Here is a 53,965-nt window from a genome sequence, read left to right as displayed (position 1 = left end):
ATTACACTAGTTTTGATGCATTGTTTACACCGGAGGCGTGTTCAGCAGAGAGAGCGCCCGCGAGCGCTCGCCAAAATTTGTGTTGCGGGAAGCACATCGGTGGGTCTGTGTGACGTCATAAATCCACAAAATCAAGAACGATAAGCGGGGAAGAATTTTTTCAGGTGCCCAGTTTTCACGGTTATTTCTCAGTAGGCCTAATGAAAAGGCAAAAAAATCTTACATCACGTATTTTAACATTTAATTATACCAAGCTTTATATTTATGAAAGAAAATCATAGTGTAAAAAATCCTTTCATATGACCTTTAAATTACATAGATTTCGTTATTTCGGCAGATTGAGAGAATGAGTCTAATCCGTCTATATTACATATTTTACATGACATATCACTGGCGCTTAACATATCTAACCGCTATTTTAATAATTTTAGATGCAGTTTGCTTTTAATCATTAGTGCTAAATTTATCTCCAAAAATATAAATATTTCATAAATAAATTAATTCATCGGGACATATTATACAAAAAATCAGCTATTACTCTGTCCCGAGTTTTTGCTTCCACGACTTTTTGCTTGATATTTCAATAACAGTTAATACCTCTGTGCTCAAACTACGTTCATCCACTAATATAAAAAATGTCCAGATTATCTGTTTTGAAACGCCCCCTCTACCGCTTCAGGTTTCAATACACATCCCGAAATTGAAAGTCTACGGAGATTTTGCATTGCAACAGCCATCAATAAGCCCGGATGATAACGTTCACAAATTGCGCGATGTATTCCGAGTGTATTCCGAATGGAGAAAAGATGTAAACATTCCCCACAGTCTGACTAAAGCCAGCCCCTACTAATTCACTTCGTTGTAGGGTCTCTACAATGAAGTGAATTAGTAGGGGCTGGCTTTAGTCAGACTGACATTCCCCATTATAAATCTCCGTAAGGAATCTGTTTTCGTTCCTGTAAATTTTTCTGAGAGGAAAGGGATAATTGTTCAATGAAAATATCTTGGATATATTCCCTTTTAACGATTTCAACTGTATTTCTTTCAAAGGTATGTGCAATTTTATCAAAAATCATCAAAAAGCGATGGAAGCAATAACTTGGGACAAACTTTAGGACATTAATTATACCCCTGAAAAAATTATATGCTCTAAAAAATTAATTTATTTCTTGTCTTTTTCTGATAGAAAATAGTATTATCTATATAAATAAATAGATAAAAATATTTTACTTATTTCATTGCACAAATCAGTATTTTACAAATCAGGTCATTATACAGTCCCTTGTCATTGCCGTAAGTTTCGCATTTGCTTTTGACTCTCATACCAGTACAGTACCATACTCTCGTACCAGTTTCAAGAGGAGACATCCCTCTGAACAACGATAACCATAAAAAAATCATTTCATAAATTAAGCACACTCTTAAGACTTCAAATACAGCAATTATCAATTTTACAAAAATATTAGGATACTTTATCCGAAACTGTACCTTGTTACCTCGAACATTTTACATTCGCAGATCGCAGAAGAATGACGTTGAAAGTGCACGTTGAATATTGGTAAGATTGTTGTTATCTTCTCGGTTTGATTTGCAGAGAATACATTATGTAAAGTCGAGTTTCATACTGTATTCATGATAATTCAGTAACGATTCATGAAGGAATCAGGACAAGTCGCCCTCAGAAATCGCCCTCATTTCAGGATAACTCCCCCCATCGAAGTCGCTCCCAAATTATTTTTTGATATAAGACTATCATTCATAATAACCCAAGCTGTAAAAAAGAAACAAAAACAAAACATGTTCATCTTTGATTCTCCATGGTGAGGATTAATCAGAATGAGCTCTAGGTGCACGTCAGAACCTATATGTTGAAATTCACTTGCTGAATGAATGATAGGAATCGAAAGTAAAGATTTTGAGGAAAGAGGCCATGTCGTTCTTTAAATAAAATCGATCTTTTTGGAGAAAGAAACTCTTTGTATGTGAAAAATGATGTAACAATGCACTGGCTAAAAATGGCGGTCCCAAAAATGGTACTTGGTGAGAATTGGTCTTAGGCCAGTGCAGAATTTATAGTGAATATATACTGTAAATACAGGGATTTTGAACACTATTTTGTTCCAAGCCTTTGGAATTGGGAATTTTACCATGATTTATCAAAAACTGGAAAATACTGATAATTATGTGTTCTTGATAAAAACTAACTTTCACAGTGAGTCTGAAAAAAGTTATTGTCAAAACAAGATCTTTTGCATATGTGCATGATTGTTGTGTCTGGCATTGTGAATTCCAATCCTGTACAAATATGTATAACTATTTCATATATATAGTTTAATCATACATTATGTATCATGTACTCCTGCAACTCTCTTAAATAATTATTTCAATTTTTTTTTAAAATTTAAAACAAATTTTAATTTAAAATTAAAAAATGAAGCAATTTTCCAATAGAGGCATAGGTTGTGGGTTTTTTCCAATTACATTTATTACCTTGTTATAGATTTAATTACAAACAAACTTCTCATCTAAATGTTAGAATATTATGAGATAAATCTCTTGCTCTATAACTTGTATTTTGTTACATGTACCGGTAGTTAAGTTATAAACTTGGTGAAGTTCATCATGATAGTACATGTACATGTAAGTGGAAATACTCGGTAATGTAAATATAGACAGTTATGCTTGTGTAAATGTTTCATGAGTAAAGTCCATACATATGTTTGAGTGTGAGTCATTGTCATATATAGATAATGTAATACACAAAGTGGTTATAGTTCATGTGATCATGTTGTTATTTAAAGGATGTCATTTTGAAACAACTTTGATGCACATACCGTCTTTGAAAAAAACTCCTATTAAACCACCTCAAAGATTTTGTAACTCCATGCACTAGGTATTTAGGGCACAATGTGTAGATGTGCTTATTACTAGGATAATCAATACTTAGAATATTGGCCATATATTGAAAATATCAATAAACAATTTGTCAGTGCAACTCTTCTTAAAGCACTGCACAGAATTTAGTAAATTAAACTATGTAAGACACAATGTGTAGATGTGCATATTACAATGAAATTCTGATTCCATTATTATTCGGCAAATTTTGACCCTTTTGAAATTAGAATTTTAAGTTGCTAAAGAAAAAAGGATATTTACAGAGAGTTTGATAGGATAATTTTTAACCGGGTTTTCCAAAGGAAAAATCCGGTTATAAAAATGGTGAAAATGGTGGGCGGGCGGCTGCCAAAAGGGTACCCTCATTGTACGGATAACTCCTCCTACAGTTTTCAAGATACAAAGTTGTTCTTTTGCAGATCAATTGTACATATATCAGAGGTGTGCATATTGCTAGGATTTTGATTTCTGATAATTTATGAAAAAAAATACATTGTACCAGCTTTTGAACTAGGTATTTAGGGCACAATGTGTAGATGTGCTTAATACTAGGATAATCAATACTAAGAATATTGGCCATATATTGAAAATATTAATAAACAATTTGTCAGTGCAACTCTTCTTAAAGCACTGCACAGAATTTAGTAAATTAAACTATGTAAGACACAATGTGTAGATGTTCATATTACCATGAAATTCTGATTCCATTATTATTCGGCAAATTTTGACCCTTTTTGAAATTAGAATTTTAAGTTGCTAAAGACAAAAGGGTATTTGCAGAGAGTTTGATAGGATAATTTTATGAGAGTTATGCCCCTTTATTAAATTATTTTGTATATTCAATTCATATCCTGCCATTGTCATGTAAATGGGGGAGCATGAGGTACGTGAGTTTGCTCAGTCTTCTTTCATTAAATCAAAGTCACTTCTTTGTATCCATATTTTACTTTTATCAATTCTGCTGGTACATTTACTAACATTGAGCTATTTTGTTTTTTCAGTGGTGGGTGAGGTTACGGGCCTCGATTCCAAGAACTTCGCCAGCAGATCCTGGCTGAGGTTCAGGGAGTCGAGGTCACAGGAGCGGTGGGCAGGAGAAGTAAGTTGTCGGACGAGGCTGTCCAAAGTTAATTCTGTGTTTAACATCACTCATACATGTAGGTTTAGGAGAATTGATTTACCTGGTAATGAATTTTTTGATTGATCCTATTATTGAAACAACAAAGAAACGTATATTTTTAATATCATTCTTTCCAGTTTGTTTGTACTATTTGCAGCTTAAAAATACTACAGTATCTAGAAATACCCCCAAATTTATGTGGATTATTTAACACTTAGGTTGTCTTTATTACTGACAGGACAGATCAACAAACAGCCAGTCTATATGTATCTTGAATACTCATTGTACATGTATTTAATATGTATGTAAATAAAAATCACCTTATTGAAAATTCATCTTTATAATGATCTCGCCCAGTCTCATAGGTTTATACTTCATACTTTGTGGACTACGTTGAACGTAAACTTATTTTTGTGCATGAGCACATCTGTATATAAAAAACCTGAATTACACATGTTATGGTTGTAAAAAGTATGAATGATGATACAAGTTGACTAAAAATATTTGTAATGATATGTTGATGTCTCTTGTGAAATCAAAAATGTTTGTTGCTTTCACCATTTAGTTAATCTGTATTCACAAATGAAAAATTATTTGCCTTTTATACTCGACGATACAAAAAGTGCCTACTTGTATTTCAGTTGCAAAATACAAAACCAAAATGTATGTTAGTTGATATCCAAGTATTTTCTTTACTAGTAATGTTAATGTATTCCATGTATGTTGAAGTTTTGAGTAAAGGTTGTTGCTATGCAGTTCCTCAATGATCATTAAAAGTCACTAAAATGATTTATTTATATTTCAGCTTCCTTTGAAGTGACTGTAGGGGACACACTGGTGTTTTCTAAACTAAAGCTGAATGCATTCCCAATTGCACAGGATGTAAGTATAAATGCCAGTTAGTGGCATTTGTAATTTCAAATAAATGAAACGTTCATGGAGCTAGCCCAAACAATAACCAACAAAAACAAAAAACAACACAACACCAGGGCAAGAATAAGGATTGATATAATGAATACTGTAGATTCCTAATTAAACACGAGGAATTGATATTGGCGTAAAATTGCGAGAAGTACCCCTCGCGGATTTTAAAATCTCGCTTTTATTTTCTGAGGGTTGAGACTTATAAGAGATGAGGATAAAACTTCCGCATTTGCGATGCTATATTTTCACGGTTTGATACAAAACAGCGGGATCGCGAAATTAAGTACTCGTGTAAAATGAGGAATCTACGGTATATCAACACTAACACTGAAGAGAAATCATTAAGGATCTCTGTCACATTTCTATTGTTGTTTTTATGCCTTTTCAGGTGATTGCATGCATCAGAGAAGCCCAGAAGGGACAGAATCCCAGCATTATAGAAACTGGGGAGTCAGCAGGTTGCAGCATTCTCTAAGTACAGCATACCACAGCATAGAAAGCATTCCCAGTGTTAGTGCATATGTTCTTACAAATTTCGCAGCAGTATTTATGAAGGTGGGAGGGAAATGTCTCAAGATCAACCCCCCTGTCTGGAGACTTTCACTGCTCAAATTTGTACCAACATGTTCATCCAAGGAATGTCATAAAACTTTTTAATTTCCTCTTCAACTCATATGATTTATTTATTCTCTTGAAGAGGTAATGTTATTTTTTGGGAGTTGATTTTAAATCAACTCTCCTATGCAGTCACGCGGACAAACCGAAAGTGAAACAGTGTTTGGACCTCAGCACAAATCATTGCTCCTGACAAGACTTAGTTCTTGAAAATAATTGATGAATTCGATGTAATGTATGCTAAAGCATTGTTTTTCAAGGAAACTTATTTACAAATACCTTAAAAATAGTCAGATTTTGAATGGGACGAACAATTTAAATATTTTTTGTAGTCGTGTGTATTCCTACGCCAGAGTTCAATATAGTCTCGTTCAACTCGACGCTCGGCTGTCTCCGTAAACCCTTGTCGGAGATTTACGGTGTCAGCCGAGCGTTTGCAATTGGTTGAACGAGACTAGAGTTCAATATTGCTTGGATCCATACAATTTTCGAGAAATATTTCTACCACTGATACATAGTTTGATTGAATTAATTTTATCTTTAAATATTATTTAACATGATTCATATGGAGGTTTCTCGACATTCTAGTCGAAAAAGTTCAAAAATTCATATTATAAAAATATGCGTAATTCAAATTAGAAACTACGTATACATGTACTTGTCATGCAAAATAACATATCATTGATTTTAAAATAAATAAACATCGACAAAATCAACTCCCGCCAGTTCTTCAGTACTTTGATTCCCCATGTGTTGTAATTTATACATATACAGTAGAACAATTTTCTTATACAATGAATAAATTTTTTTTCTCATAAATCAGTCTTTAAGTTGTCAATCTTAATATGTATTTAATAGGTCTAGAAAAAAAACTTCACACTGCAGATGTGACAAAAAACAGTTTGAATTTGTTTTCTTGATAACAAAAAATAGAGGGAAATAACTGCTTACCAAAAAATCAATTTGAACTCTAGATGATTTCCTATGATTTTACGTCTTATCTTTATCGGGGAGCAATGAAAAATTATTATATTGAAGACCTTTTTAAAGCAGAAGATTTTCTCTTCAAACAGATTCATTATTTACATGTACAAATCATAGATATGTTATGAAAAGCCATACAGTTTTCATATTTTTTTTCTTCAATAATTCACATGATACATGTAAAACCTTTACTGATGCAGACTCTGATGTATGTATGTAAGAAGCTTAAAAGTTTTGAAAATTGCTGATAACTATGTTAAAAACTTTTTTTCAAGAACTGTATGTGATATTACTTTGCAAGCATCCTCACTTGGTGTAGATTCTAAATTGTTCAAACTGTGACCCACGAAATATACTTGGGCCAAGAAAAGTTCATAGTTCAGCTTAGAAATATGTTGGGGGGGGGGGTCTTTTAAAATCATATTATTTTTAACTAAAATTTGTGATATTACATGTACGATGCAAACTTCCTCAGGTAGTTTAGATTCTCGGTTGTTAAAACCGTGACCCCCCCCCCCCCCCCCCCCCAGGCCAATACTGGGTCCATGAGAGGGGTTCAAAGTTCAATATACAATTAAGCTCTTTGATTTTAAACTTATTGAACATATGTATATACCAGTATTTTTATATTATATATGATTCCTGTAGCTGTCAGATTGTGGTATGAAAATCGTTAAGGCATCAGTTATTCATTGTGAATGCAATTCAAACATAGATAATCCACAACATGATTTTTTTTTTCATTTATCAAAGCTTAGAGAACTCCTGCAGTCTTGAGCTATATTATACACGTGGGTTTTGCATGCAAGTCGTGTACAGCCAACACACGGGGCATCTGACGTCATATAAAACCCACCCATATATATAACGTTAGTTGCATGTGAACAAAAAGCTTTAATGAAAACGAAATTGTTGCGTGAAGCACTACTTTTCAGCCTGTCATCAAAAGGGAAAATCTTTTTTGCCACTTTTAAAATTTTCCGATCGAAAAACAGTGCCAATGGTCTGCTTGACGTTCTTTACCGTCGATATAAATAAACAGAGACGTGTCGAACTGACACTGCGCTGTGGGCCCTTTGGTTTTTGTAGTTTTTGTGTACATGTGTCTGTCTTGACAATGAGCCATTTCAGCACATATTACCAAATGTAGCTTTAATAGGATCTATTTTTATTATGTTTATAGTTTTCCAAATTGAGAAAATATGTAAATTCAGTGTGCACCAGTACGAGTAACTCCTTACGTATTAAAATGCACTTGCTTTTATTTTCATTTATATTCTGAGTATTTAGGTCTTTCCACCTTTCAGGTGAAAGACCTTTTGTTTTTCTTATGTTTTTTATTATTTTTTTTCTTCTCTTTTTTTCCAGGGACAACTTTTTTATTTCAAGAGATATTGAAACAATTTTTTCTTTATGTTATTGGCCATTAAAAGTTATAGTACCAAATGACCCTTTGCTTGATAACTCCCAGAACTTACAAAGTTATTGCCCTTGTGTACGAAAAGCTTGTTATCGCTACTCCTCTGAAACCATAAGAGATAGAGACTTGGAACTTTTACTAATGTCTTCAGTACACTTAGAGGGTTCTTCAATCTACTAATACCGAAAGGATCCGAGACCCCCTTTAATCAGTTATTGCCCCTGAAAGTATTTGAATTTCCATAAAATCACTTCCAACTTTTTTATTATTTATCATAGAGACTTCGGACCACTTGGGATGGGAGCGTCTACCTTGGCCAAACAAAATGACATAAAGGTCAAAGGTCAAGGTCATCTGAAAATCTCTTAATTAATGAGTTTTTAGATCTCTTTTGTTTAGTGTAGTAAAGAAAAACTTTTTCATGGATGCAATAGGACATCTTAAGACATTTTAGAATATATCCCTTTGGCTCCTTCTTTTAAAAAGTTACAGAGTTATTGCCCCTTTTGTACGAAAAGCTTGTTATCGCTACTCCTCTTTAACCATAAGAGATAAAAACTTGGAACTTTAACCAATGTCTTCAGTACACTTAGAGGGTTCTTCAATCTATTCATACCGAAAGGATCTGAGCCCCCCTTCTAGTAGTTATTGCCCCTGAAAGTATTTACATTTCTATAAAACCATTTCCAACTTTTTTATTACTTATCATAGAGACTTCGGACCACTTGGGATGGAAGCGTCTACCTTGGCCGAACAAAATGACATAAAGGTCAAAGGTCAAGGTCATTTCGAAATCTCTTAATTAATGAGTTTTTGTGTCTCTTTTGTTTAGGATGGTAGAGAAAAACTTTTTCATGGATTTAGTAGGACATCTTAAGGCATTTCAAAATATCACCCTTTGACCCTTACCATGTAACAATTATAGAGTTATTGCCCCTATTGTACAAAATGCTTGTTATCGCTACCCCTCATTAACCGTTAGAGGAAGAGACTTGAAACTTTTCATAATGTATTCAGTACACTTAGACGCTCGTTCAATCTATCATACCGAAAGGGTCCAAAGTCCCTTTTATAGCAGTTATTGCCCCTGAAAGTTTCGAAACTTCAATAAAAACAAAAATAACTTTTGAATCAATAATCATAGATACATCGGATCACTTGGTATTGAAGCGTCTACCTTGTCAGATCAAAATGACATAAAGGTCAAAGGTCAAGGTCAAGCAATAAAAAAAAATGCAAACTTAATCGTTTGACACTTTTTTTTATGAAGTAAAGCAGAAAAAATACTTTATTCTATTGAAGCAATCTTATTTTAAACATAAAATACAATGAGGTGGAAAGACCTCTAATTGTTCGAGAACAATTAGTCTACTAGTTCTACCTGAAATCTTTAAAAATCAGATCGTGTTTCAAACAGCTACGAACCTTAATTCACGATTCAACCAGTTTTGAAAGTAATTTGTCCGTGTAATAATTTAATATATAAATTTCTTTTCAAAACTGCATTATAGAACGCTTTTTGGGGCAGTGTTTAGTTCATCAAAGACTTTTTTTCAAGTATTTATAACTGTATAATAAAATATGTTTACGATGTTATCTGGTGTCTTAAATCAAACAGAGAGAGAGAGAGAGAGAGAGAGAGAGAGAGAATGTTATCATTTAAGGAATAAGGAATCATTCTTTGAGTATTATGAGGTAATAATTTCGGTCGGGGCGTGATCAAATCCAATAGATCTCGAAGGGCTTTATGATAGATTTGATCACGCCCGACCAAAATTATCACCTCATAATATTCAAAGAATGATTCCTTATTACTTATATTTATATATTTACATTTTCCAACGTCGTATAATTGGGGCGTCAGTGGGGTTTGCTTATTTAAAATTTAAATATTTAATCATACAATGGCAGGAATCATTCTTTGAATATTAGGATATGATAATTTCGGTCGGGACGTGATCAAATCCAATAAAGCCCGATAATTATGATTACATCTTCCCTATGATCAACACAGAGCTTTGCGATCTTGCTTGAAAACTTTGCACTCCGCCTCAAATAAGGATATATCGCAGACGGGGGTTGAGCCCGGTCATCTATTTCCTATTGCGCGCGATGCGCGATATTGCGCTGAAAACTTTGCGCTCCGCCTTACATAAAGATTTATCGCAGACGGGGTTTGAGCCCGGTTATCCATGTCCTATTATGCGCGATATTGCGCTGAACTACCGTGACGGGGGTTTAGGGTTCTTAGCACACCCGATTTATTTCTGGTTCATCACATAATGGCCATCTAAATGCCGTCTAAATCATTTCCCCTTCTTTGTTGGATCATTGGTTAAATCACCAACTATAATGACCGTTGGTCAAGAGTTCGAATAAAGCTATTCGCTTCTCGAAAAGTAAACACGAATAAATAAGATTTTTAATTTTGATTGCCATAAGAAAGAGCTTGTAAAATTGTGTTAGAATGTAAAGTTACTCATTTCATGTAGTTCTATTTTACCGAATGTGTTAAATTACTTTTTCTTTTTCTATTGAATACATAATTATATATAGTACTTGCACTAAGAATGAATTTAACTCCGTCTGGTCTTTCATATTACCGGGTTTCTCGTTAAAGTAAAATTGATTTAATTTCCACATGTTTGTACATATACGACGTTCAAACAAAATACAGGATGATAACATGTGTTTGTTAATATAATGTTCGTTATTTATTCACTGTATAGTTGTCATTTCACCAAACTAGCACAAACCATGAACAAAATAAAATTCAAAAGTCAATCCAATGATTTCTCTCCCAATGTACACAATTAACAATAAAACTGCTGTTTAATGATAATTTTGATATTTTATTTTTATCTTGAATTACATATAAGAAGGTGTCGATGCTTAATTAAACATGGTTTTTTCCCCTTATATTCTAATCAAACTTGGTTACGTATAAAGATGAATATATATGTATAATGTGTATTGTGCGGAATATAATGTAAACTTTTTATAATTCAGGGAAATTATACTGATAACAGGATCCCTTTTGGTATTATTTTGATTTTAATTTTTTCTGATAAATCATTTGTCATGCATCAATATGTTTAGCAAGGTAACCGATTTTTGTTTAGTATTTTTTTTTTTTTACACTGCTTGACATGCCTGATATGTATTTCTTGACAGGTGAAGATGACTCGTCGGAATTTAAATTTGACAGGTCTTTGTTTTTCTTTAAAAGTTGCCATGTAAGGATACACTAAAAGATATACCGGTAAATTATATCATTCCCAGATACCAAGTATAGGGGTCGACGAACCCTTGTTTAGTGCGAGAACATAAAGATTCTAGAGATATCTCCAAACAATCAACCCAAAGATAAACAACACAATCTTTAAACTTACGTAAACTCCTTTTTTTATTTTAAACCGTAAACTGATTTTATTTAGATTCATCTATGTATGCAAATTAATTGACTTGAAAACGTCAAAAAGGGTACACCATGCTCTGTTGATTTTCCAAGTTTGGGAAAACAAAACGATGATTGTTACCACACACACAACAAGACTAAAGTCATGGGAAGTTCTCCAACAACACGTGTTTTGTTATTCAAACTTTATTTAAAAATTTCAACGCTAGCAAAATTCATTCGCCTCAAATCCTTAATACTGACATGAGACAGGCATAATAACTAGATAGCTGGTAAGCCTCTTAAGTTACCCCAATGAAAGTTTATTAAATTTTAATGATACTTTATGCACACATTTGGAGCTGTGGGGGTTTACGATCTTTTGCCTCTGGAACCTTTGCTGGATAGCTAAGGTATGTCCTTAGATTAGTGTCTTTTTCATTTCTGTCTTTAACTTTGTGTGTTCTGGGCTTTGAAATATATTATCACTTGATTTCATGACAATCTCAAATGAGTTTTCCAGAAGAAATTTATTTTTTCTTTTATTGTACTTTTGTATAAAGGAATCTCGAAATTAATTCATGTTTGGCATCTGTTGAATGATTGATAAATATATTAAATTTTGTTTCATAACTTTAAAGAAAGATATTTTAGTAATATAATGTCTGTTTTATTTTGTAATAATAAGTTGATTAGATAATGCAATATTTTTTTTGGTTCAGGGTGTGAGTGTTTTAATTCCATTTTAATGATTTTCTGATCACATTATGTGCGACGTCCATAGTTTGTGAAGATTTCACATTTCTCTTTCTTTTCCATTACAAATAGGCCCAATTCAACCGAACTCGTCTCAAAGCATCATTGAATTACTGAAGTATTTTTACACGACGAGCCATGTGCTGTTAAAAGGGGAGGTAAACTCTAAAAGCTGAAAGCAGGGTGGGGAGTTTTAAATCTTCATCTAAAAACGAATTCGCCAGATATAACATGCACATCATGTTGGATAAACTTCTTTATATAACTGAGAATTTTTAATCAAGCTGGTACAAACCATGGCTCCTCTACCAATAATAGTACCTAGTCCTTGGGTGTGGATTTCAACATTGTATATAGATGGGAAAAAATAGAAAAGATCTTTTCTCTCAAGAATATGAATCATGATCCTCTGCCCCCGGTACAAAACTGTGTACACATAGTTTGAGTTAAGAATTTATGTAAAAACTGAAGAAAAAATGCAAAATTACTCGAGGAACGCTATATTAAAGTGAACCACTGGGAGACTATAAATTGTAGAATAATACGAATTAAAAAAATAATAAAATGATGCAAGTAGCATACATGCTATCATTTTGTCAGAAAACAAAATTAGCACCTATTATGCACAGTTAATTAAGTTCCCCTTAAGAGGACACTGAAGCTGATTTTTTTTCCAGAACTTGATTTATTTTTTCATGTAGGGATTAGTATGGGGTCAATTTGGGATAAAAATTTATAAGATTGATATTTATTAAAGTTGTAGAGCATTAGAAAACATCCAATATTAAAAAGGGGTGGGGTTGGAATCGATAAACATTTGGAGACTCTCTCTCTCTCTCTCTTTCTCCCTCCCTCCCCCTCTCTCTCTCTCTCTCTCTCCCTCTCTCTCTCTCTCTCTCTCTCTCTCTCTCTCTCTCTCTCTCTCTCATTGATTCAGTACTGGCATGGCTCTGTATTGTCTTTACGACAAAGCTCGACACAAGCTGCGCTCTTACTCAGGTGAGCGATATGGTCCATGGGGATTTTTTCCAAGTAGTTGAATACATATGTATTTTCTATTTAGCGTATTGAGGGAAGGGGATAAGGTCATCAATCATTTATAAGTAAAAAGAATACCATGGAAAATAAAACACCACCACACACCCCTCCCCCCCCCCCCAAAAAAAAAAAAACAAACAAACCAAAAAAACCCCAAAAAACCCAAAACCAAATAAACTTTAAAAAAAACCCCACCATAATAGAATCAGTTGTAAACTTCAACAAGCATAAAAATGTGTTTTCGAGTGCTAATGCACCTTGTATGTTAATAACTTACATGTATATACCCGGATAATACCACCGTAATCACGAGACACCGCGTCTCTCTCGCTAGAGGTTTGGTATAAACTATATAGATTATAAAGTCTCTTGATTGATCCACTGATAGGAAGATTGCAACACTCCTATTGAAGTAACTCTACTGTTAAATGATTTTAGATAACTATAGAGACGTTTTTAAAGTTCAGTGTGCGACATTCGACTAACTTGCGTAAAAATGTATCATAGGATCGACGATTACAAATTATCTTTTTATCCTATTTTAGGGCATGACTATGTCAACACAATCTCTCTCTCTCTCTCTCTCTCTCTCTCTCTCTCTCTCTCTCTCTCTCTCTCTCTCTGGAAAAAAAGAGTTTAAATTCGATATCATAGATTGAATTTTCTGTACAATATATATTTCTTTTTGGTTATGTACAGTGAGAGATTGCGCTAAGAAGAAATATAAGCGTGTCAGAAATTTCATATTATAACCGTACCCAGGGTAATGTTGACATGTTTTTTTCCGATAAAGGAAAAGCATAGAAAGCAAGAAAATTAAACAGATGGAATCTATCGGACCAAGGTTTCCGTGAAAAGATTTTTTTTCTAAAGATAACGTTATTGAAAAATCGTCATTCCACCCTCCATTTACATAAAACGGCCACCATTAGATAGCAAGTTTCCTATTGGAAGTATTTTAATTTGTGTGGTAACGTACACTATTTGATTAAATAACTCCTGTGATCAATTGATGATATCGTGACCTCAATTTCACTGAAAATCTTAATAATAAAATGGGTTCTATCTTTTCAAAAAAATATTGACGTGAAAATCCAATATCGGCAAAATTCTTTCCAACATATAAAACCATTTTGATAAAACGTTTTCAGGATGGCTTCTATAATATGACTTTATTTTAAAATTGAATTTCGATTACGGTTTTATGCATGCAGAGAATGGAAAAAAACCTTATAGATTTTATGCAAGTAATAGAATAAAAACTGAGTTTATTTTAGCCCATGGAATACGAAACAAAACGGTTTTGTTCTTGCTTTTCCCCCAACATAACATTAAAGATTTTTCATCTACTTTCTAATGAACCCATTGAAATCTATTCACGCGTTACTGCAGTTGATACATTGCTGTAACTTTTTTTGCCGCTAATCATTTGACATCTACATGCGAGTAAACGTTTCGATTTAATGGCTGTTTTGAAATATATTTAAAGCTCGGCTCTGGAATCCCCGTCTCGCCCTTTTAATAAAATCTAAGTGCTCTTAATCGATGATATTTAAATTCCGGATTACCGATCTTCGCTAACTCAAGATGAGATTTCTGTGTGCTATATAAATATCGGTAAAATTTTCTGCAGTTTCGCAGACACTTTACTGAACTGTTATTGATTGCAGGATTCATTATTTGACTTTTTCGTCACCAGACCTTTTTGAATTTTCCATTCGAACTCCACCGGCTAGGGGACGATTTCTTCCTTTGGCTACTTTTTTGTGCTTTGGCACACACAAGGAATAGCCGTTATACTCATCAATTTGCCGATTGGTTTATTTTGCTGAACTGGACATCCGTTGGAATTTGTTCTCCAGTGTTTAACATTATAATTAAGCAAAGAAATAGATGTCTACACATTGTTTGGACTGTAAACAAGAAAAGTTTAATCGAATAGACTTTGAAACAAGCGACTAGCTAGAACATTTCATTTTCAACATCTACGTCTGTGTATATCCCTACTGTTTGAGATATCGCCAATCAAGTGTTTGAAAAGTTTACTTGTTTGGGTTTTTTGTTTGTCTTATTCAAATATTTATCATGGCAGTTGCCCGTCAAAAACTGAAGACCAACGGTTCGGAAATGGAGAAGGACGCTTCCAGGGCGTTTTTTAAGAGACAAGAAGGTAAAGTTCATGATTTCAAAACCTTACACCATTTTTTAAAGTTATTTGTTTGGTATTTTAGATCAACTGCAGTAGTAGTGATTTAAGAACCTTTTTTCAGAATTTAGAATTCTCTAATCAATCGCGATCGGAAAAGGTAAAAAAAAAAATTGTTTAAAGTCCGTCGGTTTTCGAAGTCGCAATTTAAATTTTTGTAATGTAATCATCTAATTAACTAGACATTTCGGGTCAAATCCCTCTCAAGTATATGACTGATTAAAAAGATTACATCAGGAATTCTTTAAATAATTCTTTAAGCTCACTCGGTTTTAGAAAACAGTGCCTATGTATTTATTTAACTAGTCATCTACATGTAGTTCTTTATATATTCAGAACTTGTAACAATGTAATCGTTCTCTTCATATATATACTTGAGTTTTTGGCTGCTATTTTTTTTTTTAGCTGTAGCTTTAAACTGACCCACGAAACAAGGTTTTATATATGAATGATCCTTCTAAAGCGATTCCTACACCCAGCTTCGTCCACCTCCCCACACTACTACGGGCCATTGTACAGTGTAACTTGCATTTTCTTATAATGTCTATTCGTCGATAACGAAAGGGGCAAACGATGTTGATATTATTATGTCATTATTACGTATGAACGTCTTTATAATAAAATTTATCATAATTTCTCATTATGCTCAATTTCGATAATAAAATGTATTGAATAATGGCTTTGCCGTAATATTTCATATATTAAGCAAAGAATTGAAGTGAACACTTTCTAAATATATTAAACATAAAAGAAAGGGGTAATTTACAGGTGCCCGTGGTGATTTTGTGTCTTTGACATATAACGTCATCAAATGGATTTGAACTGCAATGACATAATTGAAAAACAAACAGTAAAACGAAAACAAACATAATATCCCGGTGCCAGGTGCGTCTCCGGTGGCAGGCCGTACACAGGAGCTTGTGTGATTGATCGTCTCCCATCAAATGAATCTGGGAAAAGTAAACCGAATTATGTAAAGAATAAACAGAACATGGCCCTCATGCAGATCTCTTTGTATTGTACCGCGACTATAGTTTGTTTTGTTGGAATGAAAAAGAGAATATCTTACAAGACAAGATACCAAGTAACAGATGGCACAAAAAATGGAAGCTCGTCTCTCTGGCCCTAATAATAACGTTGGAACTCTTTAGCTTCCAGATCCGATGTTTTTTAAACAATGACCAAAGTTTTGGTAGCTATTTGAATATACAGGAGAGTTTTAAAATAAATTGTGCCTCAGATATCTTTAATTGCATATATGTAAACCGTAATATTAAGGGCCCATTCCCCCTTCTGCACTGTAGATAGATATAAACATTGTTAGAGGGTATCTGATTCCAGTTCAAAATTAGAATAAGCAATTGTAATTTTGTTTAAAGAGACGTCCTGTGCGTGTTGGGTGTGGTGACAGGGTAGAAAAACAATTAAAGTACATCCGGGGAATAATTCACGAACAAAGGAGTAAGCCTTACAGAGAGGGTCTGGTTTTTAAATGATGACAAACGGTGCAGATATTTATAAACATTTTCATTAGAAAAAAACAGTTGTGTGATATGTTTTGTCGTATCCTAAAAAATTACGGTAGCTTTCATTGATTTAATTAATGTCTGTAATTGTTACTTCATTTACTGAAGTATTATGGATAAAATTTGCCTATTTTGATATACGTTGTACATGTAGAACATGAATTGGTTCTTCTAATTTGCTATTTGTGTTTGTACATGTACACGTGTTAATTTGTCCGATTATAAATTTAACTTTTTGGGGGGATTTTCTATCGGCGTGCAGCTTTTTTAAAGCATTGACCTACCTCAATCAATAATTTGACGTTGTTATGGTCGAATTAGAATCCATATATTAGACTTAACAAATCATTTCAAACACTTGAACAGGTGTGATTTTCCCCTTAAAGTTTAAAAAAAAAAAGAGAGAGACAGACTATTCTTTGCAAAAGTACACCGTATTGGAAATTAATATTTATGAAAGGTATTATATTTCTCTGATTGAACTGTTCATATCAAACATACATTTATATTATATCTAAAAAAGAAATATTATTCTAAACATTGTGCCAAACAATTAACTGTTGAATGCTGCATGCCCATGGCTTTTACCTTCCCAGTGCCTAGCAAACATATCTACTACTGGAAACTCGCAATATAAATAAGACAAAGGTTTTGTTATCTGTGAAATTAAACAGATGACTGTACACTTCACAAAACGGATAAAGTAGTTTGACAAGCAATACATTGAATTTTAAAACATACGTTTTACAAACATGACGTTTAATTAAAATTGTGTGTTTGGATTGCGGACTTGTTAAATTCATTCTTTGCACCAAACGATGACTTCAGCCATTTATACGTCTATTGTCCACCCAAAAAGTAATAAAAAAATATTACGGTTAGTTTAAAAAAAAACCAACATTGGTAAAATATAAAGAAATTGAAAAATAACTTGAATACATATTTACTTAAGTGGTAATTATTGTTGAATTTTCATGCTTCGTTTTGTAAAACTAATTTTTGGAAGTAATAAACAATAAACGGCAAAGAGAAGTGACAGGTGCGCCTCTAGGTTGTCAAGTTCAAATCATTAAAAGAACTAACAAAAACGTGGATCTGTGCTGAGGTATGAACGAACCCAGAAATGCTCCAGTTGTTTTTCGGATACATTGAAAAGAAAAGAATTATATGAAAATGAATAAATCATGGAGTACAAAATAAAAATGTTAACCGAGTTCTAATTCAACGATTTTTTTTCTTCCCAAGTGTCATGCGTGTATGTGCTAGTGTGATAAAAACCTTTTTGTTAAACTCAAACAATATTTATTTTCATCTTGCTTGGAACTAACGCCTTGGAGACCCACCCCCCCCCCCCCCCCCCACCCCTCGCAACCGCCAATCTTGTATTTCTCCAATGGTATGCAAATAACGAATAGTAAAATTAAACTGCATTTAAGGTGCATAAACCCTCTGATACATAATATGTCAAGAATTTTTATAATATTTTAATATACATTATCACAGAGCACTATATCTTGTGAAATAAAAATAATTTATTTTTAAAATGCCTCGTCCGCGGTTCTCATATTATCGAAATTTGAAGATCAACATAGTCATGATAAGAAGAATAAAGAGATCACACGCTATTAAAAAATATTGTATTTCATTATCGAAGAATAACATTAAAAATATATGTATGTACCATATAAAACAACAAAGTATATATAGTATCAAGGGAATATAAAACAATTAAAAAAATGTAGGGAAGTGATGCTTCTTTTGTCACAATAAATTTCCCAAAAATTCTACATAAGAAATTTTCGTTTATTTTGCAAGAGTTTCCTTTCATGAAAAATAAAGATACAGCATATATAATGAATTTTCCACTATTTAATAACTATGCATTTTCTCATAGAAAGACTATGAATACTAACTACTACATGTATCTTGGCCATTTCTTCTGAATGCAATTTCTAAATAATGAAAAAGAAAATTTGATGAAGAAATTTTATTTGCCATGTTTTTCGGAAATGACATTGTTTGAAACAAGGGTTATCAAACTTCAGTATGAAAATTCAATTACCTGTCATGCTGAAGACTAAAAGTATTTAAAAAAAAAAACGTTCAGAGGTAAGTGTTTGTTATAAAATGAATATATATTTTATGAACTGCTACTACACTTTGCAGCCCCCCCCCCCCCCCCTCTTCCCCCAGGGAAAATGCGCTTCACATTTTATGTGCATTGTATTTGATGTTCAAAATGCTAGACACAATTTTTCTATAGAGAACTTTTAACTTTGTGAAAATAATTTTAAAAAATCCTTAGTGTAACAAAATCCACAAAAGCATTTTTACGGAAGTTATCTCTCTTATCAAAGTATATATGTACCTTAAGCACTTTGGGAGAAATTTTGCTTTTGTAAAGTGTATTTCATTAAGGTTTGACCATTTTAAAAAGTAGATAGGTGGTTTAAAGTTTTTGAACATTTTGTGCATGCACACCCATAGACCCTAGCTCTACGGAAAATTTGGGTTGGCATACCGTCACCCTGATATCCTGTACAGCTACAATTCCGCAGATATACATGTAGGTTGTTTAGATATAATGAATAATATCGATAAGGACATATTTCTAAATTAACTGCTATTCCCATTTAAATGACAATAAACGCTAAAATTGTTTTGGAAATTATGAGCAATATATATAGCCACTGCAGGAAATTCTATACAATCTAGTTGTATGATTTCTTCTCGGCATTTTGGTTGGTGGATACATGATATCGTTTATCTGGCGGAGAAGTCAAGGGCTACTGAAATCTTGCCTGTCCCGTTTTTATTGTCATGTCGTCTGAGAACGGACCAGTAATGAGTGTTTATCAAAGACAGAAATTGATATCTTAATATGTGTTTTGAATCTTGCACGCTATTCTATCTAAACATTGATCCCTCGCTCAATGTTTAGATATCGACAACTAAGAATGGCCCAAGTAATAAGATGCTTTTTGAATTGCTACGAATTACATGTCAAATCAGCTTACGATTATATATATCGACTTTTCATGGACAATTGTCTCATCTTCACCTCGATCAAAAAGTAAGGAGGTTTTCTAAAGATCAAAAGGTTTTTAAAAAAACAAATAGATGTAGAAAATCTGGGTTTGTGTTCTGTGGAAGGATATTGGTGTTTTAAACTTGTTTTCTTTAAACCTTACAGATGAAGTGCACTTGACAAGATATCAAATAAGTCTGTTATCTGTCCAAAATAAAAGATCGATTAAAATGTTGTACAAGAACAATGTTTTCTGGTCTGTTTTCATATTCAGAAAAAAAACCCCGCTACAGTCAGGCGCTTCCGGCGGCGCCATGCTGTTACTAGTATTTTCTGTAGCTTATTGACCCGATAATACAGAAGCATTGCTTTTCATTGATTGTTGGTAGGTAAAAATTGCACGGTCAATAAATCCACTGTTTCTATCAGCCCTAATCTCAGTGATATTATTGTATAAAATTTCGTTTAGCGGATATTTGTGTCGATGGTGATGATTGATATGAAGGCAAAGAGGGGATCGGTATTGTTTCTTTTAAAAAAAAAAATGTTTTATTGTTGATTGTTGAAACCAAAACAACAACAACAACAAAAATTAAACAAGAGCAGAAACACACCAACAACAAAGAAGCAAACATAACAAAACTAAAAACAGGTGTTTTTTTTTAAGGATTAAGTAAAAAAAATACGTAGATATACATGGTGTGGGGTTTTTTTATTTACAGGTGAGGTTGGGGTCTACATCACTGTGTACGATGCCACGGCCGCTAACCCCAAGGCCTACGGCTCGGAACATTTCTACTTCATGGAGTTGATGGAGAAGCTACACGAAGAACTGAGCAAGGGCAATTTCGTCAAAATGCGAGCAGCCCTTGAACAGAAAGGAGAATTTAAGGGGGCGTACATTGAGCGATTCGAAAAGGGTAATCATTAAGTACAGTCATACTCGGTACCCTCTATTTCGTTCTTAAATTAAAATGGCATTTACATGGAAGAAAATTAGGAGTGTTTAAAATACGATATGCAAATAGTTAAAGGCACAAATTTGAATTTTATTAAATTGCCAGTTTGAAATTGCCACGTGGATTAACTTGTCACATATATTCAAATATATCTTTAATTCATTCATATTGATCTCGAGAAATCCTTCAAAGTCAGGTATATTTGCTAAATGGCTACTTAAACAACCTGGCATGAAATTGAAAATACGTGTTAATAACAATAATACACTTAACGTTAACCTTGACTTCTCTCGATCAGTTTTTACAACTTGTATGATCGTCTTCTATCCCAGGTATCGTAATGGCTGTTGGATTTGATGACATACAGGCTTTGGAAAGTGTCTGGAAACTTCACTCGACCGAGAAGATGAATGGATTGATACAGGACCTTCTGATTAACCAGGCACTATTGAAAAAGCTCCAGGCGACTCGAATCGTCTTGACAACCAGAATGTTTGAAGACGAATACACGAACTGCAAGAATGAACTGCTTAGTCGTTCGATGCAAAGGATTAGCATTAAAACAAAACGTATGATATACCAATCTATTGGAAATTATTGACTTGTTAATTCTCTCCACTAAGATTAGCTGCGATAATTTTGTTTTGATGCCCAGTTATACATTCAGAAAAGACTTTATCGTTGAAACAAAAAAGGGTATTTCAATTAATTTTTAAAACATATATTAATATTTCACGGTTTTTTTTTTCTTTTTCAAATATTTTTTAGAACACGACATGGAGCTTCTTCAGAAACTTAAAAACTTTCAGAATCAATTCAACGACGACGTTCAAATTCTTCAAGAGACAGAGGCCAACTTCGGCAAGAAACTTGGGGAGTTCATGATGGTAGCTAAGCAAATCCTTCCGGTGAACATGCTCAAAATAAAAACGGTGAAAGAATTCGAGACCATCGTCAAAGTAGCAAAGGGGACTCCTCGAGCGGCGAAGAAACTGGAAATCATTGACAAATATTTTGACATCGTAAAGAAGCTGAGAAGCGTATTGACAGAGATAGAGGCAGCTGTGTGTTTGCCCCTTCTACAAATGCACAAAGTTTGCGAAACCGAGAGACAACGAGAGGTGAAACCCCAAATCCAAACCCTGGCCAAAGAGACCCTACAGAAGCTACGCGCAGACGCAGACCTGCAGAAAGTGTCCCACCCCGGTTGGGGGAAACGTCTTCTCAAATCCGAACATGATCTATTTTTGGGACTCTTATCTCTGGTTCCCATAGGAACCGAGGCAGCGTTTGATATCAATTGTCTCCTTGATGAATATATAAACGACTTTCCACTTTAGATATCCCTTTGTATAATATACATACATCCATCTGTAAACATTAGTCGATCTTGAATTCTTTTGTACTAGTCAGACCAATATAACTGCAAACTATTTGTGTACATAGATTTCCCACGCTTACATTTTTCTCCTCGTAGTCTTGTACAACAAAATATATCATTTATTAATTATCGTAATCGTTCAATCTCATCTTTTATCATAGAGAAGTCGACAGGTCAATAAAATTGATTTTTATAAAAATCTAACGTTGTTTTTCCATGGGAATGCACTGGGTCATTATTATGATTAATCATATTCATATTTTTTTTTAAGGAGTGGTCCATTTTTTTTCAAATCCCTTCTTTCACAATGACTATTCACAAGATAAGTACAAGTTATCCTCCTGATTTTTAAGTAATTCATTCCCAACTCCTAACAGGCACATAGCATCAGAACATTTGGGAGGGGGAGGGAGGGAAGGCCTACATTCTTTTTCTTGCATCATATTTATAATAATTAAGAAAATGTATTTATTTAATTAACTGAACTTCATTAGTAATTATTTATGTTTCAATCTCAACTATCTTATGCATAAAACATCTCAAATTCTGTTGACTTTAAAAGACGCAAACCCAATGACCAAACTTGCATCATAATGACTGAATTATGTCTCCCCTTTCAAAGGGGAGACATATTGTTTTTGTCGACTTTCTTATTCTTCTTCTTCTTATTCTTCTTATTCTTCTTATTCTTCTTCATCCAAATTTGTCCAAGCCGTAACTTAAATACCCTTTGACATTGAGACTTCAAACTTGGAACATAGGTAGATGGTATTAAGAAGGAGTGCTCGCCACCAAAATTTTTGACCTTGACCTATTTTCTTTTTCAAGGTCAAGCGTTTTATAAAAAAATAGAGTTTGGACTATAACACAAGATTCCTTAAACATACAAACTTTTAACTTGTATCATAGATAGATGGTATATAGTCCAGTTGAACCTTACCAAAATTTTTGACCTTGACCTTAAAATTTTATTTCAAGGTCAAATCAGAAAAAACTTCATTGTTCACCTCCTAAATATTCTTTGACAGAAGGACTTCAAACTTTACACAAAGAACAATTATAATACACTGAGGTGTACTATTGATAAACATTTGACCTTGACCTTGTTTTACTCAAGGTCAACTTGAGAAAAAATAATTAAGTTTTGTCTGGGTGGTAACTTAGATACCTTTTGACATTAAGACTTCAAACTTGGAACATAGCTAGATGGTATTGAGAAAAAGTGCACGCCATCAAAAATTTTGACCTTGACCTATTATCTTCTTCAAGGTCAAGCGTTTTATAAAAAATATAGTCCGGACCATAACACAAGACTCCTTAACAATACAATCTTTTAACTTGTATCATACATAGATGGTATATAGTCCAGTTCAACCTTACCAAAATTTTTGACCTTGACCTAAAAATTTCATTTCAAGGTCAAATTAGAAAAAACTTCATTGTTCACCTCCTAAATATTCTTTGACAGAAGGACTTCAAACTTTACACAAAGAACAATTATAATACACTGAGGTGTACTATTGATAAACATTTGACCTTGACCTTGTTTTACTCAAGGTCAACTTGAGAAAAAATAATTAAATTTTGTCTGGGTGGTAACTTAGATACCTTTTGACATTAAGACTTCAAACTTGGAACATAGCTAGATGGTATTGAGAAGAAGTGCACGCCATCAAAATTTTTGACCTTGACCTATTATCTTCTTCAAGGTCAAGCGTTTTATAAAAAATATAGTCCGGACCATAACACAAGACTCCTTAATAATACAATCTTTTAACTTGTATCATACATAGATGGTATATAGTCCAGTTCAACCTTACCAAAATTTTTGACCTTGACCTAAAAATTTTATTTCAAGGTCAAATTAGAAAAAACTTCATTGTTCACCTCCTAAATATTCTTTGACAGAAGGACTTCAAACTTTACACAAAGAACAATTATAATACACTGAGGTGTACTATTGATAAACATTTGACCTTGACCTTGTTTTACTCAAGGTCAACTTGAGAAAAAATAATTAAGTTTTGTCTGGGTGGTAACTTGGATACCTTTTGACATTAAGGCTTCAAACTTGGAACATAGGTAGATGGTATTGAGAAGGAGTGCACGCCTCCATAATTTTTGACCTTGACCAATCTTGTGTCTCAAGTTAATTCATTTTCTAAACTGTATCATATATGGATGATATCTAACATATAGCTGACTTCATTCTTTTTCACTTATTAAATTTGCCCCATATTACAATCCTTGGGGAGAAGGGGAGACATGTGTTTTTTTGTATAAAAAAACAATACCCACTAGTTTAATATTTGAATTCATTTTGCTTGTATATATCAGAGGCATTAAAACTGATCGCAGAATTCAGAAAAATACCATGCTTTAAAACAGTAAACTTACAATATACTCCAATCAAAAATTCATTTAAGGATTTTCTCAAATTTAAATATAGGACATATATACATAATAATTCCCAATAATTGTTTCAAATTTTGACCGAAGTCAATTTTGTTCTTGGGGCTAGAATTTTCATATGCAAGAAAGGATGTAGTTCAGAAATCTGGCCGTTTTCATCTTATAACATCTTTGCAACAATTCTGGGATAGTGTCCAGTCTCCATGTAAATTCTTATGCCTAATTTTAGTATTAGTATACTGGAGTATATAGAATATCCCGATTTACTCAAGGAAAATATTGCTCAATTGCCAACTTGCTAGGATATGTTGGAATGCTAGAATGGGTTTTTTTTTGGTCATCTACACAAAATTCAGACAATAAGTTAGAAAATTGTACTTTAATTTTTTTTCATCCAAAAGAGACTATTCCTTTAAGCTATTCATTTCTTACTCATTTTACCACATAATTTGGTAAAAGTTAAACGTATGTGTGTAGATCTAGTAAGAGGTAAACAACCTTATTTCATTCAATTAATGAAAACATGTCAAATGCACAGAAGAAACTGTGCTGTAAACATCTTAGTTGAGACCAAAAGAAAGAAAAAATTAAGACAGGTAGTGAATATTTATAATATATTCCAAGAGAGGTAACTCTTAGTCTGTATGACTGTGAGCCACTACAATGAACCCTCCGAGGGGTTATAAAGTATATATATGGATAGTAATCAAATGTATATGTACAGACCAACATTATATATGACAAGATAAAAACAGGCTTGTGAACAATAAGCCTTTATTCAAGATTTTAAAAAAAATCATATTTCAAATTCATTCAGCCATCTTAACTTATCTTTTTCTCAAATATTTTCATGAAAAAAAAAATTTGCAATATATAACTTATGTAGAGACATGTTTATACGCAGTATACAGTAAGATAAATTTGAAGACATAATTATCTATATAATTTATTATCTTACATAATAAAAAATTGACACAATATTTAAAACTTGTGAAAATACTGTGGTTTCATACTAATTCTCATGGATTTAGTGAAAATTAGTTTTGAAGATATGCTAGATCATGGAGATTGATCCAACCAAAGAAAAAAAAATCTTGCTTCTTACTGAACATGTACATCTGGAGATGCACCAAAATAACAATGAAATCCACAAAAAATTGGAGTTCATCAATAGCGATGAAACCAGGAATCCACTGCGTTAAAAAGGGGCAATACAAGTACTCAATACCAGACTTGTCCCTATTTCAAAAATATCAAACATTGTAAACAATTTTTGATGATTTCAAAAGTGCCAAAAATATATTCAAATCACAGTAGAAGCAAACAGTGTAAAAAAAAAAGATCACAACATTTTAACAACAAAATATATAATTAACATTGTTTCTAAAACATGAAATGTGAACAATTGTATATCCAAAAGTAACAGTTCAGAAAAAAAATCTTCTATTGAATTGATTTAATAAAAAATCTGCAATAATTTAGAAAATGATTGATGGAAAGTTAAAACTTGCACTTTTAAACCTGTTAATGTGCAAGATGACTGACAAATTATCATCACAAAAAGGATTCCACTTAGAGATTGTAATTGTTTCTATTTACATGTTTGAATTTTTATAACAGCGTTAAAATTATGCGAACAGTCCCTCTCAATAGACCCATTTCATTGCCATTTATTACAACCCACTTCAACAAACATCATGCATCATCCATCCATGGAGGGCTCTAAATGCCAGATTAAATGGGCTGTGAATTCCAGACGATTTCCGAGTTTCTTGAGACACTTCCTGCAGGTGAATGGGTCTTGTTCATCTGCGTCATGCAGGGCGCTGTGGAGCAAGCTCATGGAACAGTCCTCGAAATATATACTGCAGTGTTCACACTTCCACGTTCTTTTTCCTGCCAATGCAGCTGGAGGTTCCGAAGAATCTTGTTTCTTCTCAGCAACCTTCCTTTGTTCCACTTGTACAGCACTGGTATCCATGCCCAGTGTTTTTACAATTTGTTTGAATGAGTTCCGCGGATAAGGATAGTTCATCTGAATTTTCTTCCTTTGTTGGGCAGCCTTGAAGCTGGCTGGGCCTATTTTTATCTTGGCTTGATCAGCTAGAGTTTGAGATGTAATGGGTTCAGAATAGCTGGTAACCTTAGCCCCAGTCTTTGGATAAACCATAATTTCCGTCACCTTTCTCCCATTGCCAATACTTTTAGTACCAGTACTAAAGTGTATAGCTGTTTCGCTTTCATCTACAGTTGGTTTTTTGTCCTCAACTTCTGATTCTGCATTGTTTTGCCACATGTCTTTCACAAACTTAGAGTCAGATGAGTGGACAGATATACCAGCATTCTGGAATCCATCTTGATTTGCTAGTGCCTGATTAGTGTCCTCATATTCATCTACTGGTTCACTCTTTATAAACTTTTCCATAAGCTCTGGTGATATATACATTGTTCCATCTGTATCAATGGTTCCTGCATCATTTAAAACTTTATCCGCAGAATCGGTATCCATATCATCCTCATTTCCGTTGGTCCAATTAATCTTTCGCTTTGCAGCTGATCTCGGAGGACTTCTGCCATCATTTGAATCATCATCAATTTCCTCTTCCAAATCTCTGACAATCTCTGTATTACAACTAAATTTAGCCAAGCCAATCACCATCAAGTTCTCACCCTCAGCAAGTTTTGGGGACATACTATTTGGAATGAGCATTGCACCCTCAATGTCAGCGGATTCTGTCACTTCAGGTTGCTGAAGCTTATCGTGACTGACTTTGTGGGACTTCAACTTTTCTGGGTCATCAAAAGCTTCTCCGCACTTGCTACAAGTGAAAATCTTATCAATATTGTGCGTTTGCTGCAGATGGTTATAGAGACCTTGACGTGTATTAAACTTTGTGCTGCAAATTCGGCAATTGTTCTTTTCCCTCTGCGGCAAATGCGTTTTGAGATGTTGTTTAACATGGTCCGACCTTGTGAACCGTCTTCCGCAAACGTTGCAGGGGTAAGGGCGCTCGCCGCTGTGAACTCGCACATGGCGCTGAAGTTTGGATGGAGTAGAATAGGTCTTTCCACACACATAACAAGCATGCTTTGATGCTCGACCGGGGCGGTTGTGACTTGCTATATGCTGCTTCATGTCTTCAGCCGACTCAAACTGGCGAGCACAAAACCTACACATGTACTTGGTGACAACTTTTAGACTGCCTTCCACTGCATCGCTGGGTGACACAGCTGTCTTTTTGACAATGCAGTGGAATGCATTTTCAATCTCCTCATTGCTTGGAGCTTTACTTGTTGAATGATAACTGCTGCTGTCCTCTGATTCCGGAGGGGGAGAGGGGGGTTCTATCTTGGGCGTAATTTGAACAGACAGTGCTGGTTCTGTATCCAAGGTTAAAAGTGAGTTGACAGACATTGTGTAACCTGTAGATTTAAAAAAGGCAACAAGTTAAAAATAAATCTTTCAGTCTTCTTTATATGCGTCTATATGTGCATTTGTAAACATTACACCCCCCTCCTCAATACACAGACACTATAAAGTCTCCATAGCTACATTATTTCCCTCTGAATTATATTAATTATCACATTTTTAAACAACATTATCAAAATGTATTCTATCATGGTGTTTGTAAACACATTCTGGCGTTTCCCCATCTATAAACATACTAAACACACAGTGTAGACCGCAGCGCCATCTATAGCACACGAGTAAAAAAAATTGTAAACAAGACCTCATTGATTGTTTAACCCCGCCGATCCGCACGTGGGAAAAGATGTTTCCGTAAAATCATTCAGGAGTTTATGATCATATTCAATCGCAGTAAGTTTTTGGGGAAATGACGTCTAAATTCATGAAGGATTTCAACGAGTTCCTTTGAAGACCCTCGCTCCCAATAAGTGATTCAATGGCGGCGAAGGGACAAATCCAGGCCGTAACGAATCCCTAATGATTATTTAGACTCGGTGTCATCACTTGTTGTTTATCATCGTAAAGAGTAATGTACATAACATTTACTTACTAAAATTCCCAAACTATAGAATGATTGCCACTGTGATCCCTTTTTGTAACCCATGCATTTATCCAACAAAGGGGTCGACCTCACCAAGCGAGAAGCCTGCGTCGGGGAATTATTTCCGCTGACAATGGAGATAGCAAGGGCAATAACTCTATTATCCACTTCAGGCATTATATTATTATTGAATTGAAATATTCTTGGAAGAGGAAACTGAAGACATATTACAATTTAACAAAGTGCATTTAAAATAAAGATATATGTTATACTGTTTCCAAACCAGAAAGAGTCAATGGTACAGAACTTTGCATTACAATACATCCCCCTTTTCACATTCGCAATGTTGTAATTAGCTAAGTAGGACAGGTACAAATTGTTTTTCATATCAAAAACTAACTTGAAAAAAAATATTTAAATCGAAAATACTCGTAATTTTCTTCAACAGTGTTTAAGGCAAGTGCGGATCCAACCCCCTGCGGATGATTTGGGCCATAATTTATTTATTTACAAGTAAAATAAAACAGAAATATATGAGAATGAATCTCTAAATGGGAAAAAAAAACTGGGATTTAAATTTTTTGGGGGTAGGTTAGATAAAAAAAAGATAGTTATCATTACAAAATTGCCCAGACCGCCGAAATGGGATTTTCGAAAAAGTTCACATTGTGCCGTTTTTTTCTTGGGGGGGGGGGGGGGGGGGTATATAGTAAGAAAATTTTACAAAGGAGAGATTTTGGGAAAAGTTTCTGGGTCCACATGTGGTAATGAATTGAATATTATAATATTATTGAAGTGAATCGTTGCTAGATCCGCCTAGTGTTTTAAATTTTTTATCTATGAAAATTCGGTGAGTATATAATAAACTGATCACGATGGATAGCTAAAATGTTGAAATGAAGATTTCATTTGCATATACATGTAGTACTGGGCATCGGGGTCTGTATATTTTCGAAATAACAAAGAATTGCGAACTGAAATGGTGACACAAAAAGTTATACATGTATCTATAGAGCACAAGAAACGAATATTTTCATATTCGTTGCAAATGTATATTTTTAGATTTCCCACATATCTGCTAAATTTGGTTGACAACATAAAAAGATGAAATACCTTTTAAAATCAAAGTATCACTTAAAACCGATTCATGTTTTTAAAGTGGAAGATTGATTAAAAATTAAAAATAAAAAATGCACCGCAACCAATCCACAACTGTTGTTTCTGCACCCAGGTGCTCAATCACGGGGGTACTCGGGTCTCGATGTCTTCAAAATTAATTTTAATACAATTTATATTACAATGCGCAATGCTATGTTGTCAATGATTATTACATACTTATAAATAACTTTAAAAAAAAACAAAACAAAAAAAAACAAAAAAACAAAACAAAACAAAAAACAAAACAAAAACGATAAGAGAATTTAATGCATTATAAGACGCTCTATTATAATAGCTTTCCCCGTGAAATTCTATGGAGATACGTTTCCAACATTCACACACTCTACCCTTCATGCAATCATTTTTTATTTTATTAATCTAACGACAAACGAATTTTCATTTCTTCTTACCATTTCAACTTATATATTGATAATACATGTACAAGTAATTATTTACATGTTTAAAAAGCAATAAGGGTTAGGTAGATGAATATACATTACAGTTCTTTCAATAGAAGATCATTAGTATGTTCGTGTAAAATCATATATATAAATATCACATTTTAATCAACAAAATTCAACATAATATTAATCTCCTTTTCTGTACTAGTGTATGAATGTGCATTTATTATTTTGCCATTATTAAATCGTTTACTAGTATTTACAAACCATTCTTATCATTTCTTTACATAACATTATTACTTATTTTAACCCCTTTTGCAGCATAGTTCTTAATCATCTTTATGTGTAATACGGTTGGAACGAAGCGAATAAGGTAATTTTGAACTTGAATTCTATTTCATTCAATAACAACACATGACTTGAAACTTGGTTTATGTATAAATCTAAATATGTTTTTTTAGTTTGTAGATCAAACGATTCTACTAGGATAATTTAAAAAATAATCAAAAGAAAAGTCAGTAAATCTGTAGGTCACATGACACCGGGTTTGGTCTCATGAGAGATTATTTAATGTTTAAGTCTGACGAGCCATTTTTTTTGGGGGGGGGGGGGTCCGAGGTATTGGACAGCAAACATCTTTCGTAACTAAAGTTTTCAACAAAATAAACCCCCAAAAACATTGACTTGCTTTTGTTGCAATTATTTGCAAGATATTCCAAAATCATAAAAAAAAAAAATTAAGGGACTCAAAGCAATTGTCATGTTTCGAATAAAGTATTGATATCCACCCATTAAATTCAATAAAACGCAATTTTTCACAAGATATTTATTGTTATAATTAATGCCAATGAACAACCAATCCAACAAACTGGAGTGTATATCTAAACACGCTCCTAGATTACTAACAAAAAATAATTCATGTACGTGCATTAGAAGTTACTCTATTTATTACACCATGAACTTACATTTGTCCACAAGAATGAATAGAGGTCAAATAGGCCTATCAGACGTCGTTTTTTTTTGTCAACTTGAAGTGCATGGCTTACATACATGTACAAGATCTACAGCGAATTGCATCTTCTAGAAACGCACAAGAAAGACCTGGATGGACAACTCTGCAAGTCTGCTCGAAGTTTTCCATGGATCAAATTATACTTACCAAATTTATAGGAATGGTTATTCTTCATATCAACTTATCTGACTTTTTTCTCCTTTATAGACAAGGTGTATCAAGAACAGCTCAAGCAAACATTTACATGTAACTATTCTGTTCTACGTGTCTTCATGAAGTTGTCTTAAGTTTTATCAATTAATCAGAAACATACTAGCTTTAAAATAAATTTTATCAATAAAACGGAAGAAATAATGAACGTATATGCCATGTCTTATATAAAAAAAAAACTTTAAAAGATACAATTTGTAATTCGAAAACTTTAAGATGACACTGTATATTTCAATATGCCAACTGATCATGTCTCATTAACAGCAATATTAATCTCATATCAGATTGATCGGCGTCTCTTCAAAAGCAACTACTTTCAATGCACTCCTCTCTCTACATCTCTACAAACTGTTCTTTTTGTTGATACGCTCGGCAATTGCACTAGCTATCCTCTTCTTCTGTGGTTCAGTGAAATTAAATATGCGGATCATGGCCCGGAGATGGTTGTCAGACTGTTTCTGATCAGTGATGTAATGGTAGAACGAGTCCTTCAGGAACCGTAAAATGGCCGCCGCCTCTGTTTCTGGTCGGTCAGCCTGTTCGTAGGATTCCTGTCGCCGGAAGGACTGCCATTTGGCCAGCTCCGTTTCGGTGTTCATCAGTTTTTCTAAAAGCTCCCGAGTCGTTACAGACGTAGATTTCCCGGATATGGCTGCTAGTCTTTCAATCTAAAATATTATTGTCAATGCTTAAAATTCACATTTAATGCTTTTAAAATAAATTCACAAAAAAAAAAAAAATAAATAAATAAAAATGTATGTTGTTACCTCGAAATTCCTTTCAAATTTTGCTGATTCTTGGCCTTTCCGATACATTTCATAGTATATCTGTCCATTCTTTTTATCATTTTCAGCGATTGCAGCCTGTTCAAAAAGCAATGTTTTACGTATTATAAAATACACGAAGTCGTAAACAAAGTCATCCACTTAATTGTCCTTATATTGTATTTTTTTTAATGTTATAATATATGTCATTCTTGGTAATGAAAACCAATTTTGTGCACAATTTGTTTACCTTAAGTTCATTTACAGTCTTTTCAAGAGAGGAAATCTTTTGTAAAGATTCATCATATGAAACCTTCAGCTCATCCTGACACGACGTCATGGTTTTCAGTTCAGCCCGAATTTCCTGAATTTTGAGATCTTTACTCTCAATGATATCTGCCGCTTCCTTATCGAGGTTTTTCTTCAGCAAGTCGATTTCTTCCACTCGTTCAGCGACATCTTTCTTCAGTTGTTTGATTTCCCCTTTAAGTGTCTTCATTTCCATCTCCTTGCGCTGTGTTGGAGTGACATACGTTTTGCCGTCACACTCCTGTAGGTCATGAGACACGTGACCTTTGGCGAATCTCAGTCTACTTGATACCGTCTCTCGTGGATGTTCGTCAGATCTGGATGTATTCCCAAGAGGTTTCAGGGGGATATGTCGTCCAAATTCCGAGGTCTGCCGATGAAGATCTTTTGTTGAACTTGCTTTTGGAATGGCAGTAACACCAGCAATGGTACGACGTCTGCTGATTTTGTGATCAAACAACTTGGAAGGATGATGTGACTCTGTGAAAAACTTCTTAAAATCCCCCTCTTTTAAAGTGTGTTTGTCCAAATGCCTCGATGCGTTACTTTCAATGCTTTCTAGACTCCCTCCTGTACTATTTGTAGACTTACTTGAATGGTCGTTGTCGTCACCATTAGCATGTGTTTCACAACTGATAGGAACAATGTCATTGACGCACTCGAATTTATGACTTGCAACATCTTGCTGTTCTTTTGTTTCTTTTGACCCTTTCGCATCATCCACCGCGGCAAAAGTTAAATCTTCCAAACTGTCTCTGTCACAATCTGCAGCATCGATTGCCGCTCCTTCTTTACTGACATCCCTTTCTGTTGTCATTCTTCTAAACCTACTATTAAGAGGAATCGGCCATGGCTGTGATAGTTATATATGTGCAGGTTCACAGCGTTTGCCCACATCGATCGACCGTGTCCAATGCTAGCTACAAATAATAGCAAATAAGTGTATAATACATGCTTCGCACAGATTGTTCAATTATACGAAAAGTAGTACTCCACATTAATTTTGTGTATTGATCCTATCAACTAGATTTAGCTTGCCTAGCAGATGTGACAGCATATCCAACGAAGCACATCATTTTGTCAATAAAATCATCGTTGTCAAGAGATGTAGGGTTTTTGATTTGAGATATGAAGTTAAGATGGACACATACACACAACAATTAATGTGGTTGTATGAAAAAATGATCAAACACTTTGACGATCGGTAGGACCAGGACCCTCCGATAAGGTCTGAGGAACATATTCAATGTCACGTGTGTCTTTGAACAGTTAGGTTCATAAATGAAATAGCCAAGACAATCACCGATTTTTTTTGTCAAACATTATGGACAGAACACAGATCTTAAACCATTGAAATATAAAAGGAAATTATCTTATTAAATAATGATCTACTAATAATCATAAAATACACATTAGTTTACTCAAAGCTACATAATGGTAACATATTCAATAAACCAATAGAATTATCATGTCCTGCAATTAATCAATCATATACATGTATACCGGTATAACCTGACAACATGATAATAATCGGTTACTTAAGTATCTAATAGTATATCAGAAATCATCATTATGGTACAATTCACAATTGGTTCATGTATATTAATAATTAGATTTACATACAGTAGCAGTTGACACAGTTTCATGTAGGACGAGTAAGTAGATAAGTGTACACATAGAAAATGTTAAAAACACAAATATGATAGATTTACCTTGCCTGATTTCAGTAGTTTTCCCAATGCATCGTCATCACTTATTGATCGTTATGCATGTTCACCAGTGAATCGTGTAGGGAAATTGTAATGTTACAGAAATTCATCTTTTTTTATTTTGTTATTATCAATTCTCTATAATCAGCAGAATTTTATAAAAGTGTCCCGGGCTAAGAATGTAGACCCAGGTTTGAAAATTCACCCGGGGTCATTTTTATTAATGTTGTATATTGAGACCGTAGGTGTTGAATATCAAATCATTAACTGTCTCTGATCTCTCCCTTGATGAATTCTCTCCCATAAAGGAATGAAAATCAATAAATTATTCTATGTCAACATTTTGCCAGTCCATCCCCTCCTATTTAGATTAAATTGGTCGTTATCTTAGTTGTATTTACTCATTTTGATAACGGTGTCTTTATTAATTTTCAAGCTTAAGGTAAATTATGACGTTAATAATGATCATTTGTTTAATAAAATTCAATGTAACGTCAAGCGGATTTAATACATTTTGCATGCGAGAAAAAAGGTATCTGTATTTATTTCAAATAATTTTGATGCTGTCTGTTCCCCATTGTTGTTTTCTTGATCTGATACTTAATACCAAAGCGTTACGTAAGCATGAATTCTGTTATACGTTCATTATCACTATCTCTCTCCTGTGTATGATTTTGTATGTATACCTCTGACGATTTGTACATTGTATATACATGTATGTTTACTCTTTATATTTTTATTTTTTGGTATCAAATTATTTGGTTTGAAGGAATAAACTGAACTTTAACTTGATATATTATCTTTTGTAAAAAAAAATAATTTAAAGAAAGAGAATCATAAGATTCTTTAAATTTTGACTTTTACGGGATGATCATTACAGTCGGGAACGTGATCAAAATCAGAAGGGATTTATGATAGGGTCGATCACGTATCGACTATAATGATCACTCCAATAAGAGTCAAAGAAGGATTTTTTATTCTTTATATTTACATTTTTTTTTTGTACATAGAATTGAAACTATCAGTATTTTATACATAGCTTTTATCATGCCAAACAAACCTTTGTCCTTAAAGTGTTATATGTAATGCATACTTTGTATTACATGTACTGCAAAGCAAGTTCTACGTGATGCTGTTAACACGCCTTTTTAGACAATGTGCTAATAATAAAATTATTGAAAAAATAAAGAAATTTTTTTATTTGACTAGTAATTTTATCAACAAAGGCACTGAAAAATGTAATACTTAAAAAAAAAATAAAATAAAAATAGCAGATATAACGATCATATAGTGGTTGTCTTTATCTGGTTTAAACTAGCTGACTAGAAATTTAATCGTTTATATTTACATTTTCCAGTGTCTTTGCCTGTGATAACACTACGTATCAATTTTGTAAAATATAACCCATAACTTCAAATGACGCCAAATTGAGGCGCCAGTGGGGTTTGCTTATTTATATTTGAATATTTGATCCTACGATGGCTTAAAATTATATAAGTAATAAGGAATAATTCTTTGAATATTATGAGGTGATAATTTCGGTCGGGGCGTGATCAAATGTTTCATAAAACCCTTTAGGCTTTATTGGATTTGGTCACGCCCGACCGAAATTATCACTTCATAATACTCAAAGAATGATTCCTTATTCCTTAAATTAGAACAATTAGTATTAGTATTGTATTAAATTTGAAAAGTTCCGAGCCGCCGTACTCTGCACAAGGTCTAGAACGAAGAATGTTTTTCCTTGAAAATAATCAAATGACTTTAAAATTAACACCACTTTTTAATAGACCAGTATTAGAATATGGTGCCAAAGAGTCTCACCTGATTGTGATGTGTTGATGGCATTCACATAAGACCAATTAAAAGTCTTATGATTATCATGCTCCTAATCTCGAAAACTGAGAATATTTCATTGCTTTATCTATCAATTATGTAAATTGAAAAGCGAATTCATCAGCATGGATTTAAAAAAAACTTAAATTGAAAGTATACATCTTTGTGATAAATTGCTCTCTTATTCATCAGTATACAAGAACAAGGTCCTTATGTATAGTTTTTTTTTTAATTAGTAAATTGAGATATGATGCACTTCTTTTTACAAGTTTCATTGTCACAAAGGGCATATACCCTCTTATTATTAGTATTGAGGGTACGTTCGCGATTGAATGGTAGGTGATCAGTTTCAATTTCGATAAGATTTTCAAAAGCGAAGTTCGTTAAATGCTTGAGGGTTAGAGTTGGTATTTTTGTGGTGATAATGCACGTAGAATGGCGAGGCTTAATATTTGGGATGATAATTTACCAAACCTTTTTGACCATGTGTTCTACTGATATTTACTCAAAAGGTAAGGATCGAAGTTATTCATAAGCAAATTTAATTAGTCGCATCAAAATAAAAGGCATATTAAAGCCTCGATTTCATATTCCTCACTTATTCTAAAAAAAAAAATGGATATACTTTATTTTCTTGTTTTCTTAGAACCGTGCAATGGAACTGACATTTACGGGCTATGTTATTGGAGTATCTTGGAGAAGCTCACGTTTTTAGATGCAAATTCTAAATGTGGCGAAAACAACGGAACATTAGCAGAAATTCCAAATCACAATAGCAATAATTTTGTTTCTTCCAATCTGTGAGTCGTGTTTGTTAGTTCACTTAAGAGACCTACTGCAACTATTGGTGGCCCTTCGTTAGTTATAATATTTTACGATGAAACTTTTTTTTTCTAAAAACGATAAGCTTATCTTGACGGTGTCTTCCTTTTTGGCGAACATTTTTGAAAATAATACAGACAAAATACAGGTAGATTTGTGTCGGAAAAGTGGGAATGGGGTACAGATGGAGAATAAATATTAAGAATGATATACATGTACCATCTTGACTATTTATAGCTTGTAGCATCGTTTAAAATTGGGAAAAACGTATGAAATATGACATTCATAAAAAACATAGATGTTCGGTAAAACCTAAAATGTTGATAAAACTTCCTTTGCATTTAACAGACAAAATTAATATGTATCGACATGATGTGTCACTATTATATAAATAGTGCCTGTTTGGGAGGGTAACAGTTGAAATTGACACCCCGAGGAAAACTGGTTTTCGAGAGGTGTCAATTTCAACTGTTATCCTCCCAAACAGGCGCTATTTATTTTATTTTACTGGATGTCTTAATTTTAGAGAATATTTTTACTGCTTTTATATAGAAATGACGTGAATTCTACGGCGAGCCGTACGCGCATAATTTACGCGCACGTAACAATTCGTTGTGTTACCCATGCGCGGATCTAGAGGGGGGGTCGGGGGGGGGGGGGGGTCCCGACCCCCCCCCCTGGAAAATGAAAATTTATTAAATTTACATAGTAAAATTATCGCGAAAATATGCCTCGGACCCCCCCCCCCCCCCCCTGGCAAACACTATTATCCTTCGGACCCCCCCCTGGAAAAATTTTCTGGATCCGCGCATGTTACCCGTTGCCAAGTGTGTTGAGAATAGAACGGAATGCCAACTCTGTCCAAACCAATCAGATTTCAGTATTTAACATAAAAGTATAATAATACAGAGTTGTGAACTTCATGTAATACAGAGTTGTGAACTTCATGTCGTCTGAGTAAAGGATTCTGGTATAAGAACAGGTGGTCTCTTTCGACTTAACGTAAACATTCATCAATGATTATTACATGTATATAATGAATTCTACTTATTACCTGTACTTGAGTTGATATTTTGTCAAGAGATACTAGTACTTGACATTTTTTGGAAAGGCATAGGGAACTTTCCAACTACCTAACGGAATGAATAAGTAACTTAGAAATGTAATGCATTCTAAATGATAGGTTTAGAAGAATTAAGGTTATTTTTGTTGTTTTTTTTCGTAATTATGGAGCAAAGAAATAATTATTAGCGACAAAACCGTTTCAAATACAGTAACATTTTTTTTTACAGAACTTACGAATCTAACTACACATGGATCGGGATAAAATATAAATCATCGAGGGGTTATGTTGACATGCATGACATGTTGCCAAAGTTTACAAAATGGAAACGATTTGCATACTACACCATTGACTACGTTACCTCAAAACACTGTATAGTCATGAAGTCAAGAATGAATGCTGTGAATTGTGGATCCCTTTACTATTTTCTCTGCTCCTTACCTAAAGGTTGATAAAAAAAACTTTTTAACTATATCAAATAATAATTGTATGTTTATATAAATCATTCATTTCTCAACAGAACGATTTTCAATGTAAAATTGTAAAAAAAAAAAAAAAAATCACATAAAATGTCCTTAACTAGTTGATTATCACAAAACAAACGAAAAAATCTATATATACATGCCATTCTTTGCAGAGTCAAACGGAACGATTAAAAAGCCGTGTCCAGATTCTATGTTCGCGTTGGATGGAAGATGTTTTTGGAGAAGCAATGTATCCGTGTCATTTTGGGAAGCAGAAAGAGAATGTCAGATTAAAGGGGGCCATCTTGCTTCTGTTCCCGATAATGAGACACTGGAGTTCTTTAAATTCGAAATATCAAAGTGAGTAGAGACCATGCATCTAACAAAATAATTGTGGTTAAGCCAATTTTGATATTCCGGTATACCCTTTTAAACATACCATAAAAACTTTAAAAAAAAAATAAAATTACAATGTATCTCTGTTCAACAATTTAGAATCCCTTCAAAGCAGTATACATGGATTGGAATCCGTTACATTTCCAATAACAAAACATATGTGGACATGTTTAATCAGACCCAAAATTTCACTGATTGGGAGGTCAACGAACCATCCGTTATCGTTCGTCGCTCAGCAAAGTATGTCAGCTTGAGAAAGCAGGACGGTGGCTGGTATACGTTTCCTAATAGATACCTTTTTTCGGCTGTGTGCTCTAGAAGGACCGGTAAGAACTTCATATTACAACGTTAGGTAAAACATTATACCAGTATATGTAAGCCTACCATTGTTTGACTAAATTAGTAGCCTATAACCTAACCAAACGTGGAGAATAATATTATAATACCTGTATAATACCTGGATGGAAAAAAAGTTTTAATATTATTTAATTAAAGTCGACATTTAGTTGTAGAAAGAAAACAAATATCAAAGAGATGTTACTTTATTGAATTAGAACCCTTGCTAATTATATAACGTGACAATAGCTTGCAGGGGGTCTGAACTCCCACTGAATGCCTCCACCCAGCTGCTACATCCTTTCAGTGACACTGTGACGGACCTGGTGTTTGAGTTTGGGTCGGAGGTCAGACTCAGACATGACCGGCTCCTTATTACGGTAGTGTGTCTTCACACTGGGTTCTGGAAACCTGGTAATACCACAGGTCAGTCAATCGTAGATCCAGAATTATTTAATAATTATTTATACAAGTTTATACCAGCTATTAGATTTTGTGACGTAGTTTTTTTTCACAATTATAATCCAAAATCATGTTAAAATGATTTCAAATTCCCGCCTGTTTTCCGGTAGTAAGGTTTATATAGTCTGTCCCAAGATATTTATGCAGCACATTTGGACGATTTTTAAATAAAAATACACATACCTGTGAAAAAAGTGCAATTGAAATAGTTGAAAGGGATAATTTTCAAGATAATTTCATTGACACATTATCATCTTTCACTCGGAAAAATTCACAGGAACGAAAAAAGATTCCTTACGGAGATCTATAATGGGGAATGTTTACATCTTTTCTCCATTCGGAATACACTCGGAATACATCGTGCAATTTTACAACATTATCATCCGGGCTTGCTGCAATACAAAATCTTCGTAGACATCACATTTTTTATCATTGTATTGAAACCTGAGTGATAAGCTAACAGGGGCGTTTCGACTGAGAAATCTTTGAAATTTTTCATTCTTTTGAATGAACACAGTTGAACCCAGAGGTATTTATAATTGTTATACTTTCATGTTAAATACTGAAATCTGATTGGTTAAGACGCAGTTAATAATATTTTCTATTACCCTCAGCGTTAGTAACGCACTTAGCAAAGGGTAACATTAAAAAATGTTACATGCGCTAAAATTATGCGCGTACGGTTCGCTGTAGAATTCACGTTATTCCTATATAAAAGCAGTAAAATTTTCTTAAAAATTAAGACATTCAGTATAACAAAACAAATAGTGCCTGTTTGGGAGGATTACAGTTGAAATTGACACCCCTCGAAAACCATTGTCAACCTCCGCTTCGCGTCGGTTGACAATGGTTTTCTCGGGGTGTCAATTTCAACTGTTACCCTCCCAAACAGGCACTATTTATATAATATCATGCAATTAAGCAAAATGTAAATCCAGGATATCTTGGGACAGAGTTTTTTTTATAGTATTAGGTTTACAATTATATCTAAATTGACACGTTACATGTACATGTACATTGATAGACATGTCACAGTCTAATAATCTAAGATGATACCGTAGTGGATGTCAACGAATCAGTCTGTGAATAAACGTCTACAATGATACTATATAGTAAAGTATATTGCCAGAGATATACTAGTATACACTGAACCGAAGTTCTAAGTATTCACCAAATATAACGGGGTTTTTTTCTATGTGAAATAAACATATTTGTTAGCCTTGCCGTTGGGGACACTGATTTCCACCTAATAATATTTACATTTTCCAGTGTCTTTGTCTATGATGAATATTAACACTACAAATCGATTTTGTAATGTAGATGTATAATCCAATACATTAATGTACAGTCCAAAACATTAATCGTACAATTGCTGAAAATTATATAAATATATGTAATAAGGAATCATTATTTGAATATTATGAGGTGATCAAATAACGTCGTATTTATCCCCTTCGACCGAATTTGATCACCTCATAAAACATGTTCTTAAAGAATGATTCCTTATTCCTTAAATTCAAGTAGTTTATCTTGACCTCTGGTTGCGACCCGAATCCTTGACCTTGACTTCATATCACGGACACTGGTTTGGTTGAATTTCATCCAGAGCTTTCGAATTGTTTAAGGTTGCCAATTAAACCTAAAGACTAAGATCAATGCAAAAGGTTGTCATTAACATTAAGCAGGCGCAAAAAAAAAATACAAAAGATGTTTTATTCGTATTACTTCTATTTTTTTAAAACAATGCCGAAGACGAAATGAACAGCAGATTTAAAAATCAATTTCTTGTTTTGGGTTTACGTCCCGGGTCTAGAATTGATTTCAATCGGTATTGTGGTATTTCCTCTGTGCTGTTGATGAGACGACATATTTGTTTCAGATTATTAAATTTATCAGAGTAAACACCTTGAAGTTCTATTAAGTTTATATCTGTATATATGATAAATTCATCGTTCATCTAAAATGATAACGATTTAATATAGCAATGTATTGCATGAATATTTATTTTAATATATGGTATACGTCTGTTTTTATGATCATATCTTTAAAAAAGTTATAATAAAAAAAAAAAACACGAGACTGTGCGAAACTGTGGACATTAATTTCGACATTTGAGTATAAAAAGAAATCCTCACTTTTTTTTCCGTAAAAACAAAGTACACAGTGTATCTTCTGGAGGTTCAGTTGTAAAGAGGGTCTTTATAAATAAAAAAAAAAAAACAAACAAACAATCAATGCAATTTCGATGTACATGTATGATCAATATATCCCCAACTTAAAAAAAAAATTTCTTGAACATTACAGGACACGGATTTTCACAATTTTGATAGATGCGCCCTTGCACATTAAAACGGTATTACTTTGTCTGTTCGATGCCGAAGAATAAAGTTGAAGCTAGATTTTTGAAATTGCACCAATCTCTACAACTTTTTTCTAAAAAATTTTAAATGTGACAAACGACGGCGAACGGTAGCTACCCCCACCCCCTCTCAACGGTGATTCAAGTATCATAAATATTGTTTTATAGGTTGCTTGTGTCCATGTGACAGGGTTCCTCTTCTTGATAACGAGACTTCGGTGGCACAGAAAATTGTTAAAATCAAACAAGAACTCCTGTTGAAGAAAGATGAATTATCTACCATCAAAAGACGTAAAACTTCTGTTTTGGACATTCGGCCTTCAGCCTTCGCTCTTGGCAGCATGCTTGGGGTTGGAATAATCACAACACTGGTCGTTGTCATTGCGATCAGCGATTTGCCGTTGCTAGGCAATAAAATTAAACTTTGGCATCATAAGATTAGACCTAGATGATTTTTTTGTGTTTATTGATATGATATGGTTTTCAAATGTATGGTCTATTTTTTTTTCTTTCATGTGAGAGGAAGATTCGTCTGTCAGTGTTTTGGTCCAATTAATTGCTTAGTCTACTATTGGTAATTATCAGGCACATAGCATGGGTAAGGGGGTGGAGGGGCACGCAGGAGGGGGTGGACAGGGAGGCATGGCCCATGCTCGTTTTCTCACAAGAAACGTTTTTACCTATAGAAAGTTGATTTTGGAAGTTATTTAAGATAAGGTGAGGATTGAGGTACTGCACCCCCTCCCCACCCCAAACCCCGAACGAAAAAGGATTATGAATTTTTGCAAAAATTAAGGGGTTTTTTTCAGGGGGGGGGGCATGTCAAGACTTCGGATAAGCCCCCCCCCCCCCCCCCCAACCACCACTTTAGAAAACGATGCTACATTCATGATTATTGTTTGCCCGAGGTCCTTATACAAGTAAACGTTTTATTACTACATGTATGTATCCTATAGAGTGTGTATTTCGTTGGATTGTTCCTTAAATATAACACATGGAGGGTGCGTGTAGTTGCCATTGTTACTTCATGCGCGGAGTTTTCATTAATCAGTCAAATATCGTGGTAATACTTACATATATACTGTTATTACTGGAGCGTAAAAATTATATCAATAAATAAATGTAATAAAAATGCAATTAATTTTTTTAATTCAATTATTTTTCAGCATGTAGATGCATCTATTAGGTAAAACATGGTATTTCTTATTTTATCATAATGATAATGATGAATCAATTCGATTTATTTTCACCAAACCCGTCAACATGACGGTACATGAGGTACACACATATAGATATTTACATTTTCAACTGCTTTTGTCTATGATAACATTACGAATCAATTTTGAACCCTAAAACCCAATAATTTCATAAAACTTGATTGAACACGCCCCGACCGAAATTATCACTTCATAATACTCAAAGAATGATTCCTTATCCCTTAAATATTTACAAAATGTAGATAAATGTACAATGTCAGAGGTACGGAAAAAATGTACAAGTGCTCACCGAGAACAGACTGATTCATAAATTTCGAGTATAAATAAACAGAGTGCTATGAGGTTTTTTTTTAAAAGATAGACATTAATTCACAAAATTTAAACAGTTAAAAGTATTTGGCCTTTCTTAAAATATATATAGGCTCTAAGTATTTTTTTTTCGGATAGATGAAAAAGCTTTACATTTTGATACATATGGTTCATTAGATTTGATGAGCATTTGGGATAAACGTTGAATTCACTAAGGTTATTTGTACAATATATAGAAAATCTTTTCGTTGATATTATTTTCATGGTTTAAATATTTAAAAAAGCATATATTCATAAAGTTGGATCAGATCCTTTTGCTCTCAATTTTTATTTTTTCGGGTTATTTTTAGGGATTGCAAATAAAAAAAATTTCAAAGCAACGCGGGTTGTTTTCTTACGGTGAAAGGATTTGGGGTATTTGGGAATACTCGTGTAAAGTAAAATTGAAGGAAAATAAATGATATATATCATACATGTATAATTTTTTTTACCGAAACTAAATTAACTCCAAGGAAAAGTTAAATTCTGGTCAAATTTGAACAAAACATTGACATACTTGAAAAAGATTACACCGAAAACTTTCATTAGCAGACATTTATCGAATATCACATCGGGATCGAGATTCCCTTTAATAACGTTATGAAAACAAGCTAAGTTGCGCAACGTAGGTGACCATCAGACTGCTGTGCTTCTGTGCATGCTGTTTTCGACCATGATAAAAATGAGACTACCTGCATTGTATAAAGGCGTGTGTACGGTTGGCAATGTCCGAAGTTTTCACTTATCTCAACGGATAAACAAAACAAAGGTATGATCAAATGAGCTTTTTATAAAAAAAAACTCTGTCCCGAGTTTTTGCTTCCACCACTTTTTGCTTGATATTTCAATAATAGTAAATACCTTTGTGCTCAAACTATGTTCATCCACTAATATGAAAAATGTCCAGATTATCTGTTTTGAAACGCCCCCTCTACCGCTTCAGGTTTCAATACACATCCCGAAATTGAAAGTCTACGGAGATTTTGCATTGCATCAGCCATTAATAAGCCCGGATGATAATGTTAAAAAATTGCGCGATGTATTCCGAGTGTATTCCGAATGGAGAAAAGATGTAAACATTTCCCATTACAAATCTCCGTAACAAAATTGTTTTTGTTCCTGTGAAATTTTATGAGTGAAAAGGGATAATTGTTCAATGAAGATAACTTGGATATATTCCCTTTCATCGATTTCAATTGTATTACTTTCACAGGTATGTGTATTTTTATTAAAAATCATCAAAAATTGATGGAAGCAAGAACTTGGGACAGACTATAACAGGTCCAGCACAATCTCCTGATTTAGCTTTATCTGTATATAGCTTGAAAAAGCTATATAGCTTCATAAAGTTGTTTAAATTGATCTGTACTTATTTATACATTTTCGGGGCAAATACCCCTCTCTCTCTCTCTCTCTCTCTCTCTCTCTCTCTCGCTCTGGATGCAGCTGTCTAAAATTAACAATTTATATTGAAGGTTCTCTACGACGGTGACTGTCCCTTATGCAGGGTGGAAATAAACTTTCTTAAACTGTTTTTCAATAAGGAGAGAAAAGTGAAGTTTGTGGACATAACTAAAAACACCTTTAAAGCAGAGGACCATTTAGGAATTACTTATGAGGAGGCCATGGGAAACATGCATGTCATAGGAGAAGATGACAAGGTCAGTGCTAGATAATTCAAACCGCAGATGGAAAGAATATCAAAACACCAATTTATGAATTTATATTTTTCTCCAATATACATTTAGATGAACTGCATGCCCCAAACTATAGCCCCTTCTATTTCACTCACATTTAAGTTAACGCTGGAACTAGCTGCAGAAATGTTGCTCTACACAACATTTGGGTTGATGGATTGTAGAGCTACAGTTCCATTCTCACAAAAATTTTATATTTATTGCACAATAAAAGTTGTGCATTGCCAAAGGCTAAAGTGAGCTCTTCTGATCAAAATTTGTCTATTGTCTGTTGTTGTTTAAAACTTTTCACATTTTCATCTTCTTCTCCAAACTGCTTGGCCAGTTTCAACCAAACTTGACACAAGGCATTATTGGGTAAAGGGGATTTAAATTTGTTCAAATGAAGGCCACACCCTTTGTAAAGGGGAGATAATTTTGAATATTGATTTTTTTTTCTTTCTTTTTTTCAAAAATCTTATTCTCAAAAACCATTTGACCAGAATTAAAAGTTAAAACTTGAGTGGAAGCATACTCAGGTAGTGTAGATTCAAGTTTATTCAAATCATAGAAACCAAAGCTGTCATTGTGACAGCAAAATGGGTTTTGCTTTGTATAAACAGTATCCATAATCCATTTGTCAACCCTGAATTGATAGACACTATCTATTCAGAAAAATGGGGTACTCTATATGCAATGTAACTAATATAACAATATAATTATCGCTGTACAATTGATATGCAAAACAACAATTTAACCTTAGGCCTTATTAATGAAAATTTTAGGAGGAGTAAAAATTGGGTACCCTATAGGCAATATTATGCAAAAAAATGACTAAGTTCAACAGTTGGTAATTTTTTCATCAATTATCAAAAATCATAATCAAAACAATATTCATATCTCTGGTATATGTACAATTGATCTGCAGAACTACAACTTCCTATCTTGAAAACTGTAGGAGGAGTTATCCATACTATAGGGGTACCCTTTTGGCAGCTGCCACCCGCCATTTTCACTACCGGCATTTTAATAACAGTTACCAGATTTTTCCTTTGGAAAACCAGGTTAAAAATCTTCTTCTTTTCAAAAACCATTTGGCCAGAAAAACTGAAACTTGTGTGGAAGCATCCTCAAGTTGATTCTAGTTTGTTCAAATTATGATTCCAGTGGGTAGGGGTTGGAAGGGGCTAAATTTTTACATTTGAGTAAATTGGGAAATTTTGAAAAGAAATCCTATTAAAAACCACTAAAATAACAAAAGAAGCTCAATGTTTAATTTAAGAATATGTTACAGAAAAAATCTTTGATCAAGATATATTCTACTAACAAGGTTGTCTCTAAAAATTGAAGTAGAAGGAAGAAATAAAAAAAGTAGAAGGGGGTCTGGAGGTTTAGCTTATGGCTAGATTGTGTTTGAAATGCAAAAATAGCTGGGTAATTATGTCATTTTAGGTGGGAGAATTCCTCGCCTCCCATGTCTTAGAGACAACCCTGTACTAAGTTGTCTAGATATTTTGTATTTAATGCTCTAAAGACAGTCTAAAACTTTTGTTGGCTATTGTTGCTCAAGTGAGTGATGGGCCTCTGGACCTCTTGGTTCAAATATAACTTTTGTGAATCTTTTTCTTACAGGTATACAAAAAGATGGATGGAATACGAGAGATGTACAGAGGTGTGGGATTAAAACCTGTAGCTACATTTACAGAGTTGCCTGTTGTTAGACCGTTAGCTGATAAAATGTATGACTATTTTGCTGCAAACCGATTTCGGCTAGCTGGCAGGGATGAAAGTTGTAATTGTAAAAAAAAAGATTGATGCAGTTTCGAAGCATGTGTTTATACAGTGTGGATGCAAAATTTGTGATTGATTTTTAAATACAGGTATATCAGATAAAAAGTGTTTACGGTCATTTTTAATACTGTGTGGATTTAGAATCTCACCATATTGGTATGCACAATTTTTGTAAATGAACTGTGTTGTCTGTATATTTACATGTATTTTTTTGTTTGCTGTATGCATATGCATTAAAAGGGTTCACTAAAAAATGAGATGTTTTAAAAAATAAAATATTTGTTTACTCACTTTTAAAGTGAAACAAAACAGAGTAGTTAATATTTTATATGATCTTTGATTTTTAATAAATGACAGTCATCATTATTAAAACTTTATTTTATGTTGCAGATACATTTAATCAGTTTAGTTTAGACAACCAATCTTGGGGGGGGGGTGGTGGTGGTGGATGCAATTCATTCTAGATGTCTAGATTGTACCATCGACACATTAGAGAATACCAAGATTCATCAATAAATATATATCAGGACATGACAAGAATTAAAAAGAACAAAAGGATTATGCAGCTTTTGTTGATCACCGTTAAACTTCTGACACAATTTGGTTTGAACTTTCTATAAACTTCTTGCAGTATTAGCTGTATTTCATCCGTCAGCTGCACTGTCCTAAGACACAGTTTCAACTAAAGGTTTCGATGTCTATTAATAAAACTTTATAATTTACTTTGTAAGTTTTAAATTTCATGATTTCGACCAAAAATACAGAGAGAACGAAGGGGATGTCAATACACATGAAGGTATTCAATGACTGACACGACAGTCGACCCAACCCGTGTCTTATCATTATGTATAATGGCCGTGCTGTTAAGAGACCTTGCCCTACTTTACTTTCATCTTATATATCGCGTCCAAGTGCGGAGTACTGAAGTCAGGGCAAAGAAATGTACAAACTTTCTATAGCTGTTTTATTGGGTTGCTTTGTGGGTAAGATTTTGCAGAATATTCATCTAACTATTTTTGCAACGCTTTTTATTTGCTTGCTTTTTGGATAACATTTTACAATTTCTAATTTTTTTTGAAATTCATTTCTTATAGAAATGATAAATATACATTTTTTTTTCATATAAAGATAGCTGTTGAGTTACGTATCGTATTATGATAATAATAGGATGATTTACACATATGGCAAGTATAATGATACTTTACACACAATAGAGGAAAAATTAATAATCACTATACAAACTTTGACAGATACAGTTAGATCAAAACATAACAATGGTTTAGAAATTTCGACATAGGCATGAAAAATTGAAGTCCTTGTTCCCAGGGAAAAAAATTAAAAAAAAATTACAAATATTTGTCCTCGATAACTATTGCATGTTGACATATGTGTTTATTATACTTTCATGTTAAATACTGAAATCTGATTGGTTTAGACGCAGTTGGTAATCTGTTCTGTTACCCTCAGCGTTAGCAACACACTTGGCAACGGTCAACACAACGAATTGTTACATGCGCGTAAATTATGCGCGTACGGTTCGCCGTAGAATTCACTTCACTTTCTATATAAAACCAGTAACATTTTCTTTAGAATTAAGACATTCAGTATAATAAATTAAATAGTGCCTGTTTGGGAGGGTAACTGTTGAAATTAACACCCCTCGAAAACCATTGTCAACCTCCGCTTCGCGTCGGTTGACAATGGTTGACTCGGGGTGTTAATTTCAACAGTTACCCTCCCAAACAGGCACTATTTATATAATAGTAGAGGTAAAGATTAAATTTTAAATAAATATGCAAACGAAATAGCCGATGATGAAAGTTTTTTTAATTCACATTTATTCATTGTATTTTCATAAATAATTTTAAGGTAGATACAGGTTTTACAATGTTTTTGTTGTTGTTGCTTTTTTTAAATGATTAAAGTTTTGACATTAATTTTGAGTAGACGTTACCCAAATGTTATGGATTCCTCGAATTTTTAGATTTTCAATATGGTTCAGTCTATGACTTTAATTACAATTCTTTTATAGTTAATCACTGAGCAAACTTAATTTAATCAGAAAAATATTGATCATGTAGCCGCGGCCTGGAGCGAGAAATGCCCCAGCGGCCTGGTGAGTGACTGTATCCACACCACGTGTTCCACGGGGGCGGAGCTTCATTGCGTGGACGGACTCTGTACATGTAACTCACCCCAAAGAAGTAAGCACTATACAAAAAAAAAACTGCATACAATTTATACACGTGCATTATTCAATTATACCAAAGTTAATATAAGAAAATGTAAAAATAGTTTGATTTAATCTTGCTAAATTATTGACTTTTATATCAATATGTAAAACATGGTGGATATTTTATAGTATGTACATACGATGTGTATGTTTGGAAAGCCCGCTAAATAAATATAGAATACACAGTTACCGCTCTTTGATTGCTCGTCGTCGTCGAAGGATTCTTCAATGGTCTGCTAACTTTCATGCGCGGATCCAGAAAAATTTTCCAAGGGGGGGGGGGGGGGGGTCCGACGGTTATTTAATTTTGCCCCCCCCCCCCCCCCCCCCGGATCCCCGCATGACTTTGCTTTTTTTTACGATACAAATGGCAACATGCGTCTATAAAAATATCACAGATCGTGTATCTGCTGAGCAAATCTTCAAAAATGTCGTTATTAACCTGCATTTAAACTGTATATTTCGAGTGTATGCTTGGTCTATGTTACAGAGTGTGTCACGAGAGATGATTGTTTAGCAATCACTGACTGGAATTGCCGGGAACAAGACAGACACTGCGTCGACAACTTGTGTGTCTGTGGCAGGTGGGCAACCATGTTTTAGAACAAAATTATATGTTATAATTTTAAGAATTCAATTAATTTTACCTGTAAAAGTGTGTCATTATAATACATGTAATTCTGCTCTTAACTTAGTATTTGTACATGTTAAAATAAGACAGAATTTGGTCAGAAGAGGTTACATGTATATAGAATATATTTTTAACAGGACGATACTAATTGTACATGTACACGTGTTCTTACATAAATATAAGTAACAGATTATGAACTTTATTCTGTGGATTGAAATTTGTGGTCAGAAGAATCGTCAAAGCAATATTGTCAATAAGCTTCTGGCGATAAATATGGCTTAATGTTAATTATCATTTTTTATTTAGTTTGTTGGATTAAAGCAGTCGAGATGATATATCAAATATCATATATATATTTTTCTATTTCAGAATCTAAGAAGATTTTACTATTCAAAAATCGGATTTTGGATTAGACCAAAACAAGCGAAAAAATAGATTTAATAAACAGGGTTTTTGATAAACCGCGCTTTTCTGATGTACATTTAACGAAGATTAGGTTGATTAAAAAGTTTATCACTTAAAATTTTTCTTTTTGTATGTTACATTTAATTAAACGTTATATACCCGAACCATTTTGAAATCCTACATAAGCAATTCCAAGTTCTTAAGACATTTTACATCAGCAGATCTGGAAAAAGTTATGCCTTAAAGTTAAACAAAAAATACTCGAATAATTTGTAAAAAGCCAGCAGATTGTTATAATAAGATTATGATTTTGAAAATAATCTCGTCCATGATTAGTTTTTGCCATTTTGACTGTAAAGTCTGATACGAGAGCATAAAGATGTATATCAATGACAGTAGACATACAATGTAGGATGGTCTTAATTAAATGGACGGGAAATGAACGATGTACATGAACTATTGATGGAATTAATCCAGGAAGATATGTGAATAAACTTTAATGTTCTAATATTTGACATTAATACAATATGTTAAATCGGTGCCTGGTGTTGTAGAACACCATTTGTGTAATTATTTATTCATATTAGAATCAATTGTATGTTTCATAGTTCCCAATGGATTAATTATTACGCTCATAGGTGATTGCAAAATGACCAAGCACAGACGGCAGTCCACTTTGAAATGACATAGATGTATGGTTAGATGTGACTATTTACATACAGCGAGGCCCCTATCACGTCACAATGTTGAAATGGGAATCTTAATTGTTCAATACACAATCATTCACGCAAAAGCAGTAAAGGAGGAGCTATAAGGTCCAGTGTACGAGCGCACTTTGCACGTGCCTGCTTTTGATCAAAGGGAGTAAACCTTGACAACTTGGAACTTTCTACAAGATCTGTCTGGGACAGATGAACACAGATCTTGGTCTCAGTTGTTAGTTATCAGTTATTATGTTATTAATAAAAAAAAGTAAGTTTTTCTTGAAAAAAAACCCAACAACAACAAACTAACAAAAGTTCAAAGAAAAAATTTATCCGGACGTTTACCTTGATATTTTTCCTGTTCCTAGATTAAAAAAAATAATCAAAAAGAAAAAACGAATTGGAAAAGTTTGTAGGTTATAACCTTTCATTATTTTTATGTTCTGCTTATAAAAAATAACATTACTACAAAGCGCACCAAAGCGACGCTTCGTGAGTAGTAATATAGAAGGTTTATTATTAATTCAAGACATCCAAGGGACTTTGGCGAGCTTATTCTCTATATCTGTTTAAAGGCAAACATTTTCATTGTTTATACAGATAATAATGATACTGAGATATTAACAACTGCTGTGCAAGATTTATATCCAATTTTACCCAGATAGAGTACAATTTAAACAGAACATAAACCAGGCTATGGTTTTTCTCTATTAAAAAAGGTTCTATGGATAGTTTGAAAGCTAATGCCCCACTGAGCGCCGGTTCATTATTGGATGTATTTTGTTTATCTTTCAGCTGGGCACAACAAAAATCGAATCGGTGCCATGCTGAGATGAACTTATTCCGTGTAATTGTGGGTCGTTGTATTTTTATTACAAAAATGTTTTTATCCAAAACACCTTTCTTTAATTTATTATGAATTAGGTACAATATCACGATAACAGCGTTCGAGGTTTTGTCGGTACATGTAATTTTATATAAGCAGTTAAAAGATTAAAAGAGAGCATTGGACGTGTAAACAATGTTAGAACCATTTTAACGAGGCCTTGGACTTTCAGTAGGATGTAACGATCTATTTCTTGCGTCAAAACAAGTTAAAATGACGCTGGTTTCAAGCGAAATACCAGGTATACACCGATTGCGTAGTCTTCGCTCAAAAGCCAGACAAATCCTGTTAATTTCAAAGAGCCATGACTGAATGGCAAGCAATGAAATAGACAGGGCTACGTCACATTGCCGATTGACACCACAACCCAAAGTCCAAACTCTTGTTAAATGGTTCTATGTACTCGAATGTACTTATATTCTATTTCAAAGGTAATTTTATCTTTCGTGTACTCTGTCTAGATTCAGATCTCCAGGTCTTTGATATTTGAAGCTAATCGATCAGCTACCTATCTCAGTTTCATGAATCAAAGCCCTAAATAACAGAGGAGTTCAAATCTCAAATGCAACCACGCTTAAATTACTTTATTATTCACAAAAAAGTAAAATCACTGATATGATTGAGAAATATGTTCAGGGCCAGTTATCAGTAATTTTACGGGGTTTTTTTTTATCACTAGTTTAGGTTTCTAAATATTTTTGCATCAAATTTGACACAGTTTAAACGGTTACCTCTATATCAGTTTTCTGCAAAGTTATACCAAAATACTATTCCAAGAAGAAGTTCTATTTCAAACAAGAACACCCCTAATTCGCAATTTTTGGCGAATCTCGGCTTTACGTTTTAATAACTTAAAATGACTTATTTATCGATCAATTGATAAATATAGTGATTTTTAACACAATACAGTACTGTACAAATGTACACGGACTATTGTTATTGTATTCACCAAAGTCTGTCGATCTGTACTGTCCTGTAAATGATGTTTACAATTTTGACACACAATGGTGCCTACTTGAGTACCTAAGTATGTCAGTGAATCGCGATTCAAAATCAAGAAGAATTTTGATCCACTCTGTCGGTGTTCATTAGAATTATGTCAAAACAAAATAGGAAAATAAATTAAGGCTATACTGTACATAGTGTATTCTGTTCAACAATATCGCGACATTTCCCAACCCCGCAGCTTAAAACTACGCTTTGTAAATCAACTTTTAAAGTTATTGTTTACATTTATTATAAAACATTGGATGTTTAATCAATTTATGTCTTGCGCTGTAATTGCATCACTGAGCAACATGTTTCATGTAAAATCAAAGGTCGTGTAGCATTGGTCAGTACTTTGATGAGCTTTACGATTAAATTATTTTCTCATATTCAATACATTTCTTATCTAAGGGAATCGTTGATATCGGTCATACGTGTAGTTTGTAACAATAATAATATGTTTTTTGTATTTTCTTGAAATCTTACCTGTCAGTGACCTTACGTATAAGTATTAAAACCTTTAAACACTAGAGTCTCGTATGATATTAATAAAAGTTAAACAGCTTCAAGTAGAAGTAACCATGACAACGTTTTAGTTGTAATTTTTTGGAATTCGTTCTTAAACGCTACGCAATTATCAAACATATACCTTATATCACAATAATGCCTCTATTCAAAGGGAGCTCATGCATGTTGCTGCTTTTCAAAGTGTCGGCCACTGTTTATAAGGTCTCCAGTTACTGTCGAGTTCGAAATCGATTTTTGAGTGCAAATGTGTTACATTAAAATTTTAAGATTCAGAGAATTTGAAACTATTGTTATAGATAGCTTTAAATTCTATGAATTTTAAAACTTTAATGTAACACATGTAAACGAAACCGAATACGAAAAATTAAGTGCATTTTCACACCCACTGCTATGAATATATCACAAACCTTTAGACGCACAATATCAAATCTACTTCGACCAGAAATGATACTTTAGAGAAATAGGGAGGAAAACTTGTCTTTTCCATAATTGATTTTTATCTATGTACGAATTTACTTTCGTTTGATAAGTTTTGATTGAATGGTCTTCATGCTTTTCTCTAAACTTGATGTTGAACAAGAAACTGA

The 53,965-nt window shown here is 33.5% G+C and overlaps 5 protein-coding genes and 1 long non-coding RNA gene across 10 annotated transcripts; 4 read left to right on the top strand and 2 right to left on the bottom strand.

The window, feature by feature from the left end:
- The first annotated feature begins 1,416 nt into the window (after positions 1 to 1,416).
- On the top strand, positions 1,417 to 5,493 carry LOC105340665 (uncharacterized). The gene is made up of 4 exons (XR_902197.4): positions 1,417 to 1,558; positions 3,897 to 3,994; positions 4,821 to 4,897; positions 5,328 to 5,493. It is a non-coding gene; the product is annotated as an uncharacterized lncRNA (long non-coding RNA).
- A 5,992-nt stretch (positions 5,494 to 11,485) lies between these two features.
- On the top strand, positions 11,486 to 22,448 carry LOC105340663 (uncharacterized). 4 transcript variants are annotated; one of them, XM_011446840.4, is made up of 5 exons: positions 11,486 to 11,768; positions 15,242 to 15,319; positions 20,632 to 20,829; positions 21,201 to 21,437; positions 21,637 to 22,448. In XM_011446840.4, the coding sequence occupies exons 2-5, from the start codon at positions 15,277 to 15,279 to the stop codon at positions 22,206 to 22,208; spliced, it is 1,050 nt and encodes a 349-aa protein (XP_011445142.3). In that variant the 5' UTR covers positions 11,486 to 11,768; positions 15,242 to 15,276; the 3' UTR covers positions 22,209 to 22,448. The 4 variants fall into 4 exon arrangements, with proteins under 4 accessions (XP_011445142.3, XP_065940822.1, XP_011445144.3 ...); XM_066084750.1 differs by having other exon boundaries at positions 11,527 to 11,768; positions 14,820 to 15,319; XM_011446841.4 differs by having other exon boundaries at positions 11,589 to 11,648.
- A 2,808-nt stretch (positions 22,449 to 25,256) lies between these two features.
- On the bottom strand, positions 25,257 to 28,837 carry LOC105340662 (zinc finger protein Aiolos). 2 transcript variants are annotated; one of them, XM_034455353.2, is made up of 2 exons: positions 28,681 to 28,837; positions 25,257 to 28,084 (listed from the first exon to the last, which is right to left on the bottom strand). In XM_034455353.2, the coding sequence occupies exon 2, from the start codon at positions 28,074 to 28,076 to the stop codon at positions 26,364 to 26,366; it is 1,713 nt and encodes a 570-aa protein (XP_034311244.2). In that variant the 5' UTR covers positions 28,077 to 28,084; positions 28,681 to 28,837; the 3' UTR covers positions 25,257 to 26,363. The 2 variants fall into 2 exon arrangements, with proteins under 2 accessions (XP_034311244.2, XP_034311246.2); XM_034455355.2 differs by lacking the exon at positions 28,681 to 28,837 and adding an exon at positions 28,393 to 28,616.
- A 2,213-nt stretch (positions 28,838 to 31,050) lies between these two features.
- Positions 31,051 to 33,377, bottom strand: LOC105340660 (interaptin). The gene is made up of 3 exons (XM_011446833.4): positions 32,467 to 33,377; positions 32,220 to 32,315; positions 31,051 to 32,120 (listed from the first exon to the last, which is right to left on the bottom strand). Exons 1-3 carry the CDS (start codon positions 33,340 to 33,342, stop codon positions 31,794 to 31,796), a joined length of 1,299 nt encoding a protein of 432 aa, XP_011445135.2. The 5' UTR covers positions 33,343 to 33,377; the 3' UTR covers positions 31,051 to 31,793.
- A 5,199-nt stretch (positions 33,378 to 38,576) lies between these two features.
- On the top strand, positions 38,577 to 42,762 carry LOC105340668 (versican core protein). Its single transcript, XM_011446845.4, has 4 exons — positions 38,577 to 38,779; positions 38,915 to 39,141; positions 39,401 to 39,577; positions 42,141 to 42,762. The coding sequence occupies exons 1-4, from the start codon at positions 38,577 to 38,579 to the stop codon at positions 42,422 to 42,424; spliced, it is 891 nt and encodes a 296-aa protein (XP_011445147.3). The 3' UTR covers positions 42,425 to 42,762.
- A 1,367-nt stretch (positions 42,763 to 44,129) lies between these two features.
- On the top strand, positions 44,130 to 47,109 carry LOC105340659 (uncharacterized). The gene is made up of 3 exons (XM_011446832.4): positions 44,130 to 44,306; positions 45,013 to 45,198; positions 46,846 to 47,109. Exons 1-3 carry the CDS (start codon positions 44,196 to 44,198, stop codon positions 47,026 to 47,028), a joined length of 480 nt encoding a protein of 159 aa, XP_011445134.3. The 5' UTR covers positions 44,130 to 44,195; the 3' UTR covers positions 47,029 to 47,109.
- Positions 47,110 to 53,965: the final 6,856 nt, after the last annotated feature.

This window comes from Magallana gigas, chromosome 5, assembly GCF_963853765.1.
Source record: "Magallana gigas chromosome 5, xbMagGiga1.1, whole genome shotgun sequence".
In the NCBI taxonomy this organism is placed as follows: Eukaryota; Metazoa; Mollusca; class Bivalvia; order Ostreida; family Ostreidae; genus Magallana; species Magallana gigas.
This window is presented reverse-complemented; position numbering and strand designations above follow the sequence as displayed.

Bases quoted from the DNA above. Each gene is read 5' to 3' on its own strand.
- LOC105340662 (XM_034455353.2), bottom strand. From the start codon at position 28,076: ATGTCTGTCAACTCACTTTTAACCTTGGATACAGAACCAGCACTGTCT.
- LOC105340663 (XM_066084750.1), top strand. From the start codon at position 15,235: ATGGCAGTTGCCCGTCAAAAACTGAAGACCAACGGTTCGGAAATGGAG. The intron at 15,320-20,631 runs GTAAAGTTCATG...TTTTATTTACAG, and splicing joins GTTTTTTAAGAGACAAGAAG to GTGAGGTTGGGGTCTACATC. The intron at 20,830-21,200 runs GTAATCATTAAG...CTTCTATCCCAG, and splicing joins CATTGAGCGATTCGAAAAGG to GTATCGTAATGGCTGTTGGA.
- LOC105340659 (XM_011446832.4), top strand. From the start codon at position 44,196: ATGCTGTTTTCGACCATGATAAAAATGAGACTACCTGCATTGTATAAA. The intron at 44,307-45,012 runs GTATGATCAAAT...TTTATATTGAAG, and splicing joins AACGGATAAACAAAACAAAG to GTTCTCTACGACGGTGACTG. The intron at 45,199-46,845 runs GTCAGTGCTAGA...TTTTTCTTACAG, and splicing joins TCATAGGAGAAGATGACAAG to GTATACAAAAAGATGGATGG.
- LOC105340660 (XM_011446833.4), bottom strand. From the start codon at position 33,342: ATGACAACAGAAAGGGATGTCAGTAAAGAAGGAGCGGCAATCGATGCT. The intron at 32,316-32,466 runs GTAAACAAATTG...CTTTTTGAACAG, and splicing joins AGACTGTAAATGAACTTAAG to GCTGCAATCGCTGAAAATGA. The intron at 32,121-32,219 runs GTAACAACATAC...ATAATATTTTAG, and splicing joins AATTTGAAAGGAATTTCGAG to ATTGAAAGACTAGCAGCCAT.
- LOC105340668 (XM_011446845.4), top strand. From the start codon at position 38,577: ATGCCATTCTTTGCAGAGTCAAACGGAACGATTAAAAAGCCGTGTCCA. The intron at 39,142-39,400 runs GTAAGAACTTCA...ACGTGACAATAG, and splicing joins TGTGTGCTCTAGAAGGACCG to CTTGCAGGGGGTCTGAACTC. The intron at 39,578-42,140 runs GTCAGTCAATCG...ATTGTTTTATAG, and splicing joins GAAACCTGGTAATACCACAG to GTTGCTTGTGTCCATGTGAC.